Source organism: Ambystoma mexicanum, chromosome 2p, assembly GCF_040938575.1.
Source record: "Ambystoma mexicanum isolate Mex_15411 chromosome 2p, UKY_AmexF1_1, whole genome shotgun sequence".
In the NCBI taxonomy this organism is placed as follows: domain Eukaryota; kingdom Metazoa; phylum Chordata; class Amphibia; order Caudata; family Ambystomatidae; genus Ambystoma; species Ambystoma mexicanum.
The window spans coordinates 1,004,871,929-1,004,944,017 of record NC_090923.1 but is presented as its reverse complement, the minus strand read 5'-3'; positions in this window follow the sequence as shown (position 1 = coordinate 1,004,944,017).

Sequence of the window (72,089 nt, the reverse complement as noted above, 5' to 3'; positions counted from 1 at the left end):
ATCGCTCGTGTCAGAGGGTCTTTGCGAATGGTCGACGGCTCTGGCTTTTCCTTTCCGGTTATGTTGGTATGAAGATTCTCTTGGTGCAAACTTCTTCCGGCGCTCTTGTGTCGGTCGGGAGGGAGTCTCCTTGTCGTTTCAATTTTGGCGGGTTCAGGCAGACTGCAGCATAATGATTGAGACGGTTGCATTTTCTGCACGTGGACCCCCATGCTGGGCAGGACTCTCCTTTGTGCCATGGGCCGCCGCACCATTTGCACGCTTTATTTCCTTCTTGCGGCATGTGTGTTTTCTGGCCATATTTTGCAGGAGTGTTCTGGTGTTTGGATATGGCTGCGACGTCTTCTGTTGGCTTGGGGTTGTCAAGCGGGAGTCGTTGGATTGCTGCCTCGATCACTGCAACTTGGTCCTCTGTCCGTTCACGGAGTCGCGCCATTTCTAGGATGCGAGACAGGCGCATGTTCTTCTCTGAGAGTATAGCTTTTCTCAGCTTTTCCGAGGCTATGCCATTGATTATTTGGAGACGGATTGCAAATTCTTCGTCCGGGAATTCTCAGCCGACTGCCATTTCGCGAAGGCGAGCATGAAATTTGTCCACGGTTTCTTTCTCACGCTGCCTGGCCATGCAGAAGTGAAAGCGTTCATAGTCCGGGTTGAGATCTGGCCTAAACATGTTCGTGAGCACGGCTTTGGCCGCGTCATAGTTGTTGTGATCTCCGCGGTCCGGGGTGGCGTTGAATAGGCGTAGGGTGGCAGCCCCAACGTTGAGCAGGAGGAAAGTGTGCTTCTTTTTTGCTATGGTGATGTCCCTGGCATCAAGGTGCATTTCGAACTGTTGCAGCCAGATTTCCCACCTGATGGCTGCTCCCGTGGTGAACAGATCAAAAGGCGGCATTAGTGCAGTTAGCGCTGGGTCTGGGTGATCCGTGGTGAGGCTCTTTCTGGAGGAAAAACTCGTGCTGGTCCTCGCAGGGCTGGTCTCCGAGCTAGACATGTTGTGCTGAGTCATCTGTGCAGGGTGCGTGCCTTGTTGTGAGGGTAGTTATTGGGGCACACTCATCGGTGTTTTTTTTTATTTTCCACTTGCAGCGGAGACACAAGTTCTCTGAGCCCTTTTCTTTCTCAGTATGATGAGTAGGTGTCCCAGAATGTCACTGCTTGTCCTGGAAGCACAGATAAGAAGACAAAGGAACGTTGGCTAGTAGGTGTCTCCTCAGTTTCTCCTACAATGATGGTGGAAGCACAGGGGTGAGGTTGTGGGGCCTGGAGGAAGGCTGTTAGCATCCCTGCATCAGCCACGTGGAGGACTGACGGATGCTGGTGGTGTGCGTAAAACACGCGGCTCTGGTCGGGATACGTGCGTACACACGCGTATGATACGCGACTTTGATCGTTGCTCTTACGGATACTTCTACAGGGAGGTACCTGTCTCCTTGTATCTGATGACGCGCTGATAGTGCGCGTGTGATGCTGAGCTCCGGCTGGCATCCGCGGGTGGAGCACCGGCGTTGTTGTGGCAGCCGTTGATGGGGCGCGTACTACACGCGGCCTGCCGTGATGTCGCTGACGGCCCGGGGCCTCGTTCTGCTCCGGTGGTGAGCGTGCAGTTGGGGCACACCCACATCCGCTTATAAGCGTGTGGTACGCGGAGGTTGTTCCTGCGTTTTTGGTCTCGCGGGTGCAGTGCGAGCAGGTACGCGGCTCCGCACCGTTGGGGCCGCGCGGCCTTGATGTCTTGGATGGCTGATTCAGCGTGGACCGTTCCACGGCCTCGTCGCCAGTGTGATGTCGGTCTGCTGGTCAGCATGCAGACCCAACATCCAGAGATGGGCCTTGATGGTGTCATGATGCCTACCTCCAAGGAGCCAGGTCCGACCCAGCAACCCCAGAGGCAGGCATCATTTCCCCCAGGGAAGTGCCAGCGGGCCCAAGCTGGGGCCCTTTGGACACAGTCCTGGCGCCTTAGGCGCCAGGCTCATGTTGGACCCCTGTCCTGGCGCCTTAGGCGCCAGGCTCATAAAGCTAGACATGTGTTCAAGTGTTTTAAGGTGCACTTACCTGATGCAGACCATGCTGCTACATCCAGGCCCTCTTGAGGCCTGAATGGAACTACTTTACCTGTGGACCTACTTTCCCCTGGGTGTGGTACATACCTGATCGGTGGAAGGATACATACCTGGAACTTCTCCCAAAGCTATTTAAACCACGCCCGATCAGCAACTCACGCTTCGCGTTGTTCTGCTCCTCGCAGCTGGACGCTCACCGTGTCAGCTCCTGCATCTGGACTTCAGCCACGCCTGTCAGCATCCTGGGTCACCTGCTAAGAGAGAATTGGAGAGAAAGAAGACCTTACCTGCTAAAGCTGCATCACGGAGACTTCACACCGACGATCCTGAAAGGGAAGACATCATTTTAAAAGCATTTCGCTTCGATCGCTGCAGCGCTGCATTTCACTCACCTTTCCTGGGCACCTCCATCTTCAGCAGCGATCATCCGGATCCGCAGCCACTTCCCAGAGCCTAGAGAGAAAAAGACAAGAACACAAGGTGAGAGAAGGAAGGGAATAGGAAAAGCTCAGTTTCCTTCTAAGACTTACCTGTTGGGTCATTCCCATTTCATTTCGGGTCCTGCCGCTTCCTGGCATTCCGGACCCCGGCCCCTATGGGGAAAAAAGACAAAGACATTGAATGAGCGAATGCAAAGACATTACCCGAACGCTTATCCAGAATTTACCTGTCATTTACTGGAACTGCACGTTTCACTCCGGGTCGGCGCCATATCTCCGGCATTCCGAACCCCGGCCCCTAAGGGGAAAAAAGAAATAAGCGATTAGCGCTTGCTGCAATAAGACAATGAACATTATTATAAGGCTTGAACTTTTGAACTTGCTACAGAACTCTTACAGCGCCTTACCTGAATAGTCAAGCTTATTTGAACTCCCATCAAACCTCAATCCAGTGAAGTAACTGGGTTTCAACGCGCCCCTGCATCAGAAGCAGGATGGAGAACTCATCCTTCCAGACCCTAAGGTGAGACTTCACAGGGAATCGAGAAAGGGTATCGTGGAGGGCTGGAAGGGAGTGGGAGGCTTGAGCATTATTCCGTCAGTAGGTAATACTCCCTTTTCACGCACAGGGGAATATTCCTGCGAGCCAGTGAGTCCATCTTCAGAGTCCTGCGCTTCACCATAGAAGAAGCATCAGCACTCGAAGCCAGACCTGCGCCTCCGTGGGAATCAGGTGAGCGTGACAGAACGCGAAGCCTACCCATAATTTCCCACCCGGGCGCTACGGAGAATTCCGAGACAGATCAGCTGGCCCAGCTTTTGGGGGAATTACGGGCAGAAGTGCACTCAGCCCGCCAGGAGACTAACGCTCTCAAAAGAGAACTGATCCTATCTAAGGAAAGAACAGATGACCTGGCCAAAAGGTTATTGCAGGCCCAGGCAGGGCACACTCCTTTACCTAATTCCGGAGATACTTCCACATCAATGGGTTTGAATAACCCGGTACAAATCAATCTACCTGGACACATGCCTTTGGCCCCGCCTGAACGTTTTGCGGGGGATCCCAAGAAATGTGCCGTCTTTATGAACCAATGTCGTTTACACTTTCTATGCAGACCCGGGGCCTTGCCTAACGACCAGACCAAGGTAGCCTTTATACTATCTTACCTCAGTGGCAGTGCTGCCGATTGGTCTATTCCATTGGTAAATCAGGATGATCCCATTCTCCAGAATTTTCAGGGTTTCCAGGCCAGCATGGAAAGATTGTTTGCTCGACACTCTCAAGGACAGGCCCTTGATAACGAACTGCTATCCTTACGACAAGGTAATCAGGATCTTCTGTCCTACGTTGCCACCTTTAATAGACTGGTTGTGGAAACTGGATGGCCAGAAAACAAAAGGATCACATTGTTTCATCGAGGCCTGCGCGGAGAGCTTAAGGATGTTCTAGCTCAGATAGTAGATCCACCCCAGGTCTGCGCAGACTACATAGACTTGGTGGTTCAACTTGATCACAGACTTCAAAATAGAAAAGCAGATCGGTTCAAGTAGGAAACCCGAGTACCGATCAAAACCCACGCTAACTCCAAGAGTACCGACGTATCCGAACCTATGCAAATCGGCGGTGTTAAAGGACCATTAACACAGAAGGAACGAGAGAGAAGGCGGCAAATGCAACTTTGCCTGTATTGCGGGACTTCCGGTCACTTTCTTCGAAATTGTCCGGTTAAACCACCGAAGAAGGTGGTTGGAGCCACTGATAACGATTTATTGACACCTGATTTGGGAAACGACCTAGCCCGACAAGCATAGGGGTCCGCTTGCCGAGCTTGAAAACAAACTCTTTCACCTCGCATTTTGTCATGCCAATTGTGCTAGTGGACCCAAAACAGCCTCAGCTGTTGCATGCTATAAAAGCATACATCGACAGTGGAGCTATTGGAAATTACATAGACCGTGAATTGGCTTCCAGGATTAAGCTCCCTCTCCGCCCGAAAGTAACCCAAGATGTCATTAATACAGTAGATGGAACCGAAATTGCCTCAGGGCCTGTAACGCATTCCACTGTTGAAATGACACTGGTGGGTCAGGATGGACCTCGGGAAGCAATCGTGTTTGATGTGATCAAGGCCCCACAATTTCAAGTAATTCTTGGAATTCTTTGGTTAGAAACACATAATCCCAGAATCGACTGGCGAGCAAAGAAGATAAGTTTTCCTGATTGTGAACCAACTTGTTACCCAAGAAATCCAGTTATGGGTCTAGCCTCAGCAACTTCCACCCCTGTACAGCTACCGTCTGAATACCAAGAATTCCAAGACGTTTTTCAGAAGGAACAGGCTAACACGTTACCTCCCCATCGGTCTTACGATTGCCAAATCGATCTGGTACCCAATGCTCAACTACCTTGTAGTAGGATTTATGCTCTTACGGAACCTGAGAACCTACATTTGCGTCAGTATTTAGATCAGTACCTAGCCTATGGTTTTATTCGCCCGTCCAAGTCTCATGTCTCCTCAGCTCTGTTCTTCGTGCCGAAAAAAGAGGGCGACCTTAGAACATGTATAGACTATTGCGCCCTAAATCAAATAACGATTAAGAATCGTTATCCTCTGCCCCTGATCCCTGAGCTTATCGACCAGGTGAAAGACGCTTGTGTGTACACCAAGTTAGATCTCCGAGGAGCTTATCACCTGGTGCGTATAAAAGAAGGCGACGAGTGGAAGACTGCATTCCGCACCAAATTTGGGCTCTTCGAATATCAGGTGATGCCCTGCGGTTTGTGCAATGCACCTGCCGCCTTTAAGTACTTTATGAATGATGTTCTTCGGGAACTTATCGACGTCTGTGTCATTGTTTATATTGACGACATCCTGGTGTACTCCTCTTCAGAATCCGATCACAGAAAACATGTTAGGACAGTTCTTGAGAAATTGCGCCAGCACAGACTATTTGCAAAGCTCGAAAAATGTGTTTTTCATACCACAGAAGTGGAGTTTCTCGGATTTATCCTGACACCTCAAGGAGTCCGAATGGACTCGCGAAAGGTGGACGCCATCCTCAAATGGCCATCTCCTAGCTCGGTGAAGGGAGTTCAGAGCATGCTTGGCTTCGCCAATTTCTATCGAAGATTCATCCCGGAATTTTCCCGAACAGTCCAACCCATAACAGCTCTCCTAAAGAAAAACAAACGCTTTGAATGGACTCTTGAGGCCGAACAAGCCTTTCAGGACCTGAAAACCAAATTCACCTCTGCACCTATATTGAAGCACCCGCACCCAGATCTCCCTTACATTGTGGAAACCGACGCATCCAGTTCGGCCATGGGAGCTGTCCTGTCGCAAAGAGACCCAGAAACTAACCAACTACACCCTGTGGCCTTTTGGTCCAGGAAATTTTCTCCTCCTAAAATCAACTACGCAATTACCGACAAAGAGTTACTGGCTATTAAATCTGCTTTCAAGGCTTGGCATCACTACCTTCTCGGGGCAAGACACACCATCACCGTAATTACGGACCACAGAAATTTACAGTATTTAAAGACGGCCAAGGCTCAATCTTCACGACAACTCCGATGGGCTCTATTCTTTGCGGAATTTGATTTTGTAATTACCTATCGCCCTGACTGCAAGAATGGCAAAGCGGACGCCTTATCCCGGATTGGCATGGAAGAACCCAATTCGAGTTTATAACCTGTGCCAATCATACCAGAACAAAGAATCTTAGGCCTAACTTCATTGCAAACTATTGAGGACATCCAAACGCAAGTTAAACAACTTCTAGACTCTTCAGCCTTACTGGAATGGAGTCAAAAGGGTCCTCATTACACCGTTAAGGATGACTTACCCTACTTCCAGGAGCGGTTGTTTCTGCCTAGTAAAGAATTGCAAGAACTTGTTATTGCCCATCATCATGAATCATTAATGGAAGGACACCCTGGTATCGCTAAAACGGAGGAAAAAATTAAACGCCACTTCTGGTGGCCTTCTTGGAGAAAAGACATAAAGTCTTTTGTTTTGTCTTGCGGAATTTGCACCCAAAACAAGGGTCAAAAGAAAAGGCCAGCCGGCCTACTTCAACCCTTGGATATTCCACCGGCACCATGGCACACCTTGTCAATGGACTTTATAACTGACCTGCCTCCTTGTGCTGGTTACAACACTATCCTTGTAATTGTGGATCTATTCTCCAAAATGGCCCACTTTATCCCTTTAAAAGGTTTGCCTTCAGCTTCCACCTTGGCCAAGGAATTTCTGGAGAATATAGTTCGCATACATGGTTTCCCTTCCATATTAGTCTCGGATCGTGGAAGTCAATTTATCTCCCATTTTTGGAAGAAGTGTTGCCAACTAGCACAAATAGATGTGCGGCTATCCACCAGCCACCACCCCCAGACCGACGGACAAACCGAGAGAACCAATCAGACTCTCGAGCAATATCTTCGGTGCAAGTTACACCAATCCGAGTTAAATTGGAAAGACATCCTTTGGATCGCAGAATATGCATACAACAATTCAGTGCATTCTGGAACCGGACAAACTCCTTTTTATACTTTGTATGGTCACCATCCTCGGACCTCTTATCTAGATCCACCTCTGATCCTGGAAATGCCCGCAGTAAATCATCTGCATTCCACAATAACCCAAGCCTTCAAAGAAGCTGCAACTCATTTACAGCAAGCCAAGAAAAAGTATAAAGAAAACGCTGATTTGCACCGAAGTAAAACTCCTCCTTACCAAGTAGGAGATCAGGTATGGCTAGCAACAAAACATTTACCCCTCAAGGGCCCGCAAACTTTCAATCCCAGATTCATAGGACCTTATCCCATCAAGGCTATAATCAATCCCGTGGCCTTTAAACTGGATTTACCGTCTAACATGCGTATTCATCCAGTTTTTCATGCATCACTTTTGAAGCCAGTACAACCAGGGACCCGACTGTCCAAGCCTCCAGACCCAGTTCAAATTGAAGGGGAATTAGAATTCGAAGTTAAAGACATTTTAGACTCCAAGGTGTTAAAGTCCAAACTCTTCTATCTTGTTGACTGGAAGGGATATGGACCTCAGGAGAGATCGTGGGAGCCTAGTAACCATGTTCACGCACCTCGATTAATACAAAGGTTCCACCGGAGATTTCCGAACAAGCCAAAACCCCCAGAGGGAACAACCTTGGGAGGGGCCTTGAGGGGGGGTACTGTCATGATGCCTACCTCCAAGGAGCCAGGTCCGACCCAGCAACCCCAGAGGCAGGCATCATTTCCCCCAGGGAAGTGCCAGCGGGCCCAAGCTGGGGCCCTTTGGACACAGTCCTGGCGCCTTAGGCGCCAGGCTCATGTTGGACCCCTGTCCTGGCGCCTTTGGTGCCAGGCTCATAAAGCTAGACATGTGTTCAAGTGTTTTAAGGTGCACTTACCTGATGCAGACCATGCTGCTACATCCAGGCCCTCTTGAGGCCTGAATGGAACTACTTTACCTGTGGACCTACTTTCCCCTGCGTGTGGTCGGGGAAGGATACATACCTGATCGGTGGAAGGATACATACCTGGAACTTCTTCCAAAGCTATTTAAACCACGCCCGATCAGCAACTCACGCTTCGCGTTGTTCTGCTCCTCGCAGCTGGACGCTCACCGTGTCAGCTCCTGCATCTGGACTTCAGCCACGCCTGTCAGCATCCTGGGTCACCTGCTAAGAGAGAATTGGAGAGAAAGAAGACCTTACCTGCTAAAGCTGCATCACGGAGACTTCACACCGACGATCCTGAAAGGGAAGACATCATTTTAAAAGCATTTCGCTTCGATCGCTGCAGCGCTGCATTTCACTCACCTTTCCTGGGCACCTCCATCTTCAGCAGCGATCATCCAGATCCGCAGCCACTTCCCAGAGCCTAGAGAGAAAAAGACAAGAACACAAGGTGAGAGAAGGAAGGGAATAGGAAAAGCTCAGTTTCCTTCTAAGACTTACCTGTTGGGTCATTCCCATTTCATTTCGGGTCCTGCCGCTTCCTGGCATTCCGGACCCCGGCCCCTATGGGGAAAAAAGACAAAGACATTGAATGAGCGAATGCAAAGACATTACCCGAACGCTCATCCAGAACTTACCTGTCATTTACTGGAACTGCACGTTTCACTTCGGGTCGGCGCCATATCTCCGGCATTCCGAACCCCGGCCCCTAAGGGGAAAAAAGACATAAGCGATTAGCGCTTGCTGCAATAAGACAATGAACATTATTATAAGGCTTGAACTTTTGAACTTGCTACAGAACTCTTACAGCGCCTTACCTGAATAGTCAAGCTTATTTGAACTCCCATCAAACCTCAATCCAGTGAAGTAACTGGGTTTCAACGCGCCCCTGCATCAGAAGCAGGATGGAGAACTCATCCTTCCAGACCCTTAGGTGAGACTTCACAGGGAATCGAGGAAGGGTATCGTGGAGGGCTGGAAGGGAGTGGGAGGCTTGAGCATTATTCCGTCAGTAGGTAATACTCCCTTTTCACGCACAGGGGAATATTCCTGCGAGCCAGTGAGTCCATCTTCAGAGTCCTGCGCTTCACCATAGAAGAAGCATCAGCACTCGAAGCCAGACCTGCGCCTCCGTGGGAATCAGGTGAGCGTGACAGATGGGCCCACAATGGCACACAGCGCGCAAGGCAAAATAAGACACGACCACTACGTTGGGTTGCATAAACCCGGACTGGCGTTCTGACGCCAGTTCCGGTGGTACCTTTATTTTTCCCGTGTCACGTGACCCGGAACTACATGGGCACGTGACACCACAGTCCACACTCGTGAATGCCATGCAGCCGAGCCAGGGGCCGTATTTATTCTGGTACGCAATGACGTGCCACGTCACTGCGTGTCTTCACACCATATCACACTCCTCCCTTTTTATACAGTAAACAAAACTTCAGTGTTAAACAAGACATATGCTAGTGATCGCCAACTGGGCAATCTTTCCAGTCCCATGACTATCTAAACTCACATGTTCGTATCATAATGTTGCAGGTATGCCTGTTGGCACCTGGACTTGCACATGGGTTATCTTCGTTCTCTTTCTAGATCCGGTACATCTCCTGCCTTCTCACTGGGAACTCCTGTCACCATATCATCTGCTCTGTCTGGAGGCGTCCATCCATCATTGACATCGTCACCATCACTCATCTCTAGGCGAGGAACGTGACCACTCACTCTTGTCCCATCCTATGCTCTTTCTTGGTTTGGTGACTAGACAGTTTGTGAAAGAAGCTAGAGTTTCTGGTGACTTGTGCTTGGCTGTCCGCTGCTCTTACTTGGGATCTGTGTACTTTACTTACCTTGAGAGGTGTAGGTTCGTGGTTGAATGACATCTTCCACCCAGGGTTCCGGGTCCAGATTAGACCCATGTCACCTACTGTAATGTCATAGTCTTGGAGGCTGCGGCATGTGTTCTCCCACTCAATTAGCATTTGTCTGTTCACACGCGCTGCTTCATTGTCTATGGTGTCTGGGGCTGTCCCTTCCATTTCGGGGAGGCAAGCACGTGGGCATCTTTGGAACCGTGCTTCCGCAGGAGCCATCCCTGTTGAACAATGCAGGGTGGTGTGAAATTCAAGTAAAAATTGAAATAGGGCCCTCTTTTCGCATAGTCCTTGGCTGTGAGCAATCTGGAAGGTTTTGTTTAAGGTACGCATTAGACACTCGGCCTCCCCATTTGCTTGTGGTCATACCAGGGTGAACTTTCGGTGCCAAATCCCTGTTCTGACAGGAATTCTTCAAGACCAGTGCTCTGAAATGGTGGCCCGTTGTCGGGACATATCGTCTTTGGGAATCCATGCTTGGCGAAAATTTTCTCCATCACTGGTACTATGTTATCCAAGGCCACGGATGGAACAAACTCCACCTCTGGGTACTGGGGCCATTGGACTACCATCACAAGGAAGTGAGAATCACGAGGAAGTGGACCCGAAGTCTATATGCACTAAATCCCAGGGTTCTTAGCTCCTTGGCATGCATTGTATTGAGGGCTCTTTGTGTATCAGGGTGGTTTCCTGGCATCACAAACATGCTTTTATGAATTATTCCACTATTTGTTCAAGGGCGGGGAACTACACTTTTGATCACAGGCAGCTTTTTGTCTTTTCCGCTCCTTGATGACCATGGTGGACCAGCACGATTACTCTCTGGATTAGTGCTGTGTGGATTCCCATGTGTGAGCCCCTTAGGAAGAGATTTTCCTCTGTAAATGTTGGCTCATGTTTTACTTTCCAGAGTTGTTCTAGCGTTGATTTCACGTCTTGTTCCTGAGGTTTTTTAGTGCTATCTTCCTCTGCCCGGACACTATGGCTTCTCTCAGCAGTTGGAAACAGCTGTCGCTCATCCATGCTTTCCTCAGCTCCTCAACTTGCATGGATTTAAACACAGTTCTGGCGGGAAGCATCCTCACAAAGTCTTTGGTCTCTGAGATGCTCTCTTGTGCACCGTCACTTTCCCCATTCGGATGCCTGGACAGGTAGTCGGCTGCAGTATTTGCCCCTTGGTAGGTATATCAGATTCACACCATACTCTTGTAGCACCAGTAGCCATTTCTCAATGCGTGGTGGGGGATATGCCAAGCCGCCAGTCACAATGGGGCGTAGCTGCTTATGATCGGTTTTGACCTGGACCAACTTCCCATATATATATAAATGCAAATGGCAGCATCCCCAGAGCACTGTCAGGGCCTCTCGTTCTATCTCTGATCAGTTGGAGATAGAGCGTGACTTGCGTAGGTAACGGTCCTTGGAGGTTCACCCTGGCTGGCCTGGGTGAGTACGGCTCCCAGTCCAAATGGGTTGGCGTCAACAACAATTTCTGTGCTTTTGCCGGGTTTGAAGAAAGCCAATGTACAGTCGTCGGATAGAGCAGCTTTGCTGTCTTCAAACAACTTCTACTCTAGTGGTGTCCATTGCCACGGTGTGGAGTGTTTTGTGAGGTTTCTTAGGGGTCCTGTGATACCAGGGGGATACCAGATCTCAGATCTCTTACTAATCGGCCACAATAAGTGACCATGCAGAGGAAGCTTCTTACTTCAGAGATGGTCTTTGGTGCCTTGGCTTCGCATATGTCCCTTACTTTGGCTGGGCCGGCTGATATTCCTACTTCTTGGAATATAAACCCCAGAAATTCTCTTCTCTTCTTCAGGAATTCACATTTTTCGGCATCACCCACATTGGTCATTTCCAATTGACTGTATGGTAAATCTGGCCGAATTTGGCCAGTACCATTTGATCGTTTGGAAACAACCAATTTGGGTAATCATTACTAAACATGGGGAGCGGGTGTTGCAGGGGTGTCCCCCGCTCCCCTTGTTTGGTAGTGATGGCCTTTGGGTGTAGCGAGAGTGTCCCCCGCTTCTGGCGATCTGGAGGCCGGGCACGAAAACAAAAAAAGTAAAGCAGACCCTGCAGCGTCGGATCCAACCGCGTAGGAGGGACGGATCCGATGCTATAGGGTCTGAAACAAAGCAGATGGCAAAAGGTAAGTAGGGGGTGGGTGGGAGGTGTATGGGGATAGGTGGGGGGGCTTCTGTTTCGGCAGATTTGGCCACGGCAAACAGTACACATCCCATTTTCCACGATGGAGTGTCAAACCCAGTGATTGTATTCTTTCCAGTACTTCTCCTAGGCCTTCTAGATGTTCGCTTTATGATTTCACAAACACAAGGATGTCGTCACTAACATTCAATGTCCCTTTTAGTCTGGCGAGGGCCCCTCCGATGGTGTCCTGAAACATTGCAGCTGCCGACGAGATCCCAAAATTAAGCCTTTTGTATTGTTATAGGCCGATGTGAGTTGCGAATGTGGTTATGTATCTACAGTCCTTGTGGAGCACAAGTTGATGATATCTGGCTCTTCGATCCAGCTTAGCGAAGAAGGTAGCCCCTTCCAGATCTGCCATTATTTCATCAATCGTCGGCGTTATATGACTCTCCTTCCAGATGGCCTTGTTTGGGAGATTATGTCCACACAGATTCTCACACTGTCAGGTTGCTTTGGCTTCTGGGCGATGACTATTGGGGATACCCAAGGCGTTGGTCCTTCTATCTGTTCGATGATGTCTAGCTTTGGATTTCTTTTTCAACTCGTCCACATAGATGGAATGGTACTCTCCTTTGTTTTAGTGCTACGGGTTGGACTGTTTCGTCTATGTGAAGGCATATGTCCCAGGAGAATAGCTCAGCGGCAGAGTGCTTGACTTGGAAACAAGATGACATGGAGCAACACAAGTTCGATCCCTGGGTCCGCACTTAGAAACCTATGGGTATTAAGCGCATTATAAATAACCTATCATATCATATCATACAGGTTTCCCTGCCATGCACCCAATGTGTGTGAACACCTCCTTGAAGGGTTTCACCAGTGCTTCCACATCTTCCATGAAGACTCTGTGTGCAAATTGAATCAGCATGAGGGCCTTCACAGTGGCACACCCTAGCAGAGTCTGGTCACCCACTGTGGACAAAAAAACATGCTCTGATGGTTTTGTCTTTGTACTTTACTGGGGTTATGAATGCTCCCGCTAGAGGCAATGGAGTCTTGCTCACGAATGGGAATATTCATACATTTGTTTCCTGGAGTGGTGGTGGGTTGTGCAATTACCGGGAGTGGGCTTCAGCCATCACGTTTACCAATGCTCCGGTGTGCAGGAGTACAGGGATGCTGGTGTTCATTATGGTCACCGAGCACTCCGGCTGCTGCTTTTTTTTCCACCAATGCTCAGTATTACCAAAATGAAAAAATATGTCCTTGTCTTCCTAGTCACCCTGTTGCGGTTCTTTGCTCCCTCTGCTGATATTACATTTGCATTTTGCGGGGGCTTGCCTTGCGCTGACCCTGTGGGTCGTTCCTTCCCTCTGAATACTGCAGCTGATGCTGTTGCTCTGCAAACTCATGCAAAATGATTTTGATTGCCACATCTAGTGCATGTGTACCCTTTTGCAGGACAGTCTTTGTCGTGAGGAAGGTAATAGCCGCATTGCGGCCATGGGGCTGGGGTGGAGCTAACCTGCTGTTTTCTCTGTCGCCAGGCGCCTCTACCACCAGAGTTCCTTGTCGGGCATCTTTCCACTGTGTATACCTCTTCCAACTTAACAGATTTTAATGCTGACTCCATTCTGGAGCCTCTGACGTCAGCTATTTCGTGAGAGCTTCCTAGCTCTAGTATTCTGGTTAATGTGATTCCAGGCTCACAGAGAATCTACCAAGGCAGCTTTACAGAACACCATCCTATTATTATTTGCAGTCTTACTTCCTCTTCTTCACTAGTCCATGCGCAGGTAGCTGCAAGCTGCCGCAGGCGGCTGTGGTATGCATCCAGACTTTCCTCACTCTTTTGCAGAGCTGTTCTCATTACAAACCTTTCATAATCGGTGTTGACCATTGGTGCAAAGTACTCTGACAGGGCTGCAATTGCTGCACCGTATGAGCCATCCATCGGACGCAATATCTTAAATATTTTGTGGACTTCAGGGCCTGCTCAGTATATCAGCATGGACATTTTAGCCTTGTCATTGCACTTGCCTATAGCATTGAAATACATTTCTAGGCGTTCACGCCAAAGTTCCCATAGTGGGCCTAGGCTGACCAAGGCCCCATCGACATCAAATTCACATATTGGGGCTAGGGAGCTTTGTTAGCAGGATGTTCTTCACATGATGGGGGAGCACCATTATCTTCCCCAGACATAGTGACACTGTCTCAAGACCACCCGGTGACAACTGGTGCCTCTGCCCCCTAGTACTGGTTGGCGCACAAACACTTCATCGGAGCCGCAACCCTCTTATACCAGTGGTGGTTGAAAGGTGATACCACTGTGTAGGTGGGCACATGAGCACTCTCGTAGGAGATCTGCAGCAAAAAGTTGTGTAGGGCGGTGTGGATTGCGTGTTCACTCACTCTGCCTCGGGGGAGAGCAAGCCGGTGTGGGGCAATGCGGGCCATGAATTTGTGATTGGATCAGACGATCCAAATATTGAGGCTGGGGCCTCCCTTAAGTGTGTACAATCGTGGCAACAAAGATGGCCCGGGGCTTTTACCGGCGAGATACCGTGATCAGTGACGTTTTTCCTGGCTCGGCAGCGATGCACGCCACGTGCCCGCCTGCTGGTGGTAGAATCAGTGGTTCTGCGCTCGGAACAGCCTTGTCGCCATTTGTTGTGTTTGACTGATCACACGCAGCAGGGGGCTGTGCGCAGGTAATGAAGACACGGACCAGGCAGTGCCTTTACTGGTCCCTGCTCACGAATGCCTTGTGGCTGAGCATGGAGCCGTATTTATTCCGGCATGCAGTCATGTGCCACGCCACCGCGTGTCTTCACGCCGCATCACATAAAGTACCCACTGAAAGATGGGTATATTGTTTATAAGCTGTTTTACATCCAGGCCTTAAAAAAGCAAGATACATTTTTTCCCTTGAGCTATTTGTAGGTAAATAGATAGAAATCAGGGTGAGAGATCCGAAAGCAGCTGTCAAGTTTTTGAAGCTATTTTATTTTGCCTTCAAAAGGATTTTGCACAGATTAGTATTTTTAAACATTTACAAAACTTTCGATAAGCACGAAAGGTTAGGTGGACAGATATTTCTTTTTTAGCTCCTCGGTAGCATCCATTACCGCGAGGAGCGCAGACACTGCCACAACAGGCTTTGGTAAGTCACATTGCTTAATCATGCTCTTTCTCTCATTTAGACAGTTTGGAAGAGACAGCCTAGGTACCTCCAGCATTTCCCACCTGATGCACTGTCCTTTTATAGTCTAAATCGTGCACTGTAGAAGCTTTTAGTCCTCTTTTAGACAACTTTTAAACGCGCCCGGCAGCACCATTCTTCTAAAAAGATTGGAATACGTTATATGCCTAGAAACACGGCGATGGCAGCATCCAGCTTCCACCCTGATCCCGCACAAGTACTCAGGACTTTGCACCCACCACAAAATCGTATTGCAATCTCCTCTTGCATGCTCGTATCACTTTTAATCACAGTAAACTGCGTTTTACAGCCCATAGTTCACCGTGGCGTTTAAACTTGATTCCTGCCACCGACAGGATACTAAATTGATAGCCTTCACCTGATGTCTTTGTTGACAAACACCACTCTCACAAGACACTCACACCACCGGTGTCCATCATTCCGGGTCCAACACTCACCACTCCAACACATCCCATGCTGGATGTACATGGGCCTTGTGTTTTGCTTGAAATACACGGTCTCCCCCACACGTGGGGATAACGGTATACTTACCTTTGTTTCTACAGCTCCCAGAGACCATAGGCATTAATAAATAGCCTGAGTGACCCGATTCATACGAGTTTTCTCATGTCCCCAAGAGTCCGGCAACCATAACAGGACTCAAGCACAGCGTCCCCGCTGCACCACAGCAGACGGTAAGCTGTTCAATGGCAATACACTTCGAGTGTATTTTTAGGCACTAATCAGCCATTATTTATTAATACGTAAATTAAACCTTAACTACCTGAGATCCTGACAGCTCTCCCCTTCCCCCACAGATTTCCTTTACGGACAGAACCTTTATTAAGAGACCATTCTGATGAAGGCCACTAAAACCTCGGGCTTAATCCCAGCCCAGCTTGGCCGAAACACTGTCGAGTCGATTTTCTGTGGCACAACCCCTGTGTTTGTAGAATAGTGTTGTGTTCACTATTGTTGTTCTAGTACCCCCGGACCTATCACAGTCCTGGGCCGCACACTGTTGACACCCTCTGTCATTACCTACCTGTACTGTATACTCGTGCATCACTGTGAAAATTGTTCCTCCGCAAGAAAATAGGACGTCCACCTAACCTTTCGTGCTTATCGAAAGTTTTGTAAATGTTTAAAAATACTAATCTGTGCAAAATCTTTTTGAAGGCAAAATAAAATAGCTTCAAAAACTTGACAGCTGCTTTCGGATCTCTCACCCTGATTTCTATCTATTTACCTACAAGTACCCTCCTGGGCATATCAGGACTTCGCCAGGTGCCCTTTACATACACTTGAGCTATTTGTCCATTATCTGCGAGGTATAGTAAGGGTGCGCAGTTCAGGGTGGTTTTAGGTTGCAGATTAGTGTGGCTCATGACACTTTGCCTCCATGTTTGACAGCATCCTCTTTCTTACAAACTACAAACTCAGAGTGGCTTACACCACGAGAGAACTTACTTCCCCCGTTAAATACGAAATCCTGTCTAAGGTGAGTAAAGCCATTTTTCGGTTGGCCTCAAAATGGCGACTTAGCAAAATGAGATAAAAGAAGACACTTGACACCAGACACAGTGAAAACGAATGTACAGATTGTAAATGTGGGTGCAAATGTGGGAGTAGCCATGTTAATTGCCTGGTCTGCATATGAAAAGCGAAATCAAAGGTGCAACGTAAATGAAGGTCAACACCCATAAAGGAGCAAATGTCACAGACCCTGTCTTAATTCACAAATAAAGTGAGGGAGTGGGCGGCTGTGTCAGCCTCACTCATTGCCCACTCTGCTGTTGCTTGTCGAAAGTGTATGCAGTGCCGGGTTTTCTGGATTACTCGTTCTTTCCAGTGCACCACTGAGATCACCAATGGCATTTCCAGGCCAGATTGTCACACAGCCTGCATCTGGTGCTGCAGTGCCTCATCAGGTGCATGGAGAAATGCATCCACACGCTGCAGGCCATTCCCAACAGGGAATGGAAGGCACAGCGGTTATACTCTGTGTCATCCATGAAGCACTGGACTGCACCTGTGATGGGAACCTCGGGAAAACCAGGGGCACCATCCTGTATAGCATTGCTACCTTTCTCAATGTGAGATATGGCAGCTTCATTTTCTGTCACTCATCCATTGCGTCACAGTTACAGGCTGGAGACTACAGAGACATGTGTAAGTGTATGACCCATTACACACGGTAATCCTCATTGCTCTGCTTCACATGTGTCGTCACAGTCCATATTAAATGAAGGTATCCTGCCTTCCCTGACAGAAACCAATAAAATTTCAAAAAAAACTCCAGAATGTTCCCTACTCCTTAAGGGGAGTATAATGCCTCGCTGCTTCTTGTCCTCTGCCTGTGTTTTTACTAACCATAGACACAGAGGCAGAAGAACTCAAGAGGGATGGGGGGAGACCCATAAGGTCTGTGACGAGACAGGTAGAGTAGAATAATGAGGATTACCATACGTAATCGGCCATAACTCCACATCCACTCTTGTCTCAGTCAGAGTCGGTGCTAAGGGGTCAGGGGGGCGGAGGGGCGAGGGGGCTATAGCCGGGGATCTTTTGGCCATAGCCCTGGATAGAAGCTCAGAGGTTACAACCAAAAGGCTAGCTAGCCTGAGTCCGGAAAGATCCAACATTAGCATAGCCCTGGATCTTTTCCAGACCTAGCAACACTCCTAAATGAAGATATAGCAAGCAGTATACTCTATACTTCCATTGAGCAAGCAAGGAGTACAGTACCCATAAGCGCTAGAGGAGCAATATATGAAAAGCACCTTATGAAGGGTATGTACGATAAATGAGTGACCCTGGCATTCGAAATGGGGTCTGTAAACGATATCTCTTCCACTGTATGACTATACGTGGGTCACCTATGCATACCGGTAGATATGTTTGAAAGTCTGCAAAGAACAATGCCCAGGATGTAGCCCTTCCCATGGCCTGCAAGTCTGGAGAGGGAATGCTGCCAATCTAATCCTCTAAAAATGCTGATTGAGTGTTATTTAAATAAATGTCATTCAAAAATGGCAACCTCGCTCGAATGAAAACCTCTACAATTCAAGATAGGTGCCCTGGGTAGAATGCAGTGATGGAGCTGTTGAAATCTACTCACCTATCGGTTGTTTCACCAGTGATAAGTAAGGTATGACAAACCATTCAATGATATTCATTGCCCACTGATGCCGTAGGTGCCCTGGACATGCCACAGCATGACCCTGGGTACTAGACATTCGGAGACCAAATCAGAAGTCTGTGTTTACCCCTAACAGTTGCCAAGGACTTAACACATGCAGAAGCATTACAAGGGTATCCAGGGGCCCCCAAGCAACACCTTCGGAACAAATGTATTAACAAGGCCGTCTTAGAAGAATAAACAAATACAATGGATATTACACCTTAGCCACTCCTGGACGAGCCACAATTTTGCATCTATTTAGTGGTAGAAGCCATTTAGAGTACGAAGAGAGAAATGCCACCATGATTAACAGGTAAACGTTGATCTGTGGCAGGCATTCAAATTCACATGCATGTAGATAATCCAACTGGCTCTGAAAACAGCCTAGAAACAATATGGACAGTATTCATCTTTGACCCATTCTGAGGTGTGGTGCATCACTGTTCCTTGAACCCCCAGGCCAGAATGGCAGCATCTTCTCCCTGAGAGACCCGAAAGACAGAAGCAAAACACTGCAAGGAGAGAGGATGACTCTTGCTGATCCATGCCTAGCATGTCAGTATTCAAGGGCTAAATACCAAAATAGCTCCAACTTTATGCATGCAATCGGTCATGTGTTACTGGGAAGGAAGGGCAAAGCAAACAAGTGCTGCTGTGTGGGCACATTGAACGACACTGGCAGCGCCAGCCCGGACACACCTTTGCACTGCGGCATCGCATGTCCCAATAGGCATCAGGAGTATCCAAACCTCATGCATACAACCTGTTGTGGTTGGTACATGGATCACACTCAGCTTGAGGATGGGACCACTTTTCAGAAAGCCCTATATGGATAATGGTGAATCGGTGTAGGACCAAGGCACAGCAACACACCACACAATATGAGTATTAAAAAAACAGATACTGTGTTGAGAGATATGACAGAAGGCAGCCACCATCCATAAAAGAACTCTGAAAAATGTATTACAGGATGGCAAATCTATACTGTATCATCTCTGGAGGATAGCTCAGGGGCAACGTGCTGGCCCCAGGCCCGTGCTTAGAAACCTCTGGGCAAATTACCTATCATATGATACAATAATGAGTGACACTAGTTCTGAAGCACTCTTTGAACCCGTCCATTCTTTCACCTTAGATGAAACCCATTCTTGCAGAATGCAATGAACAAATATACCTCATCAGCCTATTTGTCTACAAGAACTGACATTCAGTCTCGACTAAATGAGGATCTATTGATGTTGTCTACCCTGCAGCTGGCCCCCAGCTCTGAGAGATGAACGATATATTACTGACCATAGAGTAACAGAGGACATTACTGGGTATGGTTTAGCGTTGGGGAGCTCATTTTGCACACTACAAGTGACATTATCTGGTTAGAAAATGCATCACTAAGAAGAAGCCATCTGGCACATTCTTGTTGCTGAAACAGTACCTTGCACATTCATAGCTATACCATATTGATTTCCCAGTTTCTGATACAATGGAACACAGCACCTTGGTAAGTTTCCTCTGTCTGTATTGCATGCCAAACCTGATTTGGTAACACGAACAAGCTATACCTGGAGAATATAAGTTGAATCTTAACCCATCCATACTTTAACCCTTAGAGCGAATAAAGATTGTGTGAGTGAGTTGCCCCATTATACTTGACCACCACCTCTGGTGGCAGAGGGTTGTTGCTATGTACTGCTACTGTTGGTTTGCCAGCGTACCCGTAGTGTATTTACCTAGTGTAGATTATACAGAGCACTACTGCAGTATAATAGTACCTACAATTGGGTCCTTAATTTGTCCTGACTTGGATATCACTTTTTGGAGGATCAACCACCCATAGCATAGTCCAGATCACAGCTCGTTTCCTGGAGCAATGATTCCTGTTTGATCAGGAACACCCCTATTCTAAGGAAGGAAGGTCATGCTCTATCGACAGTAGCAGGCATTTCTGTGCACTTATTCAAAGGAGTCGTAGTTAATAAGGAACATATGTATCTCCATGTACCAACTATAACACCTATGATGGAAAAACTTCAGCTCCAGAAGGAAAGAAAAGGTTAATATCTCAAGGTGAAACGCATCATCATTTGACATAAACCCATATGCCTGAGAATTGTAAGGGGTCGAGAGTACTCGGACACAGTGGCATCTTGAGTTTGGGTTATAAACTTTTATTTATCACAAAAGAAACAGGGGTTGGAGGAATCCTATCTACCCCTAACCCTAAGAGGTAGTAATGGCAAGGTGGGGCACTAGAATATGAAGACCGCTGTGCTGATTAATACATGATTGAAGGGACCCTGCTGTGTGTGAGGGGGTTCCAAAAACATCCTGAATTTCCCGAATTGGGTTTACACAAAAGAAGGGGGGGGAGAACCCTTGTCACAAGGGCACTAGGTGAGCAATTCGTTTTACATGTAAGGTTAAATTAGTATAATGGAAATCAACCATAATCAGTTGTATTAGGAATAAAGGTATTTCATTCTATTTCCAGCCAACACGTGTTTCAACCCTCTGGGGTCTTTATGAAGGCAAAGGTATGTTACTATGTCTCATAAGTCAATGAAAATGCAATTGGGGTAGGCAAGGTTTTGCAGAATCCTGGACCGATACGCAAAAAGAAGCCACGTCTCCTGGTTAGGCCGGAGTAAAGTTGATTAGCCCTTGGGGGGCAAGGCATGATAAATCCTGGTGCTCTCTGCATGTCAATACGCTTCTCTCCGCAGGCCTGACACAGCCGTGCAGAGGAATGGTCCGTTCATCCACTAATGGAATTACTTATTCTTGGGAAACCACTCCAGGATTTATAGTATGTATAATAGTTGCACTGCCTTTACTTAGGCTCTGTCTGTTAACAATGTTTGTATCAGTAATATTTGGGCTCTCACGCATAGTACGCAGTGCATGGTGTTCGCCCAGAAGCACCCCGGTAACCTGTTCACTCTCCCTAACTTACCGGCTGTGTGTGGCGTCTTCAGCATTCCCTGTGTTTCACCGGTGTCTGTGGTCCCGGTCCACTCACTGTCAATGTGCTTTGCGAGTTGTTCGCTTCCCGCTTTGCCTTCCTCTGTGTTTGGCAGCTCCAGCTGCCGATAACAGAAAAGCAGCAAACTTCTCCAGAGCTGATTCCTATGCACAACGTGTCCATTGGTCTCCACACTATCCAATGTTGGCGGGGTGGTAATTCCCCATTCACCATTGGCCCTTCCCCATTTTTGCCCCCATTGGGCTCAATGGAAATGGGGAAGGCGGTAGTTACGGTACCGCAAATTGCAGTACCGTAATTACCTCCAAGGTCCCTTTACGGGTCCAATCCTTAACGGCTGGTAAAACCAGCCGTTAAGGTAGGGACCCGCAAAGGGACCTCGTAAGTAGGCGGTAAGCGGTTAACGACGCCGCCACCTTTTACAGCGCTGTTAAGCCCTTACCGCCTGGGTCGTAATGAGGCCCAGTATCTTTGTTACAATATGTCATGTAGGAATGTTGCAAAGGAACATGGTTGTCACTAAAAGTGTTGACTGAAGGGTTGTCTTTACTCAGTCATTTTCTGTTTCTCTGAAGCTTGCCCTCTCCCATGTGGTCCTCCCACAGATAGCCACCCCAGGGTCAGAGTCAGGTAGCTTCTGCCTTTCTCTTGCCACTTAATAGAGCCTTCCTTCCAGGGAATCAGTGACGAGGTTTTCATATTTGTCACAGAATGCATCATATTTTCCACACTATGGTACAGTGTACTTATCTCGTATTTGAAACAGGGATTGGTTAGTATGCAACAAGCTTACTCTTTAAGGCGGTCTGCCATCCATGTACTAGCCAGGCCTGGCGATGCTTAGCTATCCTCAACAGACAGTATCTGACTTCAACAGTTTGACCAAGCCTTACTGCAGTTGAAACAGCTTCTGCTTTTTTTCTGAAATCATGTTGCGGAAAACAAAGCATTACATTATTTGCTTGAACCCAAAAACAAGGCACAGGTGCACCCTTGGACCTACAACCATGTCTAACCAGTCGACCACATAGGTACATGTTATAAATGCAGTGCATGCATATTGGTTGTACATAGTTGTATATAGTTAAGTTACTGTGTACATTACAAGTTGGAACCACAGTGGCAGCTAGAATGTTTATTATCTGTTGTTATTAGAATAGAGAGCAGTTGGAAGCTGGAGGTCGAGAAGGAAGGAGTGTCCCAGATGGGGCTCTTGTTACACGTGCATCTGAGCTTATGCTGATCACAATAAAGTGTGTCTTACACATTCAAGGGTTCCACCTCCATAATACTGCCAACAAATGAATTTGAGGCTCCCCAGCAAACAAGGACGCTGTTTGTGTAGCCCAGAGGTGTGCTTCAAGGTGCCTCCAGCGTAAAGGAGGAACAGTGACTGCTACACTTCACCAACTCCCTTTGAAACTCTGATAATTTCCTCAAGATAGCGCTAAAAATAACACATACTATATCATAGCTCTCAACCATTTGTGTTTCAAAGGCGGGTGAAATCACCCGATTTTGTTTTTGGCGGGTGAAACGCCCATTGAAATGAATGGGCGTGCAGGAGGCTTGGCGGGTGAGTCAGCTCTTTACAAGGCGGGTGACACCCGCCAAAAGCGTGTGAGTTGAGAGCTATGACTATATACATGAAACTAGCAACCCTCCCATCCACCTGCCTCCTCAAGTGAACCCTCTGACCAGCCCACCCCGACTTCCACTTTCTGCTCTCTCTCCCATCTCCAGACCAGAATTTCTCAAACTGTTGACAGACAGCTCTCCACCTGGATCCCCAAATGACCTATGCCCCGGCTCCCTCCTTAAAGAAGATCTACACCTCGACCTGAGCCATGTAGCTTGCAGGCAACGTCTCCTCCCCTGGGCGCACAGGGACACAGAGCGGCAAGCTCGGAGTGCATTGGCAAAAAGGGGAGAATATCCATTCTTCAAATTGGATACCGACTCTCTGTATACAGGTATAGTGCTCTATCTTTAGATGAAGGAGGATGCCTGCCATGGGAGTTAGTGAGTTGTGTTGCTACTACTTCTCAAAGTAAACCAGGTCAAAGACCTCATATCATTTCATTTCCTGCTGCTTGTTGGTATCCTGAGTATGAAGGCCTGAACACAACTAGTGGCGAACCTGATAAGTTAATAAGGTTTAGATGTCAAATGATTAATTTTTGCTGCTATACGTAAGGCTGCACGACGGTTCCTTATTCTGAGGCTGATCAGAATGATTGATAATCTGAGAATAGGTAAGGAAAGTGGAAGACCGTTACTTTGCGCCCAACTCTATTAGTTCATGTACGTTTCAATAGTTTATAAAATGAATGAGATCATTAGGTCTGTGAAAAACGACTTCTTATGAGAGCTTTTTTTCAGTTTGAAATGCCTTTAATTTCAAAAGTGATTGTCAACTTAGAGTTTAACCCTCGACACGTGTTTCTCTGTCAGTCATTTGTTGACAGTCCTTCAAGAGGCATAAGCCTTTCATTCAGCGTTAATTTTCAAAAACAACTACAAATATAAAACAGAAAAAATGAATCTTTTAGAATGTCCCTATTCATTTTGTGTTTTACGGCATTTCTGAACATTTAAATAAAGCAAGAACAAATAATATTTGCCTGTTGTGTTAAGGACTTGCCCATGTAGACAAGAGATTTTGTACACACTATTGTAATTAGATCATATTTTCCACTACGTTGAAGAGCATGTGGATTCCTTAGCTGTTTGCTTTGGCTAGATGAGCGGTAGGCGTTAGTTTTGGCCCAATTTAGTAGTGAACCTAAACAAAAAGCAAAATCGCTGTGCTTAGCTTAGAGTACATTTCATCCTGTTGTGATGTACCGATATAAGCTCTGCAAGTAGAGAAGTAAATATTGCTTAACTCAAGATTCTTTCTATGTATTTTGTTGTGTCCCAGAATTGCGGCGTGATAGCCTGCGGTCTGGCGTTAGCATCATTGGAAGTTTGAAGTATGCACGCTCACGATCACGTGTACTCCGTTGTCACGTGACCATGAGTCTGCCATTTTAGATTGGGCGACTTTTAAAAATGTGATTTCCCAATTCGAAAATGTTGGTTTCGCTCATGTCAGATTGATAGATGTACCTTATTGCACTGATGATATAAACCACACGCTTGTGTGTAGTCTGTTTTTAAATTGTTTCGAATTGAAAATTATAATCACTTTGGCTTTTGTAATCACATGATGATTAGTCCTCTATCTTGGAATGGATTTTCTTTTAGTAGAAGGCATTGCTGTGTGCAACTAAAGGAGATATCTAATGTGTCTTATTGCCCTTAATTCAATAAGCAATTACGTAAATTCAAAGTGAGTCTTAGAAAATATGAAAAGACCATAAGTAACTTATGTACAATTGCTAATTTGATGCAATATACCATACATCCTAGGATTATTCTCGTGGACTGAACAGCTTTTCTATTGATACAATGGTTCATTACAAAATGTGGATCATCTCAGCATCTGCATTTAAATCACTATGGCAAGAGCCCAAAGTACATATCCAGAAGGCTTCTCTCGATCTTACATTTTTTCCCAAATTGCCTCCTCTGGGTGGCTTTGTAATTTTTTCAATTCCGTAGAGTGTCATATTTCTTTTGGATTCTCCTTTGTGTTCTGTTGAGTGATGGTACCCTAGAAGGTACCTGATGTCTTCTTTAACAATGGCTTTAAAATGTTCTTGAATTCTGGTCTTGAGCATTCTTATTGTGCTGCCTACATACAGTTTACTACGTGTGCACTCTATTGCATAGACTACAAACTTTGTATTGCAATTAATGAAATCTCTCATTTTGTGAACTTTGCCATTTGGTAGTATAATTTGTTTGCCATTTGCTGAAAAGTGCTACTCTTGCAGTTACCGCATTTGTAATTGCCTTTTAGGGGCTTGGAATCCCATAGTTGTGGTAATCCGGTACTGTGCTTTTTATTGCAAAGTGTGAATGGCTCAGGATGTCCTAAAAGCTTTCAGCTTTACGAAAGTTGATGTTCACTTGTTCATCGAGGTATCCTGAGTAGTTTGCTGCCACAGTTTTTACCAAACCCAGTGGAGCCCACAGTCAAATGGGAAACGTGGAAGGATCACTTCCAGGACTACAGGCCTCATTATTATTCCACCAGGATACCGACAAATGGTAATACCGTTACCAGCATTCAGTCTGGCGAAATGACCCCAGAATTATGAGTGCCTGTAATGGAGGTAAATCCCCATTCCATGGAATACCAACCAGCACTCTTGCTGAACCAATCAGGGGTTGGAGGAAGGTTTAGGGAATGGTCTCGTCGTGTTGTTGGGGTCTTTTTTTCTTTTTTCTCCCTATTTAAGAGTTAAATTAGATAAAGTTAATGTACAAAGGGTTGAATTAATTAAAAATGAATGGCAATGGGTTGGGATAAATTAATGAAAACTAAGGGCAGGGGGTTGGGATAAATTAATTCAAAATTAAGGGCAGGGGGTTGGGAAAAATTAATTCAAAATTAAAGTCAGGGGTCAGGATAGATTAATTAAAATTAAGGGCAGGGGTTTGTGATAAACTAGTTAAAAATTAAGGACAGGGGTCAGGATACATTATTTAAAATTAAGGACAGGGTGTCAGGATGAATTAATTACAATTAAGGGAAAAGGGTCAGGATCAATTTATTAAAATGAAGGGCGGGGGGTCGGAAAAAAATAATAAGATATGAAGGGAAAGGGGTCGGGATAAATTAATTGAAAAGGAAGGGCAGGGGATTAGGATACATTCATTCAAATTAAGGCCCATTGGGTCAGGATACATTAATTAAAACCCTTCCTAAGTGCCTCCATGAATTCCAACAGTACCACTGTGGATCACTGCATAACTCATGAAAACATTGATGGCCATTTTCTCTCTTTAGCTTTCAGATTGTTACAAGATATCGCCAATATCTGGGCAGACCACCCGCAAAACATCATCCAACTAGAGTCATTCAGCCAACAATTCAGGTCATCTAATTATTACAGGCAGCAAGAAGTTAGAGAGCTACCAAACCAAGTGAAAAAAATCCATGCAGCCACCAGAAATGATGTGTGCTGCTCTCCATCTTCAGTGAGTGCCATGCACTAACAGCCACAATGGAGCATTCAAGAAGATGTCACACACTTTTGGTCAAAAGCCACATCTCGCCTCTGCTGTGTACTTGCGGGTTCTCACAGTTATTCTCTAGGTGCTCCTTTCTGTCGTTCCAATGGGGCCATTATACAGAACATAGAATACAGGCAAAATTTGTCTGGTGGGGCGCGAAAGTTTAGATAACTTTCAGTTGTTAAAAAAACAATTTTAATCATTAACAAAAACAAGTGCACAAGAATAAAAAATTCTTAAAACATTACATAAAAGAACCGTACTGTAAGTAAACCATAAAGATGGTGGTCATCACTGTATTGGTGTTAAACAGTTTAACACCAATACAGTGATTAAAATCTATGCATCAAAGAGTAGAAGATGGTGCACAACCCTCTGGTCAAATGAAAGTAATATTGAACCATTTGTGAATGTGGTTTCAAAACTAATATTTGTGACTCTACGCTAGCCAAATATACGGCAATGCGTACTGACAAGTGTAAATGACCATCAGACAAATTTACCTCTATCTTCTATGTTCTGTATAACAGACTCATGACCCGGGAACTGATAGAGGCCTCACTCACACATATGTTATAAGAGTGTATACCCAGGGTTTCTCCATTTGATTAAGTTCCAATGGGGCCACCACACCTCGATACTACAGGGTGGCAGAGAAGACTGGAGCAAAGAGCTGACCCTTGAGGGGATTAAGGAGGGTGACCAGGGACCCACTCCATACATCACGGAACACGGTCCCCCTGTCTAACGTGATGCAGGGACAGTGCAGGGCACAGAAGGGGAAGTTGTACAGCGTATTCCACAATTTTAGGTGCCAACTAGCCAACAGTTGCATAGGTTGGAGGGAATGCAGGTCAGGGAATGAAGACAATGGCAGTGAGCTGAGTGCAAGCCAGGGCAGAGAGCAGAAAAGGAAACAGGGAGCAGGGAACCAAGAGCAAGGAGAATGAATAGAGCATTGGAGTGGTTGAGTAACAAGCAAAGAGAAACAGAGACAGCAACAGGACTCAGAGGGAATCCAGAGCGTTAAGACACCCTGAGTGCTAGGGAGCGGTTGGTTTTATGGGCCACCATTGTCAAAGCCAGGCAACTGCTTTCCAGCCCCGTTGCCATAGCCACAGCTGATGCGCACCAGACTGAGCACGCGGGAAGACCCGACACTGGTCCCCCGCTCCTATTCCCAGCATGGCACCGTCCCCATGCAGAAGCCCATGCCAGTTCCCAGCCCTCCCTCGCGTCACCCCCATAGGTGAGCCCCCAGCTTGATGAGTCGCCATCCCAGGAAGACACCAACACGGATAGAACCGCCAGGCCGGTAAGTGAACACGCCACCAATGGACGGGCGACATGACATCATGCCCCCTCCCAAGAGACCAGGAGGCACCAGGCTTCCAAGAGAAATGACAGAAGAACTGATGGATCAAATGAGGAGCATGAACAGCTGAAGCATGTTACCAGGAGCGATCACAGGCCACATAACTCTGGCATTCGATTAGAAAATGCTGTATGCATGTCGGATCCGTTAATCACAGATGTCCTCAACCTAGTATTCAAGAAGACCAAAAACAAGGGAAGAAGCTGAGCGGAGCGGAGCAAGGCCATAGGCATCAGAGACGGATGGCTTAAACAAGGATATGTGGAAAACTGGATGCACATGCCAGGATGTAGGTAACTGAAGATGAAAGGCAACAGACGAGACACAGCCAACCATCCATAATGGACCTAAGTATCGAGGTGCCAATTTAGTCTGAAAATTCCTCAATGGCAAGTTTTTGGAGAGAAGCCACACGCGATCACCCACCTTGAAGGGTGGCTCAGGGGAACATTTCTTATTGGCTGCCCTCTTGTAAGAAGCTAAGGTGTCCTCCAACGTCCTAGGGATGAGACAATGCACATCCTGTACCTGGTAAGTCAGAGCATCCGAAGACGGTAGCCTGCTGGGAGGTATAGCCTTCAATGGCAACAATTTCGGATGGACGCAATAGGTTCAACAGAAAATGAGACTGGAACCAGTGGAGGAATGCTGGGTGTTCTTATAAGCTATTTTGGCAGTATCTAGGTGCTCCAACCAATCCGACTGTAGAGCATTGGAGTAACAGCGTAAGTACTGTTCAAGAGTTTGATTAGTGCAATCGGTCTGTCCATTGCTTTTTGGATGACAGCCCGAAGTCAGGTCCTACGAATGCCAGCATAGTTGCACAGTTGGATCCAAAAACGAGAAAGAAATTGGGCACCCTGGTCCAAGATCAACTTCGCGGGTAGGCCATGCAAACGGTAGACTTCATGGAAAAAGGCTTGGGCCATACAAGTGGACGTCGGAACTGACAGTAATGGTATGAAATGAGCCAGCTTTGATAAACAGTACACAGCAACCATGATAGAAGTGTGTCCCTTAGAGTTAGGGAAGTCCACAGTGATATCAGCAGCAATGGTAATGAAAGGGTACATCGGTTTTTCAATCTGCTTGTCAGGGCTTGTGCAGAGACCGTATACATTGCCACATATTCTCTGACTTGCTTGGTGAATCTGGGCCACCAAATCTGGTGAGCAAGGAGTTCAAGCGTGGCCTTCCGTCCATGATGACCAGCTATGCATGAATCATGGAAGCTTTCTAGGACCAATGAACCGACAAAATTTGGAGGTAGATACAGATTGTTATGAACAAACAACAATCCGTCCCATATGTTGGCTTTGCTGTTGGAATCCAAGAGTTGTGTGACAAAGGGAACCTGGGCATTAAGTAAGTGCTCGCAGGTAATTGTGTTGGAAGAGTGTCAAGGGGTTCACCACTGCTAGTAGAGCGTGACAAGGCATTGGCTCAGACGTTCTTAGGCCACAACGAATGTAGGTCACGACAAAGTCAAACTGAAAGAAAAAATAGGGCCATCTGGCTTGACAATCATTTCGACACTGCACCAAGCAAAGGTATTGAAGATTGCGATGGTCAGTGTGGACTTCCACAGGAAATGGCCCTTCCAAGAGATTATGTTTCCACTCTTCAAACACCTCCTTGATGGGCAGTAATTCCTTCTCAATTACCGCAAAGCTCTGTTCACTGGAAGTGAGTTTCCTTAATGGTAGGCAAAAACATCCCCTGACAATTTATCCCATAGGAAACACGTCTTGGTACTCAGAAGACGAGAGATGAAGTTTAGTTTACATTTAGTTCAGTTTATTTATAGAGCGCGTCCGAACCCTCAGGTAGCTGGGCGCATAATCATGTGCACAGCATAGTTACATATCGTTACACGAACACATGTATAGAAAAAGGGTACATACATTCAATGGACAAAAGGAATGGTGCAGAATGTGGCATGAGATAATTACAACGGAAAGAAAGGACCGAGTTACATGGTGGTCCAGTTCATGATTTAAATAGGACATACAGTTCTGGATAGTGGCGAGAGGAGGCCAGGAATAAGTGTAAGTACACGGCAAGGTGTTTAGGCTGAGAGACAGGATTTCACCATGGCTCTGAATAGCCAGAAAGAGGCTTCCGATCTGATTGTAAGAGGGAGAGAATTCCAGCATTGAGCTGCGAGCACTGGGAAGCTGGATCCTTCTGCTGTTTTTAGATTGTAGGAGGGAACCTTTAGTTGGTGCAGGTAGGGAGTTCTGGTGGGTCTAATGGAGCAGTGTCTAGAGATTTTGTCCGAAAGGTAGCGTGGGGCAGTGAGGGACATGCACTTATGTGTGATGATAAGGGTTCTTAGCTTGATTCTGTCCCGGATAGGGAGCCATTAGACTTCTTGCTGGCCGTAGATATGTGGGCCTTACGTGGGAGGTTAAGGGCACATCTTAAGGCGTTATTTTGGAGAATCTGGAGTCTGTTCAAATTTGTGGTGGTGGTGCCTAGGTAGAGTGTGTTACAGTAGTCTACCTTAGACAATATCAACGCTCTAGCTAGGGTGAGTCAACTGGAGTGGCAAAGAAAAGGCCTACAGGCATTGATCAGTTTATTGGTGTAGGTGGTGTTTGAAATGGTGGTGTTTATTTCTTTTTTTAGCGACAGGGTGGAATCGAGGTACACACCTAGTGTTTTGACCTCTTTGGAGACTTTTATAATGTTGCCGTCAATGGTAAAGGATTGATACCTAGGGTCCAATTTATTGAGGCGGGCCTGGGATCCTACGATAAGCAGTTCCGTCTTATCGTCATTGAGACAGAGACTGTGTGTGGCCATCCTGGCTTGAATTTCAAGGTAGATTTCATTAAGCTTTGCAACATCTTCTTCATAGCAACCAGTGAGAGTGATGAGGACCTGGGTGTCGTCTGCGTAATTAGTGTAGCTGACACCCAGTTCGTCGAGACGGTCAAAGAGGAGCTTAGTGAAGATGTTGTAAAGTGTGGGCGAAATGCAGGAGCTTTGAGGAACTCCACATTGGATTGGGATAGGGTCAGCAGCCGCGGAGGGGGGCGAAGACCCTAGTCGACCTGTCAGACAAAAATGACTGAATCCAATTGGTGGCATTCTGTGAGAATGCGGCAGCCGAAGAGAGGTGTTGTGTGAGGATCTGGTGGTCAACCAGATCGAAGGCAGCAGAGAGGTCCAACAGGAGCAAAATGGCCAGTTTGCCCTTGTCTTTGGCATCATCCATTTGGATTTTTAGATCCAGGAGGGCAGTTTCGGTCCCATGCCTGGGTCTAAAGCCGGTTTGTTGCAAGCCTAGGAGGTTGCTGTCTTCCAAATGTTGTTGTATTTGGAGGTAGGCTACTCTGTCTAAGATTTTAAGGATAAAAGGCCATTGTGTGAGGAATCCAGGAATGAAGCAGCAGTAAATATTAGCAAAGCCCGGAAACCACTGAGCAGCCTGACATCACGGGGGCTTTTCCAGTCCACAATGGCTTGAATTTTCTTGGAATCCATGTGTATACCAGTCTCACTGATGACATAGACCAGAAATTCAATGGACATCTGATGCATGAGACATTTTTCTGCCTTGGCATACAGGTGTTGCTCTGCCAGACGAGACAATACTTCGTGGACATAATTCCTATGGCTTTCCAAAGTGGGAGAAAACACTAACATGTCACCTAGGTATACCCATACATACAGACACACCAAATCAGACAAGATGGAGTACATGAAACATTGGAAGACCGCTGGGGCATTGCATAACCCAAAAGTCATTGCATGATATTCAAAATGCCCCATTGGTGTCTTAAAGGCCGTCTTTCACTCGTCCCCTTCCTTAATGAGCACGACATGATAAGGGTTGCGTAGATGCAGTTTGGAAAACACCACAGAGGAGTATCGATCCTTGGTTGTTATCTCATTCAGCAGGCAGTAATCAATGCAAGGACAGAGTGTACCCTCTGTCGTGGCACGTAAAACAATGACACCCTTGCAGGTGAGCGGGAAGGAACAATGTATCCCTTCAGCAGGTTTTCCTCAATGTAGCAAAGTAACACCTCCATCTCATTTGGGGTCAGGGAGTACAAATGCCTGTGAGAGATGTACTTGTCTGGTAACAGGTTTATTTCACAATTGTAGAGACAATGTGGCGGCAACAGGATCCGCAAACACAGAGCGAAAACCATGGTATTCCTCTGGTATGTTAGCCAGAGAACAGATATGTTGGGGTGTGTGGTGTTTTTGGTGTTTTGTGGTGGGTACAGAGGCACAAAGTGAAGAATGTTTTCCCTTGACATTATTGCAGTACTCCAAGCCAAATATGAGAATGAGTGCAGTGCAATTTATGAACGAATTATGGAACTCCAGCCAAGGTAGTCCGAACACTATGAGATAGGTCGGGGCCTTGATCACATCAAAGACTGTCTCCTTCTGGTGGTTGCTGATGGTTAGCCATGGGGAACGGCTTGCTGCCGAATGGGACCAGAGGACAATGGCATCCCATTGATGACTTGAACCCTGACGTCAGTGTTTTTTTGTATCAGGGGAATGGCAGATCTGGTAGCAACAGAACAGTCCACATAGTTTCCTGAAGCACTGGAATCCACCAGGTCGGCGGTAGTGATGACTTGGTTCACCAACGATAGCTGAATCTCAACTGCGAATAGGACTTACTGTGAGGTCGTAAGGTGATTGGCAGGCTGGGGATTTGTTGGTTGCTTCCTGTCTGACAACAAGCCCATTTGTTTTCCTTCGGCCTGGGAGGACGCAACAGCAAGAGCCGAGATAATGACCCTGTCCACCGCATAAGCTATGCTTGCTGGCGACATATCTTTTCAGCCTCTGTCAAAGGTCCCCAAAGAGCACCCAATTACATAGGTTCTTCTGAGGTGTCTCTAGGGCAGGCAGAAGGAGGCGTTGAGAAAGGCGCCCTCCCCATGTGCTGAACATTACCAGTTATTTTCCATTCTGCACAGCTGTTAAGACGGATTTCTGAACTCTGTCCTGGTGGCGCAGAAGTTCAGAAGGCCAACCTAATTACTTGGAACAGGGTAACCTCTGGACGAGCCAGACCAATCAAGGTAGCGATCGCGGTGGTCAAGACTAGGTCTCAAGAGGGGTGAGGGTGACTGAAAGCCCGCAATGAGCACACAAAGCAAGATCACTTACAAACTACTCCAAACAGTTGTTATATTAAAAATATATACACATTTATTTCAAGGCCTTTAGAACAATGACCGTAGCGAGAAAATCACAATATAACGATAGTAAACCAACACATACCATATCAACACAATATATATACAAATACAAGTCTCAAGCGTTATATGCACGAAATGTGTAGTCCACCTAAAAGGGAGGGAAAACAGGCAGTGCACAATAATGCTTAGACCCAGTTCGCCTTCAGAGGCACCTAACTAGATGGAAGTCCGAGCCCTGCGAAGAGTGGAGCCTTGTGCTCAAAAGTACCTGCACACGCTGGTGCCAACGGGCAAAAGGAGAAGCTCTTCGAGGGAAATCAGGCAGTTCAGTTTAGTGCACAAAAGAAGAAGAACAAGTTCCGCGATTCAAGCGCAGCCTCCACAGTGGGCAGAAGCAGAGCGCGAGTACGGAAAAGGGTGCTGTTTGACACAGCGGGGAAAAGCAATGGGCTCCTGCAGGAGGGCGACCAGATCCTAGCTATGCTACTCACCGGTCCCCGATGCAAGCAGACCCAGGCTTCTCCGCGTCCGTTTCAGTAGCTGGCAGGTTCAGAAGAGCAGGGAACGCCTCGTCGTCGTGTTGAGTAAAAAGACGTCCCAATCGAAGAAACCCGCACAGTTTGTTACCACAGCAGGGCAACGGAGCGGCCGTGTGTATCTGAGCCAAATGTACACTACTCACTTCAGACCTGGGAACGCCAAGTGTACGAAGCGTGTGAGAGTGACAAGGACTCGAAATACTACACAACCTGGCGGCGGTTACAGAGCAAGACTCCCGTGTAAGCTGGTCAGTCTACTGGATGGCCCAGAGACGCTTCCGAAGGCTTACTGGCAGGAGATGGTGAAGATGCCGAGAATAGCTGTTCCCGCTATTCCAAGGGTCGAAGTACCAGTACAGGCCTTCTGGTTCGATCAAAGGTGAAAAGGGTTTCACAAGGCGACAGCAGTGCAGAGGAGAAGTCCTTCAGCGGGTCACCAGCGATTCCTCGGTCCAGCCTCTTGGTTGCAGGATACTTGGCTCCTGTATTCTTTCGTTCATGAGAACTCAGGAGATCGACATGGTAGTGGTGTTTCCAGCCCCCTCTTATCCACGGTTCCCTTTGCGCCAAAACGGAGGGGACCCAATGGGAGATTCGCTCATCAACACTCACACCATTCATGGACCAATCACAGACCACGGTGGTCCCAGGCATTCACACCACCCTAGACTCTCTGGCACCCAGGATGTGTATTGGGACCAGACATCCCAGCCCACATCCTGGAGGCACACACAAGACATGTAGAAGCCTGCGAAAGCATCCGTGTTTCGCGGGAAAGTACATGCCCAAATAAGGAAGGCCCCGGGTCGGCTCGACCTGGGGAAGGTGAAGGGAGCAAGACGGTCAGCGGACAGGACAAAGGAGCCTCGTGGTCTGGCCATTTTGGGAGCCAGGCCACCATTTTGGGTTAAGCGCGAGAAACGCGCTTAGAACGCCAAAAGGAGCTCAAAACACAAGAAACGATCGCTGCCACCATTCCCGTCCCTGAATCACTTGCACCGATCAGATACAATCCTAAACGAGTATCTAGGGCCTGTAGAAGGCTAGAGACCCAAGAGAGCTGTAATTTAGCTTACAGTGCCCTCTTGTGTCATGTTGCACGAAAGCCGCAACATGATAAAAGAAACTACGGGAAACAGCGTTCCCCGGTACTGACTGTCTTAAGGGCATGTCAGTTTCCCCGTAAGAAAGGAGCGAAAGCCCAGAGGAGTGCGGCAGAAGGCTGCACTTCTCTGGCAAAGGCAAGAACAAGGTGAAAGACAACAGCAAAAAGTTTAGGGGTTGCCACATGGAAGGAAAATTACCTACAATTATGAAATCTTTCCTAACAACAGCGCACTGACAATCTGTGATCAATACGTGGAGCTAATTTGATCAATAAATGTTGCGTATCTGGTTCGGGTACGTGTACCAGCTCATCCTTGTACTTGTCTCGAAGTCCATGACAGAAGAGGGTACGTTGCATAATTTCCAGCCACTCAGGATCGTCTGCTAATTGGCAGAACCGACTGATGTATGTAATCAAGTCCTGCTGAACTTGTCTCAAGTACACTAATTTGTTCTGTGCACTGAAGATTAAATTTGGAGATTGGAAAGCAACCAAGAAGGCCTTTTCGAATTGCTGGAAATCATTCAACATAGGATGGTTGATAGAAACAAAAGGTGCAGACCAAGAAAGGGCACTGCCAGTTTGATTGATTAATATAAAACCGATTTTAGCTTTAGCATGAGCAAAGTGTGCAGGGCAGAACAGGAACTGGATTGTACAATGATTGTAAAATTCTTCCACCTTATGCAAGTCTCCATCGAATTTGATGGACACGGTATGTGACATTAGTCTCGGCTAGAGAGCAGGCAGTATCCTTATAGACCATATCCCATAGGGCTGCATTCTCCTGCTTCAAACTGATGACATCTTCGTGAAGAGCTTGGAGTTCTTCTCTCAGTTCTTAAACAGCCTCCATATCGGACTCCAGATGTAGGCCTTCCTAATCTGTCAAAAGCTGCATCTCGCCTGCGCTGTGCACCCACCAGCTGTCGTAGTTCTTCTCTATGTGCTCCTTTCTGGCATTCCAATGGGCCACCCAATCTTGATATTCCAGGGTGTCAGAGAAGAATGGCGCAAAGAGCTGACCTCAGGCCCTCCTCCTTGAGGAGACAAAGGAGGGTGACCCTGGATACACTCCCTACACCATGGAACAACTTCCCCCGGTTTAACATGATGCAGGGACAATGCAGGGCACTGAAAGGAAACTCGTACAGCGTATTCCACAATGGTAGGTACCAGCTGCCCACAGTTGCGTAGGTTGGAGGGAATCCATGTCAGGCAAGGAAGGCAATGGCACAGTCTGAGTTGCAAGCCAAAGCAGAGAACAGAGAAGGAAACAAGGAGCAGGGAACCAGACAGTAACAGACAAAGAGAAACATAGATGGCAACAGGACGCAGAGAGGCAATCCAGAGCTTTAAGATGCCCTGAGTTCTAGGGAGCGGACGGTTTTATTGGCCGCTGTGGTCAAAGCGAGGCAACAGCAGTCTGACCCTGTTGCCATATCCGTGACATTTATAACTGAAGGGTAAGCTCATGTACAAGTGGAAGGACTAAGGAGCTAATAATACTTGAAACAAGTGGGAAGGCGTCCTGCCACTTCCTTTGGAGCCGTTTACCTACGTGTTTTGGTAAAGGCTAAATTCTTTCGCATGTTAAGTATGGCAGTGGCTTTGTTATTTGGCTGACTGTCATAGATATTCTAAAAAGACGAGCAAGAAAAGCCCTTCAAGAGTGCATCATAGCATGCTTTTATTATTTTGCTAATGCTAATAGGTGCACAAACATATTTTACACATTTAGAATTTTTCAAGAAATACTGTTATTTCATAATATACATTTTAGATCAAAATACATTCATTTTGTTTTGGAAATGTATTAAAAAAGAAAGAGTGATTGTTAAACATAATTGTGGCAGACATTCAGCAAACACAACATATCTAACACATATAGTGCACAGAGTCACCATCAATCATGTTTTTTTGTGTCTTGGGTGGATCATATATGCAAGACAGCATGGTGTCTGTGAGCTCTAAAAGAGACAGGGACCTAGTCGTTGGTCAACGTCAGGAATCAGATCAGGTAATGAAACGGGATTGTGGGAATGAAGCCCTCAAGTTTATGTAAACCCGTGACGTTTCGGCAATGAGCCTTCTTCTTGGGCCTCGACCTGGTCTCCCTTGTGTGTAGAAGAGAGGGAGAAAATGAAAAAGAGTTTTAAGTAAAAATGGGGGGCAAAACTTGCTGTCGAGTTCATCTCAAAAGAGGGATGAGTCTAGTGCTAGTCTGACCTGCATGCATTACAAACTAATTGAGACCAAATGGGGGTACAACCGTGAAGTTGTCCTATCGCTTGCTGGCACTTGAATACTAACCTGGACGGAAGTCCGGGGTTTAAATTGGCTTCTCGATGTTGAAGATGGGGAGTTCAATTGAACTGTTCGACATCAGGGCTTAACAAGGAGAAAGTTGAAGGTAGATGTTAAATCTATTGGAAATGCTAAAACGTGGAAAAGGAAATGGAGACAGAAAACAACAATGTGTGTTTCAGTGAGGTTGGAATACAAATACACATTCCACTGCTAATCATATACCTCGAGAAGTGACCATGCAGTACCTGGGGCACAATGAGGTGCTGCCCGCAGCGGATAGTGGGCTGGATGCTGTGGGGAAGCAGTTCTTTGTTCGAAGTGCCTGGATGATAGGTTGCAGGCTGGGGAACACGGTCAGGCAACCGATGTCAGGGTACTGGAACCAGCACTGAGCCGTTCCTTAGTATTGCTGTGTTACCCTAGGTGGAGATAGAACAGTGAAAGATGCAGTAGCCCCGAGCAAAGAATACACTCGGCGCAAGACATCTACCGGTGAGAGACCCCTGGTAGGCAGATTACGTGGAGACTGGGAACGGCAGACTCTGTTCCTGCGTTCCTGGCCCCACGACCCGGTCCTTAGCACCAACCCACACAAACGGGTTGAGGGTTACGGGCGTACCAAGCCGCATGTGTGTATCCTCCTAACACACCTCGGCACCATTATTAATTTTTCACTGTTCTATCTCCACCTAGGGTAACACAGCAATACTAAGGAACGGCTCAGAATGTGCATTTGTATTCCAACCTCACTGAAACACACATGGTTGTTTTCTGTCTCCATTTCCTTTTCCACTTTTTAGCATTTCCAGTAGATTTAACATCTACCTTCAACTTTCTCCTCGTTAAGCCCTGATGTCGGACAGTTCAATTGAACTCCCCATCCTCAACATCGAGAAGCCAATTTAAACCCCGGATTTCCGTCCAGGTTAGTATTCAAGTGCCAGCAAGCGATAGGACAACTTCAGGGTTGTACCCCCATTTGGTCTCAATTAGTTTTTAATGCATGCAGGTCAGACTAGCACTAGACTCATCCCTCCTTTGAGATGAACTCTACAGCAAGTTTTGCCCCCCATTTTTACTTAAAACTCTTTTTCATTTTCTCCCTCTCTTCCACACACAGGGGAGACCAGGTCGAGGCCCAAGAAGAAGGCTCATTGCCGAAACGTCACGGGTTTACATAACCTTGAGGGCTTCATTCCCACAATCCCGTTTCATTACCTGATCTGATTCCTGACGTTGACCAACGACTAGGTCCCTGTCTCTTTTAGAGCTCACAGACACCATGCTGTCTTGCATATATGATCCACCCAAGACACAAAAAAACATGATTGATGGTGACTCTGTGCACTATATGTGTTAGATATGTTGTATTTGCTGAATGTCTGCCACAATTATGTTTAACAATCACTCTTTCTTTTTTAATACATTTCCAAAACAAAATGAATGTATTTTGATCTAAAATGTATATTATGAAATAGCAGTATTTCTTGAAAAATTCTAAATGTGTAAAATATGTTTGGGCACCTATTAGCATTAGCAAAATAATAAAAGCATGCTATGATGCACTCTTGAAGGGCTTTTCTTGCTCATCTTTTTAGAATACCTATGACAGTCAGCCAAATAACAAAGCCACTGCCATACTTAACATGCGAAAGAATTTAGCCTTTACCAAAACACGTAGGTAAACGGCTCCAAAGGAAGTGGCAGGACGCCTTCCCACTTGTTTCAAGCCATATCCATGAGAGACGTGCACCAGACTGTGCATACGTGAAGACCCAACACTGGTGGCCCGTACCTATGCCCTGTTTCCAGCATGGTGGTACTTCCATCCAGAAGCCCATGTCAGTTTCCTGGCCTTCCTTGCCGCACCCCTGCTGGCAAGCCCCCAGCCTGCCAAGTGGCCATCCCAGCAAGACGCCAGCACAGATATAACCGGCCGGACAGTAGGTGAGCATGCCACCGATGGACGGGTGTTGTAACACTTTTCACAGAGCGGGTTCGAAATAAAAAGAAAGAGTTTCACACATTTACCCCCGACTGCACTGCAACGCAGCCCCTTGACACGAACTTGGACACTGTACAATATGAGTCACCAATGTTTCAGCATGTCAGTCTCAAACAGAAGAAAGGGGCAGGGATTAGCCCACAATTTGTGAATTTTGACCACTCTAACACCTCCTAGGTGGGGAAGTCAGGACAAGATTGTTTAAGCGAAGAGGCCCAAAGTGAGGAGTGCGAGGATAAGAAGAGTGACAGGAAACAGGAAAATGTGGGTTGTTCATGTGATGTCAGAGGGGGAGGAAGTGGCCGACCAAGATAATAGAATGAGGAAGGATGATGGACTGGAGTGTGGAAAATCTTTGGCAAAAAGGTATTGGTTGGTTATAGCAAGTGGTATTGCGTTGTGAGTGTGGGTAGAAGGTGGTTTAGTGCGAGTGTTAAAGAAAGTGTGCAGAGTGAATGAAAGGTAACAGAGGGAGTGAAAAGGGGGAGGGAGGAGTTGAGCAGTATTAGAAAGGAGAGAGTAGTAGACAGGAAAATATAAATGGAGTGGATTGAGGGGAGCAGTAGTAGAATGGTGACGGAAGAGGGGCAGGAGAGAGTAGGATTGAGTAACATCAGAGGGTGGAGGTATAGGATAGAGACACAGATGGAGAGACACTGGAGGGTCAGAGGAGGAAGCACTTGGTGAGAAGTTGCGGGAGAGTTAGATGGAGGAGGGTTGCATGAGGAGGGTACAGTTAAAGTGAGAGATAGGGGAGGAACATCAGGCCATGAGAGTATGAAGACAGAGTGCAGCTTCAATGTCTGAAAGGTACATTGCTACGGTCCTGTAGAACTAACCTCAAGGATAAAATAGGTCTACTCTAGTTTAGGAAGCCCCGGAAGGAGATTAGAGCGATAAGGTGATTGCCTTTAGGCCCTCAACTATAGAAAGACAGAACGTAGACAGTAGGGGTCAATAAGCTCTTGATATTAACATGGGTAGTAAGAATGACTGGGATAAGAAAGTAACTGATTCTTCGAGACGAGAGTGTGAGTGATAGTCCTTAGTAGAACCTGCCAAACATTTTGGCAAAAGCCCTTAAATCACCTCTGGGAGTTGGTGCATTCATTAGGCCATCTGTGGCATTCTTTACTTGGCAGAGCCTAGACGGCCACCAAAACCCCCTTGAAACCAACTCAATTTACCTCTGGATGTCCTGCCATGGGGGCACTGTGGTAGTACCATACAAGCAGGTTTAATAAATAATTTTCAGGTAAGAGAGTTCCTTGTTCATATATAACAACACTGGAATGCACCGATGAAGAGGTGAATAGGAATCAAGCCAGACCATTTGATTGTAAGGCTGAGCATATTGAGTACTGAACCAACTGAAAAATCCTTCAACCAAGCGTAGTGACGAAACCAAAACAAGGTTTTGATTAGTGTGGCGAATCTGAGGATGTCGCCCGTTCTTCCTAAGGGGGAGACCATACCTATGGGGTCAGGGCCGTGCATCCTTGTACAATAGTCCCTATGGGGGGCGGTGCTCCGACGGAGGATCAAATGGGCTGGAATCCTTCTATGGGATCAGGGATGGCCATCACCAGTAAATGCTGTATCACCCACTTTACCTCACCCTACCTCTTTTCCAAGACTAAGTTCTGCTACCCCCTCGATCGATACAGCTAATATATATCACTGTCAAGTTAGCAAAACAAACCTACATGACAATATTGAAGACCCAGACAGTATAACGTATTATGCATATGGACAAACTGACATGCATAACAACACTGAAAAACCAAATAATAGCAAATATTGTGCAGGTAGCTTAAAAGATGGTACTGTAACAAAGAAGATGGACAAGAGTACAGAAATCACTCACGAGCAACCAAACAAACTGTCTAGTTTCCAAAGGCCAGTGATTGGCTATACGGAATGTATCAATCCAACGCAGAGGTTCCAATGGAGTTCAAGCTCAGGCTGAAACGAAAGCATCAGAGAGACGCGAGAGTGGGAGAGCCATTCCCAAAGAAGAAGAGCGAAAGCCAGAACCTGCCAGAACCTCTGAATGCTGCCAGAGCCTCCTGGAAGGAGACAGCTGCCTGGGGACCAAAGAGACCACCAAGACGGATGCAAGCAGGTACGCGGCTCACCTAGGAGCATTAAGAGGTCCAGGGAAGTGTAGGGGTGAGCTAAGTAGCTGGAGAAAGAGGATATGGGGCCATACACCAAACAAGAGACAGTTGTATACGTGGCAGGAGAGTGAACCCAGTGGATACAACAGAACAGTGTGAGTCTGGGGCCTCTACCCAAGAAAGAAAGAGTCTGGGACCTTAATAATGCAGAGGGTCTGGGGCCCTGAAGTGAATAAAAGACAGTTGTATATTTGGCAGGAGAGTGAACCAAATGAATACAACACACCTGTGCAAGTCTGGCACCTGCACCCAAAACTACGAGGGTCTGGGACCATGAAACAAATGAGAGAGAGTTGCAAACTTGGCAGCAGAGTAAAATCTGCAAGGAACATGCCAACCCTACTGCAGTCTCCTCCTCTCCTTCTCCCTCTCAGGCCCTCTGCTCTGCAATGGCAGCCCACCTTTCCTCCAAAACTCAGGACATCCTTACCTCTCTGTTATTTGCTCCCCCATACCCGCTTCTCTCACCTCCCTTGCCCCCCCATACTCTCCTCTTTCTCTCCCATTTCACCAGATTAGATCTCTAAAGTTGTCTGCTCTATGAAAGTCTCCTCTAAACAGGTGCTCCCTTGCTCCACCAGAACCAACAAGGGAAATGTTGCCTCTCTCACGCCAGCCTTGGCTGACCTCTTTAACTATTCATTTGCCACTGGCTCCTTACCTCAACCCCTCAAGCACTCTCTTGTGCACCCTCTCCTAAAAAAACCATCAGCTGACCCTTCTCACCCAGCTAACTATCGCCCTATCTCTATCACCCCTTTTTTGGGCAACCTCATGGAGCAGCTGGTCGTCCCACACTTGACCCTGCACACTGAAATAGCCGGCTGCCTCCACAACCACCAGTCCAGTTTTAGGGTTGCCAGAGGCACAGAAACTGCTCTCCTGAACACCCATGAAGACCTACTCTCTAACACCCCATCTGTTCTGATCCTCTTCAATCTCTCTTCTGCTTTTGACACAGTCAACCACTCCATCCTCATAAACCATCTCCATGATACCCTAGGCATCACAGACTGGGCACTGGCGTGGCTGACCTCCTTCCTTTCAAACAGACCTTCCCAAGTGCAAATGGGGCCCTTGCTCTCCTCCACCTCACTCTCTACCTGTGGCATCCCACAGGGCTCTATCCTATCACCTTGGCTCTTCAACATCTACCTGACCCCTCTGGCCCACCTGATCTCCACTTTCTCCCCTCATTTCCAGTGTTACGCAGATGACACACAGCTCTCTTTCAAGCTGCCTTCCTCTACTTCCTCCTCCCTCATACCTGATTGCCTGACTGCTATTCAGGCATGGTGCTCTTCCAATTATCTCTGCCTTAATGCCAGTAAGACAGAGATCCTCCTCATTGGGATGCCTGCTCCTTGTTTCCCCCCTCTCTCTAACATGACTCCCTGGGTCCTCTCCCCTCATCCACTTATGAGGCAAAAAACCTTGGGATCATCTTTAACTCCTCTCTCTCTTTCTCTCAGCACATCATGGACCTTGCCAAGAAGTCCAATTTTCAGTTGCATCTTCTCAGGGGCACTGGACCTTTCCTCACCTTCCCCCTGAAGATCCAACATCTCCAGAGCCCTAGTTCTCTCTAGGCTTGACTACTGCAATAGCCTCTTCCTCAACCTGCCTCTTTCCACCCTTCACCCCTTCAACTGATCCAGAATAGGACTCCGAGACTTATCAGTGGCCTCAAGCCCAGGGACCACATCTCTCCAGCCCTAAAATCTCTCCGCTGGCTCCCGGTGACCGCAAGGATCAAATTCAAGACCCTGGGCATCATCCACAAGCTGTCTGGGGCATGGGACCGCTTTACATCCAGCTTCCCCTCCCTAAATACCTTTCAGACAGAGTAATTCAGTCTTCTGGCTCCATCTCTATGCAGGTCAAATGCTTCTCCACGCAGAGAGTGGGAGGTAGATCCCTTTTGTCGGCTGGCTACTCCCTCTGGAACGGTCTCCCTCCCCCTCAGACTTGAACCGGATCTTCTTAAGTTCCGGAAACTTCTCAAGAGGTTCCTTTTCTCCTCTTCCTTCCCTATCCCCTCCCTTGCTAACTCTCCATCTACCGCTGCGACTGGGGCCTGGTCCCTTCAGAGTCATACAGGGGCCTTACCACCGCCTACCAGTCCCCCCAGAATCCTTTGCCAGCATTTGTCCCCAGGCTCCCTACCCCGAACTAGCCCAACTTGTTCCTCCCTGTCCACGCACTCCTCCTCCCTTCCCCCCTTCCCCTGGCACGTGCCACCTTGGCCCGCCAAGCACTTCTCCCTCCAGCCCCTCCCCCTTGCACTTACCACCTTGTCATGCACTTACACAGTAGAATTGCCACAAGGCCAATATAACCGTTTTTGTTGTTCTACTTTTTTGATTCCCATGTCCCTCCCCCCCCATCTTGTCTTGTGGCACCTGGAAATTCCTGTGTATAGGTGTCATACAAATGCCCAATAATTAAATAAATAAATACACCAAGTGGATGCAAAACAATGTTGCGAGTCTGGGACCCATACCCAAGAGAACGATGGTCTGGGACCCTAATAACAGAGAGGGTCTGGGACCCTAGGTACCCTAAATTAAACAAGAGACAATTACCTATTTGAGACAAGAAACAATTACATATTTGAGAGGGTCTGGCACCCTGAAGCGAACAAGAGATAATTACATATTCGACCCTGAAGCAAGTGCAAAAAGAGTTGAAGACTTGGTGGGAAGTGAACCAAGTAGAGACAACGCAACATTACGATTATTGGACTCGCAAACACATGTGAAACCCAGTCTAAAGCTAGGAGGGTCTGCGACTCTGAAAGATAACACAAGAGATAACACTGTGTTTAAGATGGAAACCAATTTGGTCACATAAAGTATTGTGAGTCTGGGACTCGCATCCACATGACAGATTGAAAATAGGAACATCATGAAAGACCTAACGTAAAGGAATATTAAGCCTGGTAGCAGAACATGCCAAGCTGACAGGATACGGGAACTGTGCAGCTGAAAAGCAGTTCCTCCTGAGTTGTATCATCAAAAGACGTCTAGGGTAAAGAAGTATAACCCTGGCATTGGGAACCTTTGTTGGGAACAGAGCATACCACACTTGTTAGAAATAGGAACTGTGAAAACAGACAACAGTTCCTCACCAGTTATTCAGAGACTTAACATACGAAGGACATTAAGGGAAAGGAGTACAACCCTAAGACTGAAACCTTGCATTTTGGAACATAATTTTTTTAAGCAGTTTTTTTACTACCGGGAATGTTTCTGTTGTTTGAAAACACAAAGAACATGTTTTCCTTTGAGGACCTTGCACACTATTATTAGATTGTTAATGTTAGGGACAGATGTAGGTTTTTGGGACACGACAGTGACAGACCTTTTAGTTCAGGACTTCCATACAATATCATTAGTTTCTTTTGAGGTAGGGAAACCTGTTTTAGCTATAGGGATAGAGAGGCATTTTCCAACCCACTTATTATTAATAAAAGTTGATATCCAAAACCGTGCCACCATTGTGTCCCAGCCTTACTTCTACACCCTTACAATAGTTAATAGGAAGGGACTCATGGGACTGTTACTTACTTCAAAATCTCAGTCTAATGGAACTGCTTACCCAAATAAAAAATGAACTTGGGGAATAAGCATCGACCGGCCATATCTACGTTTAGACCACCTGGTTGAATTTTCAAGCCATTAATCCTTGTGATAAGTAGAAACAGTGACGACAAAAGCAGTCCCATCTAAATAACTGTGCTGCTATAAAAAAAGATTCTTTAATTGCCAAAATGTATCCTGTAATAAATGCTACAGCTGTTTTTATGGAGAAATAACAGCAGGGAAAAGAAGGCAATTGGGTGCAAAGCTCGAAACCTCATCCCTTTGGGACTACAGGGCCTGATAGCCATTGGTAAGGTATCTGTTTCCACAATTGATTGGCGTCCCACATTAGGATCACACAAATTCGGAGCTGATGTGTTATAAAAGATAGAACATTTCCTTCTGTAAGCGACCCCAGTTAAATGGTACATCTTTTTGATAAGGTCAGAAACAGGAGTAACTATTGTCTAAAATGCAGCGATAGATAATAGGTAAAAATGTTAACATCACCAAAACTGTTACACTTCCTTTTCAATTTGGGGGTGGCCATTGTAAAAAGCTTTGACTGAAGCTTTATCCATACTGATACCATGCAGAGAGATAGAAAAGCCTGAAAAAATAAACTCGTTCGGCCTCAAACATGAATTCATCTAATTTAACATATAGTTCGTTTTGACTGATTCTTAAAAATTCTTCCGTCATATGTTTACAATGCTTTTGCAATAATGAAAACAATCATGAGCAATAATTTGATCTCTGTGCTTAGTGCAAAAGAAACCACTACTACCCCTGAGCACCTCACAGGTTTACTGTTGGACAGCAATATAGTCAGTGTCTACCTCTACAGGATGAACAAAACAATGCTTATTATCCTGGTGTGTATGTTCCCTGCACAGTTGTATCACGAAACCAACAAGTATTTACACTTGCAATATGGTCTGTTTTATATGTATACATTGAAACACACAAAAAATGCTCCCACTCTCTTGTTTAGCATGTATGTATATTTATTCTCTTGTAGCAATAATATGTGAGTATTAAAAATAGTATAGTTAAACAATATGCAGTACCTAATATTAGCAATAAGTAGTTAAATAAAGTCACAGAATCCTCCTCTTCGATCCACTTATTACATGTGAAAGCAACAACAACCAATCAGAAATATATGTGTAGCCATTGCGGGACTGTAAAACCTAAAACCTAAACTCATACAATAGTGATGCGGACAGGATTGGTGAGCCAGGGGACATATCAACCCCAATAAAACCCATTAAATAGAAAGGGTTGCATAAAATGATGTTGCAAGTACATGTCTTCTAAGGACAGTTAACTAAGAACATCCTGAACGTAATATAAAGCCTTGAATTAAAACAATTACTGGTAGAGCATTTTGAATACCCCTACAAGCATTTATCTATTGGTCTGTGTTTTGATGGCCTAGCCAAAGAAATATGAGGGCAGCACAGGTTGATATTAGGTAACTGTGCTGAACCCCAATATCACATTAGACTCAGTCTTTCACCATCAGAGGTTCACAGGGTTAGAAGAAACACTTACTTAACAAAAATACATCATGGTGTCTATTAATGGTGTAACCATGGAAAGGAAAAATACAGATTGCAAAAATGTGTAAATATGGCTTATTTCAGCCCCAAACGTTGAAAAATGTGAATTTGGAAAACCTGGCAAAGTGCATCTATAGGCCCATAGACAGAACTATTGCCATTGCTGATGCATTAAACTAGCTGCTTGGTTTCTCTTACCCAGGCAGTCAAGCTCTGAATCAGCTAGTTCCACTATCCTTGCCCCGTTTGGCTCCTTCAGGAACATGATATCAGGCCACCTTTGTAGTCTGTGTGTCACTGCTCTTCCGAGCAGCTAGTTATGTTGGGTATAAGCCCACCCCTAAGACTGATCTGTACCACCCTATTTCCCAGCTAACCAATCCTGACTAGTGGGTGTTTTTCTCTTATCCTCGTTAGCCTATGCTAACTTGTGAGCATGATTCTCCCACATATCATATTTGATCAGCTGCCCTTAGTGCTAAGGTTTTTGGTCCATAGGATAACATGTTTTTACAATATAGTTTAAATATCAAATGTCCTCCAACTTGGTAACAACTTCATGGAACCGTGCCGTCCCACTGTAAGCTGTTATCAGCTATCCTTGACAAGTCTGCCTTAACTGTGAGACTTGATGTCTTACTGAATAACACAGATTTTGCAAACATGGTTACTTTAGCACTTAAGATTTAAGCTTACACACCTCACTAATTATAGTTGCAGCCAATTAGCATCTGCTTCATACCACTGACACCCATGACCAAGTACTTTCTTCTTTCATGGCATCATATTTTCAGGATGGAGGATTTTCAAAAGTCACACTTACATGGATTATATAAAATGAGAATTATTCAACTAATTATTAATTTCCATGGACATGCTCTGCGAGTGTGTGTGTAAGTAGAGTTTGCAATGACTCTCTTCAAAATGTGTTGTTTATCAAATGGCCTTGCTGTGTTTTTTAATTCTGAATTCTCTGTGTCATAATAAAATAAGGACAGCTGATAATGTCCGTTAAGCACGGACTCATTTTGGAATTTACCTCGAAGCAATACTGTCACAGAGTGATGCATAAATGAGCAATGCAAGATATAAATGAAACCTTTTGTAGGCTTTCATGCTCTGTGCAATCTGCATAGACGAAATGTATTTTGAATGTAACAGTCTCTGGTTATGTGAACACTTTCCATGTGTCATTTGCAGCAGATGCTGATTTACTTCGCCAGCATCAAATGCCCTTGAAAAAGGCTGAACACATGTTTTTGTGCACTGTGTTTGTCAAACAGATTAGTTTGAACTCACATATTTGTATATACATCTCTCTATGTGCATTTTAATACTTGTCAAAGCCAATAGATATGCATGCACATAGGTTGGAGAAGCGCAGCTTGCCTTGGATTGTTAGGCTGTACATTCACAGGTATATTTATACACTATGCAACACAATAGCAGGTATTAAAGGTTAATTTCCATTACTCCCACCCCCCCAATCCCCTCCATGAATGCAGTCTAGGATGTACGTTCTGCAAAGATCCAATTTAGAAAAGAAGGTGGCAGTCCAGAGAGGGGTTCCAGCAAAACATACATGTCTATTCGTCACTGTGATAGCAACAGAACATTAATTCACTGTTCTGTTTTAGCACAAGAAAGATTAGTAGCTAAGGTTGAGTGGTGGAGTGACTATTAAAGCATTTTCCTATTTTGTTGGCAATACAATTGACCAACTCTGCATCCTCACTAAAGGCAAAGAATGAAACCTGCCATTTGGAATCTTGGCATCTGTTATGAAATTGATAGCAGAATTCTATTTTGGTGTAGACTATAATCACTTGTCACTTTTGTGTCATGGTCTTTGCTCATGATGACCGTATAGTTCAGTGTCTGTGCCTGCACTCGAGTAGACTAATGCCAATAATGTTGCTTACACCACAACACGTACATTTCTATTCTTCAATGTGATTGCAACACAACATGAATTCACTGTTTTGTTTTGGCAAAACAAAAAGATTAGTAGCTAAGGTTCAGTGGTGGAGTGACGATTAAAGCCTTTTCCTATTTTGTTGGCAATATAATTGACCAACTATGCATCCTCACTAAAGACAAAGAATGAAACCTGCCATTTGAAATCTTGGATTCTGCTATGAAATTGATAGCAGAATTCTATTTTGGTTTAAACTATAATCAGTTGCCACTTTTTTGTGTCTTGTGTCATGTTCTTTGCTCATGATGACCGTATAATTCAGTGTCTGTGCCTGCACTTCAGTGGGTTAATGCCAATAATGTTGCTTACACCACAATGAAGTGAATGTGAATTATTGTTTTGCCTAATGTATCTATGTGATATGTACATGCAACCAAGATGATCTGGAGTGAAAGGAAAATCTGGTGAATTATTAACACAGAATGAAATTATTTCTAAACGTCCACACTATGATTTCATGAGCAATGGTTTGTTTGATTGGCCAAGTTTCCATACATGTATGGTTTCCCATCCACCTTTCTAATTTTTCTATCAATGTTTTCAAAATGTATATAACAGCAAAAGCAAATTCCTACTGGCAACAGTTAAATGAATTTCCAGGAGATGATTACAATATTGATTTATATCGGGTTAATCCATGTTAATTAAACCTCCCTAAATTCAACATTTGATCATTTAAACATTCTGACAAACAACACTAAATCATCATTGTATTGTATTTCATTCTGTGTATATACAAATGTATTCATCATTATTGTACCAAAATATTGAAACAAAACTAAAGAAGTAATGGCTGGAAGGTTTAGAATTCATCTTAACCTGTGGCATTGCTCTGGGCAACCCTCCAGACCATAGTCCTTTGCCTGCAAAGCTATTACAAAAAGGGAAATACCACAAGCAAATCAGGTTTCATCCCACCCCAAAAGGGGCGATCCAGCCCAAACTGCTTGGTCACATCCCTTCTGCACGAGAACACGAGCATCTACAGACTTTATTTTGACTCATTGCATGTCATCAGTGAAGAGTAGCCCAGCAGGCAAGGGAGCCATGTCTGAACATACCTGTCCCACTCGGGGTAGCAAAACAAAATACACATTCCAGACATACATATAATACATATTACAACATACAAACAGTCCCAGACAGAAATAAAAAAAAGTATATAATAGATATTAAACAATGTAATTGTGTTTTCCTTTTGGAAGCCTAATCAGACATGGTTTATTAGTCTTAGGAGCTTTTAACATTGAAAGTTCCCTCAAGATTGGGTAAGCTCTAAGTGTCACAAGTCTCTCCCCTTCTCACCTGCTTTTGTTGTTTGCTTGCGACCTTCTGGGATGTCTTCTTAATCACAGTCTGGGATTTGTACAAACCCGAACGCTGGTCCTCGGATTCCAGCGTGAGGTTCGCTATTCAGTTTCCGGGAGCATTCAGAAGTCCAGGATGGATACCAGGATGCAAAGAAGTTACGCTCGGAGGCACGGAACGCCGTGACCCGAGTGCGTAAGAATTCCAGGAAGATAGGTAGAGGAATGGGAGGAAGAACGTGGTTTCAAGGAACTGGGAACAAGGATTCAAAAGGGAGCCCCGAACAAACTCCGGCAACACACTTCTGACTACAACAAGCAGTATTGTTGAGATGGGCAGAGCCGCGGGGGCGTGTCTCTTTTGTAAAGCGTGCAGCGTGGAACGTAGAGACTGACCAGGAGCGTTCCACTCCGAGCGGCCATGTTGGAAGGATCACTGCATTCAATCCCCTATAGGTCAGGGACCCGGAGGTCCAGAAGGGACGCAGACGACGGTTCATGACAGGAAGCCTCCTCTGAAACCCAGCTCCTCCGGGCTTGCCCGGATGGATAAGATGGAATCTTCGAACCAGCCTGGGGGCATTCATGTTTGACATGGGTTCCCAAGTGCACTCACTGGGAGGGTATCCTTTCCATTCAACCCAATATTGTAGTTGACCACGTCGGTATCTAGAGTCACAGATTCTGGAAACCTCGTATTCTAGTTGGTCATTTACAATCACTGGGGTAGATCTAGGAGCTGTTCGAGATGACTGAATATATGGTTTTAGCAGAGAAGTATGGAATACTGGGTGGATCATTTTCCAGGATTCTGGTAACCGAAGTCGAAAGGCAACTGAGTTGACGATTTCTTGTATAGAAAAGGGACCGTAATATCTGGGAGCCAATTTATTTGGGCGTAGATTTCGAGGAAGGAGCTTTGAGGATAACTAGACTTTATCGCCTACAGAGTATGAAGGTCCAGGTCTTCTTTTGGAGTCAGCATAATGTTTGACGTCTCTTCGGGCCCTTTCTAGATGTTCCTTAATTTCTTTGTGTACTGTAATAAGGTTTCCAATCCAGGAATCTACCGCAGGCACTGAGGTAGGGTGTGGGAGTACAGAGGGTAGAACTGATGGATGGAATCCTTGACTACAGCAGAAGGGACTGGTCTTGATAGCTGAATGATCTGAATTGTTATAAGTGAATTCGGCCACAGGGATTAAGAGTGACCAATCATCCTGGACCTTGGTAGCGAAGCAACAAAGGTATTGTTCAAGAGTTTTGTTTACACGTTCAGTAGCCCCATTGGTTTGTGGGTGGTAGCCTGAAGACAAAGCACGTTGGATTCCTAGTATACAACATAATTGCTTCCAGAACTGAGATATGTACTGGGGTCCTCGGTCAGAAATGATCTTGGAAGGTAGCCCATGAAGCCGGAATATGTGTTCCAGGCAGATTCCGGCAAGGTCAGATAAGGATGGCAGTTTGGATAAAGGTCTAAAATGAGCCATATGAGTAAACAAAAATCAATAGTGACCATGATAGTCGTGTAGCCCCTGGAGGATGGTAGTTCCACAATAAAATCTGTGGCAATGATTTCCCAGGGTCTTGTTGATATTGCTGGTTGGAGTAGGAGTCCTGCCAGCTTCTTATTATCATGTTTGTTCTGATTGCAAACTGCACATGTCTGGATATGGATCCTGATATCATCCTTCATCTTCAGCCACCAAAACTGTCTTTGTATTAGATGGAGGGTGTTGGTAATCCCACGATGTCCCGAATGAAAGGTATCATGGAATAGGCTTGTGATCCTTTGTCTCAGTCCAGGAGTGGGAATGACCAAGTGATTGGGCCTCATTACAAGTACTCCGGTCCGGAATTAACACTGCCGGTAAAACCATACCGGCACCGTTTCCATGTCCGCGCAATCATGACTCGCGGCCCCGGTAATAGCACCACCCTAAACCGCCACCGCGGAAATAGGGTTCTCCTTAATTCCGCCTGCACGGAAACCCCTCCGTTACCGGCAACACGAAACACCGTGAGCATCACAACTAGCGCGGACACGGAAATACCGGGAAAAAAATGGCGGAAATACCGTGATCACGGTGGCGGAACCGCCGCCACCGCGAACATAGCGTTATACACTGCCTGCTGAACTGAATCAGGGCACAGGTGCACCAAATCAGCCCAGCTGGACCTAGCAGGCCACTGGGAGCCTACAAAAGGGCCACACCCAGCCCAACACAACACAGAACCATGCAGGCAGCAGGGCTAGTAGCACTGGGACTGGGCCTACTCAACCAACAGGCAGTACTGCACATGGTGGCAGTAATGGCGCAGAGGAGGAGGCGTAGGCGGAGGAGGCGCAGGCGGCAACCAGCCAACCCTGCAGCTATGGCAAACCCCATTGCCCAGCCAGCCCGACCCCGCCGCCAGCCACCAATACCACGCATCAGGGCCTCACCCTGGAACCTCACCCCAGGACAGATCCACACCCTATACCGGCTGGACCGTGCAACAATCCTGCACATCACCGCCATAATTGAGGACAACACCAGCAGCCTAATTGACACCCCCACCGCCATCCCCCCCCTCTTGAAGGTTGTCTCAGTTCTGCATTTCCTTGGCACTGGCACCTATCAACACACGGTTGGTGAGCTGCACGGCATATCACAACCGTGTTTCTCAAAAATCCTGGTACAGGTACTGGATGCCCTGTTGCGCCATGTGTCGGAACACATAGCCCTACCCCGCACCCTCCCCGAGGTCATTGCCACCAAGTTGGCCTTCCATGCCATAGCAGGCATGCCAAATTGCATAGGCGCAGTTGACTGCACCCACGTCGAGCTGACAGTACCACATGCAATTGAGGCGGTGTTCCGCAATAGGAAACAGTATCACTCTTTGAATGTCCAGATGGTTTGTGATGCCATGCAACTGATTACACACTGCTGTGCACGTTTCCCAGGCTCATCACATGACTCAATGGTACTGCGGAATTCCACGCTGCCACGGTACATGGAACGCTATGCCGGACAAAGCACATGGCTATTGGGTGAGTACAGCTGACGATGCTACAACCCTGTCGGAGTGGTGTGTGTGTGTCCAGGCCAATGAGCATTGTGAGTGTGCCGCTGTGACCGCACATGCATCCCCCCCCTTCCATCTACCAAATACACAGCGGATGCCAAACATCATGAAGGGAGACATGACAGGGCACCACAATGTGCCCGTGCACACGCTGCCACAGCCAATCCCGTCACTGTCCCATGAACCCTGTGCCACTGCAGACACCCACCCTCAATTGAAACACTGCCCCAAAAAGCACGAGAGGCGTGTAAATGATACGACGTGTATTTACTACTTCCGTACAGTGGAGTCACTCTGCCATGTGTGGACAGCACTGCACCATGACATGCACACAATCAAATGTCACCCGCAGGGCACAGCAAACATGCAAGTTAATGTGTAGGCCCATATGCAGTCAGCGACATTCCTCGTGATGGCCAAAACATACCTCCAGACACTGCATGGTACATATGCATGAATGAATGATGATACAAGAATGCACAGCAGCAGATGAGGACATGATGCCACAAACACTGACATGTTCCCCCATCTACATCCCATGTAGGTGATGCGGGATATGCACTCACGCCATGGATGATGACACCTGTACGGAGACCAAGGAACAGGCATGAAGAGGCATACAATAGGGCACATATCCGCACACGTGGAATGATTGAGAGGACATTTGGACTGCTGAAGGCCCGTTTCCGCTGTCTGAGCAGATCTGGCGGATCACTGCTGTGCAGCCCAGTGAAGACGGGCAAAATCACGCTGGTATGTGCCATGCTGCACAATATATGCCTGCACAGGAACATCCCAATGCCACCAGACGCAGATGAGGAAGATGGGGATGGGGATGGGGATGGAGATGGGGATGGAGATGGGGATGGGATGGCACCGCCTCCCCCTGGGGGTGCACATGATGGCCAGAGAGCACGGGATGCCCTGATTCGCATTTACTTTTGAGTCACAGCACATTCACAGTAATGCACAAACATGGTGACGACAATGAATTAATAGTTGCACTGCAAAATAAATGATCAATGTCCACACATGTATGTCTTGATTTGAAATGGTGATGTATTGATGTAATAACAACAGGGAAGAAGGTGCATTGGTTAGGGAAGCTGTACACCCGGGGCCACCCACCACCCAAACGTGCCCACCCCCACCCAGAGCCCATTGTCCAAACCCCCAAAACTACCTACCCCACCACCCAAACGTGCCCACCCCTCTCACACCCTTGTAGTCCACATGTGTCCTGCACTGCCCCACACACATGCCATCACTTCCGTGTGCGCTTCTGTGCAACCTTGCCCAAGGGACCCGTTAGCCTACTCGAGCGCCTCCTCGGACTGGCAGTAGTGGAGCTGGATGGGGTGGTAGTGTTTGATTGGCCAGAATCAGGGATTGAGGGCATCCGTGCCAGATTTGCCTGTTGGCCAACCAACATGGCCTCCACAAGCCTGGAGGTGTGGTCATTGCCCTCCCGCACATGGCGTGCAAGGGTCACTATGGTGCTCGCAAAGCGTCCAATGGACCTCGACAGGCGACACACTGAGGCGCTGTAGCTCTCCCTCTGCAGCCTGGATTCCTCTAGCTGCCTCTCAACCAGCTGGGTGAGGGTAGCCTGCTGGTCCTCCATCCGCTGCATGCGGGCCTTCAGTTCGGCCATGGATGGGGTGGGCGACCTCATGGGACTCCCCAGTGAAGTGGGGCTGAACCCCAGCTCATGGAAGGAGCCCAGGTCTTCCAATGTGGGCATCTCCCCCTGTGGCCCCGTTTCCGAGTGCTCTTGCGGGGCACTGTTATCACTGCAGGCCGCCCCCTCTGCAGTGCTGCTGCCTTCGGTGTTGTGTTGGGTGGCCATGATAGGTTCCCGTGGCACCTGTCTGGACTCAGCCAGTGTGGAGACGGTGGGGATGTTGGTGGTGGTGGTGGTGTGCCCCACATCTGTAGTGGCTGGTAATGTGGCCAGAGGTGCAGAACTGCCGGCAGCATCCTCCTGTGTGGTGGCGGTGGCTAGTGTACTTGCCGATGCTGATTGACTGGCCTGTTGTGCAGTATCACTGTCACTTGAAACGGCTGTGGGGACACAAAGGGCATGCAATTAGTGTTGTTGTGGTGGCAGATGGGTGCATCACATGCGTCATTAAGATTGTACATTGAATAGTGTTAGTCACATGCATCTGATTGCTGGTGTCTGCATTCAGTGATATTGGTTGCCATACGGATCATAATGGGTCCTTTGGCCCACACATGCACTGCCTGGGGGGGGGGATTGTTAATGGGTCCTTTGGCCCACACATGCACTGCCTGGGGGGGGGGATTGTTAATGGGTCCTTTGGCCCACACATGCACTGCCTGGGGGGGGGGGGATTGTTAATGGGTCCTTTGGCCCACACATGCACTGCCTGGGGGGGGGGATTGTTAATGGGTCCTTTGGCCCACACATGCACTGCCTGGGGGGGGGGGATTGTTAATGGGTCCTTTGGCCCACACATGCACTGCCTGGGGGGGGGGGGATTGTTAATGGGTCCTTTGGCCCACACATGCACTGCCTGGGGGGGGGGGATTGTTAATGGGTCCTTTGGCCCACACATGCACTGCCTGGGGGGGGGGATTGTTAATGGGTCCTTTGGCCCACACATGCACTGCCTGGGGGGGGGGATTGTTAATGGGTCCTTTGGCCCACACATGCACTGCCTGGGGGGGGGGGGGGATTGTTAATGGGTCCTTTGGCCCACACATGCACTGCCTGGGGGGGGGGGATTGTTAATGGGTCCTTTGGCCCACACATGCACTGCCTGGGGGGGGGATTGTTAATGGGTCCTTTGGCCCACACATGCACTGCCTGGGGGGGGGGATTGTTAATGGGTCCTTTGGCCCACACATGCACTGCCTGGGGGGGGGGGATTGTTAATGGGTCCTTTGGCCCAGTACTCACAACTGCATATTTACATGAGGCATTCATGTTTGGCCACTTACCGGCATCTGCAGGTGGGCTCACTCCTGCCTCAGCCTGCCCAATCCCATGGATTCCCTCTAGGTGGAGGACGCTGCTGCAACGCTCCTCCCATGCTTGCAGCCTCAGTGGGGAAGGGGGTCCTCCGCCTGTCCCACTGCTGCGTTGGCGGTGCGTGGAAATGAGGTTGCGTACCCTCAGCCTCAGGTCGTCCCAACGCTTGTGGCAGTCCTTCACGCTCCTCACTGCCACGCCCACGGCGGTGCACTTGCGTGCAGCTTCGGCCCACACCTCCTTCCTCCGCTGCTGTGTGGCACGGCGTTGGTCGGCGCTGAACAGCATCTCAGCATTGTCCACAATGTGCTCCACCAAGACGGTTAGCTCCGCCTCGCTGAAGCGCTGTTTGCGCTGCCTCTGAGCAGGAATCCTGGCAGACATGCCGGTGGTCCCTTTTGGCTTCTCAGAGTCAGGATTGTGCTTGTGCTGGCTCTGGATGGCAATGGATTGTGCTTTTATATGATGGCCGCCTCTCTGTTTCCTGTTTTGGCGATCATGGTATTTCCGGTTCCGTGTCCGTGGCGGCGGAGGCGGAAACGGGTTTTGCGCCACTTGTGGCTTCGTTATTTCCATTTCCGTGGGGTATTCCGTGACGGCGGTAACAACGTTTCCGAGTCCGTGTGGTGCACGCGACTGACAGCGTGTAATCGGATGGTTTTTCCGCACCCTTGCGGACACGGAAACGTTTTTACCGCCATCACGGATTTTGCACGGTCCCGGACTGGCAGGTTGTAATGAGGCCCATTGTCTTTGAATAGATATCCGTCCTTCGTTGTGAGATTCCATCTATTATTTCTCTTGAACTCCTTCCAGGTTTCAGAGGATCGAGTTTGGCTCCGAATGCTCTCCAGGAGAGAGAGTGCTTGGGCAACAAAGATTGTGTGGGGAAACATCTTTGGAAAGGTCTGATCCTCAAGGGTTTCGTAATCTGGATGTCTGGATAAGGCATTGGCAATAATGTTATGTGTTCCGGGGACATGATGGATTTGGAACTGGTATTGAGCAAAAAAGAAAGCCCAACGGGCTTGACGACTGTTTCTGCATTCTAGGGATTGTAGAACCTGAAGATTCTGATGGTCCGTGCGAACTTGTACTGGGTGTTTAGCTCCCAGGAGGAGATGACGCCAGTCAGTGAAGGCTTGACAGATGGCTAGTAGTTCCTTTTCCAAAACGGAGTAATGGGTTTCACTGGGAGTTAGTGTACGAGAAAGATAGGCGATGGGGTGTTCTAACTTGTCGTCCAACTCTTGTTTTAGAACTGCCCCAATGGCGTAGTTGGAAGCGTCAGTCTCAACAAGAAAGGGTCGATCAATGTCAGGTTGGGCTAGGATGGGGGCTTGTGTGAACTCTGACTTCAAGCGTTGAAAGGCCGTATTGTGGGTTGAGGTCCACAGGAAGGGGATATCCTTCTTTAACAGTGAGACGATAGGGTGCACAATCTCTGAAAAGGTTGGTATAAATTTCCGATAGAAGTTAGCAAGCCCTAGGAAGGATTGAATCTGTTTCACAGTAGTTGGAGCGGGCCAGGACAAAATGGAGTCTACTTGCGAGGAGTCCATTCCAATTCCTTTTGGACTGAGGACGAATCCGAGGCAGTGAACAGTTTATACATGGCAAAGGCATTTCTTGGGCTTGGCCAGGAATTTATGTTCACGTAGACGTTGTAAGACTGCCTTCCCATGCTCTTCATGTTTTAGATGGTCCTTTGAGTATATCGGTATATCGTTTAGATATACGATGACGAAGAGGAACAACATATCAGAGAACACTCAGTCCATGTAACGTTGCAAAACCGCTGGGACATTAGCAAGTCCGAAGGGCATAACCAGGTATTCAAAATGGCCAAAGAGGGTTCTAAAGGCTGTTTTCCATTTGTCACCTTCCTTTATACGAATGCTATGGTAGGCACCCCTTAGGTCTAATTTTGTGAAGATTACTGCGCCTCTGACTGCTTCCAAGATATCCGAGATGAGGGGCAAGGGGTAGCGGTCCTTGAGAGTGCACTGATTAAGGCCACGGTAGTCTAAACATGGTCTGAGCTCTTTGGTATCTTTCTTGGGAACAAAGAACAATGAAGCACCCGCTGGGGATTTAGATGGTCGTATGGTGCCATTTTCCAGGTTAGTATCCAGGTATTCCTGGAGGGCCCTTTTTTCAGGTTCTGATAATATAAAGATCCTGCCGAAAGGAATCACTGTTGAAGGTTCAGTATCGATGGCGCAATCCTCTGGCCTGTGAGGAGGGAGAGCTTGAACTATAGCGGTCGAAAACACATTGCCGGTCAGATAGCACAGCGAGTAGAACGCTCGCTTTAACATCTGCGCAGAGCATGCTGACGCAGGTTCGAATCCCGGCAGTGCCAAAGTCAGCCTTTCATCCTTCCGAGGTCGATAAATGAGCACCACACACTGTGGGAAATAAGCAGCGCTCAGATACCTGAGGGTTCATAGCGCTATATAAATGCACAAACAAACAAACATCAGAAAAGGCTTGGTAGGCCCTTGGAATCTGGATGATGTTAGAAACGGTGACTGGATTTTGTTGGTTCTCTTGCAAGTCTTCAGAAGGCTTCGATAAGGTATCTAGGGGCAAGCAGTGAGACATACAATGTTCAGATCCAAGGAACAGGGAGCCTGCTGCCCAATTGATGTAAGGGTTATGCCTTTGTAACCAGGGCATTCCTAGAACCATCGGCTAATGGGCTAATTTTATGATGTCGAATTTGATCCATTCTCAATGGTGGTTTATAGAGAGTAGAATCTCTTTAGTCTGAAGGGTTATGGGTCCTGAAGAAAGAGGTCTCCCATCAATGGCCTCAACCGGTTGCATTGTTACTCAGCTTTCATGTGGAATGTTGTGAGCAGTGACCCAATCATGATCTAGGAATACGCCCATAGCTCTGCAATCTACTAATGCCAGGATGGGGTAGGATTCTGTCTTGGAAGGCGATAGAAAGGCCTGTAGAACCACAAGATTATTCTGTCCAGGAGAGTTCAAGGATGGAATTGATGTGGAGCAAACATCTCTCTCCCGACACTGTGCCCCTTCTAGGATCGGGAGCTGGCGTTTCCCGAACGCCGTGGAGGAGCAATAGGGCATTCTCTCATGAGGTGTTTATCGGAGGCGCAATACATGCACAGACCAGTGTAGATCCGTCGCATCCTTTCTTGTGGGGTAATGGGTCCATGGAAAGCCCCTAGTTGCATGGGTTCTGTGTCCGGGGTAGGAGAAACTGTGGGCTCTGATCTAGGCGGATGTTCTGTGGTGGTCTTTTGGAAACCCGATTTAGACTTCTTTTTCTCCGCTCTTCTTTCTTGGATTCAGAAGTCTATTTGTAAGGAAAGGTCCATAAGAGCCTGGAAGGAGCTTGGGCGGGCTACCCTAGCTAACTCATCTTTTATTTCTTCATTCAGACCTCTTCGGAAGAGAGTGAAGCTAGCTTCTGGTGACCAATCTGCTTCTTTCACAAGCTGTTTGAAACGAGTCACATAAGTGAGCATATCCTGGGATCGTTGTTGAAACTCGAGCAGTCTTTCTTGAGCACTGTACACCTGTTCTGGGCAATCAAACATTTCCTTTAGAGCAGTCACAAACCCATCATAATCATCCAGGAGAGTGTCGCCTGCATTAAATAGGGGGGTTGCCCAAGTCAATGCATTTCCAGTGAGGTGTGAGATCATGAAGCCCACCTTTGCTCTAGGAGTGGAGAAATAGTAGGGCTTGAAGGTGAAGTGCACTAAACATGAATCAAGGAAGGCCCGGAGAGTCTTGGAAGAACCATCATACTTGTCCAATATTCCTCCCAATAACACGCTTTCTTTAGTTGCAGAGTCACGTGACAAAACTAGCTGTTCTAATGCAGCATTCTCAGCCTTGAGGTTCTGTACCTCCGTGGTTAGTTCCTGCATGCCTTGCATGAGGTCTTGAACAGCGGCTTCCATCTCTGTGTCTGTATCGTGTTTAGGCGTCTCAATCTGTCACAAGTCTCTCCCCTTCTCACCTGCTTTTGTTGTTTGCTTGCAACCTTCTGGGATGTCTTCTTTCTCACGGTCCGGGATTTGTACAAACCCGAACGCTGGTCCTCGGATTCCAGCGTGAGGTTCGCTATTCAGTTTCCGGAAGCATTCAGAAGTCCAAGATGGATACCAGGATGCAAAGAAGTTACGCTCGGAGGCACAGAACGCCCGTGATCCGAGCACGGAAGAATTCCAGGAAGATAGGTAGAGGAATGGGAGGAAGGACAGGGTTTCAAGGAACTGGGAACAAGGATTCAAAAGGGAGCCCTGAAAAACTCCGGCAACACACGTCCGACTACAACAAGCGGTAGCGTTGAGACGCGCAGAGCCGCAGGGGCGTGTCTCTTTTGTAAAGTATACAGCGTGGAACGTAGAGACTGACCAGGAGCGATCGATTCCGAGCTGCCATTTTGGAAGGATCACTGCATTCAATCCCCTATTGGTCAGGGACCAGGAGGTCCAGAAAGGACGCAGACAACGGTTCATCACACTAAGTTGGCTTTGGGGTTTGTTGCTTAGAGTGGTTTGAGTTTCTAGGTCGAGGTATCTCTATGTTTCAGCATGTGCTAGCTCAAACTCCTTCATCAGGATCACAGTGTTGTTTTTAATCATCTCCTGGAAAATCATCGGACTGGTTTTTTTTGCTGTTAGAAAGATTGTTCCTGAGTGGTTTACTGTTGTACAGGATCCCCATATTGTCATAGAATGTTTTAAAATCAACACAATAACATTTTTGACGACAAAGTGGCAATCTAAAAGAAAATCTCTAAATCTGCTAATTCTCACAGCACAAACAAAGCCACAGGCACCCAAGAAAATGAATTGAAGACCCATAATATATAAAGATGATGGCAAATAGAAAATGGCATCATCCTTGATGTCCGCAAATTTAGCTAGGGTGGTCATTCCATCCTCTCTGTTACTCAGAAAGCTGCAACATTCGTTTAAAGTTACCACTTTGCAGGTGCTCCAGCTCCATTTCACACTGATTAACAAAGATTCAGTACCCGATTTTTATTTTATTTGTCTGGAGAATAAAAGTATACTGTCACGTTTTAGTAGAATTCGGAAAGCAGTAGCACTGGCTGACTTTGAAAGTGTTACTGAACGTATTTGTCAGTTATGTGTGTTGGCACACTGTGACAACAGACACATTTCTTCTTCTTTGGCATCAGCGACTACAATGCTGGATGTTGCACGCACACTTCCACAAGAAAGTCTGCAAGAATGTCTGTATTTACTGGAGGTAGGCTTATGGGTCTCCATTTCCAGTTATTACTGGCATTTTTGTAGAACTGGGTCCACGCAAGTTAAACCTGTAAAAACATGTTGGGTTTGGCTACCACTTGCAGTAGGGGTAAAGAGAGTCAGGTGACGTTCTCCTGTGGCTCCTATTGCGCGATCAGCGCAGAAAGCACATACAAAGGCCTGCAGCCTCATACCATTGGTCTGTCATTATATCAGTGCCAACATCCCCTGAGGCAACAGTACAGTGTGTCATATTTCAAGGACCTATGAAGATCCATGCACAACTTCTATAGCAATGCCAGGAGAAAGTGTAGAAGGAAGAAAAAAGGGCGAGTTGAGATATCAGGCGTTGGAGGCTCTTGTCATTGAGCTAAACCCTCAATATATCGGTTTTTTGATAATAGGCCAGAGTGTACCTCTATTTCTGTACAGAACGCAGGGTGGGATAAGATATTGAATAATGCAAATTTATTGTCCACCACCAAGAGTACCCTGGGTCTTTCATTGGTCCAGGTCTCCCTTGGGCAGTGTTCACTGAGTGTTTGTGTTACTCCACGACTCCCTTTCTCTCTGCAGACCGAAGCTTCTTCTTTGTATATATGGCTGTGATGTGTGGGCGTTTACAGATATCACCTTGCAGAATGAGCAGTAGGGGTCGCTCTCCATACATGTCAGGAAAATGAAGGCTCTCCTGCTTCCTGGTTTCTGTCTGCGTGGAGCACAGTAGCCAGAGGCCTATGGACCAGATGAGGAGGCAGTGGCGAGTCTGGAGGGAAACAGGAGGGAAGGGAAAAAGAACGGTTGTATTTATTTATGCTTGTGTGGTGTGTGTATGTATGAATGTATGTGCGCACAGATGTGTGTAAGTGGCTGTATTTCTAAAGAATTTTAGAGGAGGAGGGGCTGGGTCTCAGTGGGGGCATGCTCAACCCCAATACAGAAACATCTTTAGGGAATTATATCTACGGACAGGGCAGGATGCCGCACAAGAGGGACCAAATAATGCACAGAAAGGCTAGACAGAAATGATTGTACCCCTTTCAAACTTTAACCTTACCAGTAATAAGCTGATGAAGCGTTTTAAACTAAACCAGCTTCTAATGCATGGTGAAGGGTCCACAGTTCCTCAGGCACTACCTCCTCACTATTACGCCGGCGTCACTGGTTATTCCGGCAAAAAACAGAAGTCACATGCTTTATCTAACAGAGCTGGCATTAGGATCTCTTAGTGCTGGCCTGCAGCTAGTGAAAATCATGGTGAGGCAGTGTACAAAGGGCGTTTGGCCTAGTGGATTTACAAATTCAGGCAACTTCTTTGATTGCTTTATATGTGGGCACAATATTTACTTTACTTTATATTATTTGTACGGCGCGACCAAGTGGCCTGGAGGCATACCGGTGCCAAAGACCTAAAGAGCAGGAGTGATCAAATTATCTAGCGTAGGAATCAGCTGCTCTATTTAAATAGGTGTGTTTTAACTTTTAACTAATGGTTAAAAGTTATGGTATTTGCATATTTTTGTCATTATTTGACCGCAAGGTGTGTACCACATGTTTGATTTTGAGTCTTTGGCAATATTTGCCAGGAAGCAACCTATGAGTGATTTATAGGTAATGAAAAGTAGTCGGAAATCAATTCTCTCTGCAATCAGCAACCAATGTAGTTTTCTTCCTATCTCTGACACATGCACAAACTTTTGTAAGCCCATAATTGCTCTAATGGTGCTATTCTGCACCACTTAGAATTTTACTAGCTCAGTCTTTCCTACTCCAGTGAGGAGGGAGCTGCAATAGTCAATTTTAGCAGAGATGATAGCTCTGGCGATAGTTTCACATCCCTTTCGGGATAGGAATGGACGGATGTGTGCAAGCAGCCTCATTTGGTAGGCTGATGCTGACACCAAGCCATTGACATGATCAGACATACACAGTGTCTCATCGAATGCTACACCTAAGATTTTTATTTTATCCTTTGTCGGAATATCATAATCCGCAATGCGGAAGGAATTGTAATCTGTCGTGAGTTTAGCTAATCTAGGTCTGGATCCAATTAACATAAACTCTGCCTTAACATGGTTCAGTGCCACGCCATTCCTATCCACCCAGTCATGAATAAGATTGTATATCTCAGAGACTATTTTGGCATCCTTTTCATAGTGACCCGCAAGTGGAATAAGTACGAGTATGGCATGCTCGTCAGAGTCACATAGGGCCTCATTACGACCAAGGCGGTAAGTTACCGCCTGGGTCGTACCTTTACCACCATGGCGTAAACTATGTTTACGCCATGGTGGTTGGCGGACTTACCGCCCCATTCCGAGGTTGGCGGGGCGGTAAGTCCCCAATCCCCATTTACCCTTCCCCATTCCCATTTTTGCCCCATAGGGCATAATGGGAGTGGGGAATGCGTTAATTACGCCACCGTAAATTACGGTGGCGTAATTAACAACAAGGTCCCTTAGCGCCATGGATTTTAACACCTGCTAAAAGCAGGTGTTAAATCCTCCATGGCGCTAAGGGACCTCGGAATCAGGCGGTAAGGGTCGGCGCTGTTTACGCCGCCGTAAACCCCTTACCGCCTGGGTCCTAATGAGGCCCATACACAAAACATTCCAGTGTGCTCTTGTCTGGATACTGGGCACATCAGACAAAAACAAGCTATATGTGCGGTTACATAAGGGAGCACCACATAGACGCCATTAACCAACAGGGTGGTGACTTGTGCAGCGCACAAATCATTGCTGCACACATATCACTGCATTGATTTGCCATGGACTACTGTCTGCATGGTGACACAGAATGAACCCTGCTTTCCTAATCAAGGTGCCCAGTGACATTGAGTTGCCTTCTGGTGTGCGCGCTAGGCAGTGGCTGGCTTGTTTAGACAATTAAAAGACCTTTGATGCTGAGCAGATGCATTTAGGCAATGTCCCAAAGCAGCCACTAGAAGACTTAAGACAGACATTTAGAGTTAACCTTCCCAGGGATGTGCCATATTCAGCTAAAAATGAATATACAAAAGAAAAGTGTTGATGTGTCAAAAAAAAGAGACATCAAAATAAAGAAAATAGTTTTAAACCTTTCTGTGTGTCACGTTAATTCTCTTTGAAGAATGCATAGCTTTGGTCAGCTAACCAATACTTGTGCTGGCCTGGTGAATAAAAATGCCCCATGTTCAGTTCTTAACACTGAAATGTTAAGCACATACTGTGTAAAAACAATGGCTTGTTAAGTGAGCCAAATTTATAAATTCCCCCACTTGAAAGGCTGTCAGCACAAAGAATGAGGGGCAGAGGGTGTGTGACTCTAGAGCATCTCACATGCTGCGTTTGGAATGTGACTTCCTTTGTTTGGATATTCAGAATGGCATCACAGTCACCCGCACAGCAGGCTGCTCAATCTGTTGTCCGCGAGCTCAGAAGCAGCTTTCTCAGTGGGCCCCTTACTGCGCCGACCTCCTGAGCTATTAGGCTCTGCGCTCTGGGCCGTCGCCCGCTCCGCCCGGGCCAAGAAACAGGGCTGCCCCGCAGCATCAAACTATGACATTTCTGTAAAACAAAAAAAACAAAAAAAAGGGCACGAGTGTTTTACGCCCTGCTTTTCCACTAAGGGGGATTTTGGATTTAAAGGTGAAATGGGGGCACAGAACACAATATCCATTGCATCCATGCAGTCCACCTCTGCCTTGAAGTAGCACATGATTTTACCCCAGCATGATAATGTCGTGCAGGCGTATAGAATCTGCAGGTGCAGGTGGTATGCACCTACCTGATGCAGGCGAACTCCGTAGCCATTTTACATGCTGTCTGCAAAACATACACGGCAGGTGGCATGAATATATTTGACAAAACTGTACTTTTTGCTCTCCGTTTTGCAAATTGTTGAAAGTTCGTGGGGGAAAGGGCAGTAGCACGCACGTCCCAGCGTTCTCAGTCCCTTCCATGCAATTACCACTTTCTTAAAATAAAAAATGAACTCCATTATCTATATGACAATACAATAAATAAAAAAAAAGAACTGGTGTACAAGTGAAAGGAGTGATTTTAGTTACTGAAGTGTGTTTCTCATGTTTGCTACTCTATTTATTTGAAAAACATTCTTCTCTGGGGTCATCCAGAAGCCCATTACTTGGTCGGTTGCCCGGTATTCGGCCCAATACTAAATGTCCTATTCATTTCTACCCTAAACAAAACACACAGATCCATGGTAGGCGTGTCCTACCCACGCTCACACAGACGGTACAAATAGGAATGTTTTCCATCACACTGAAACTCGCTCACAGGGGGGTGAGTGTGGGTGCCCATAGGGTTAATCTTTGTCAGCAGAATTAGTGTGCACCCTTATGAAGCGCCTGGGCCAGAGGAGTGTTCGTTTTTTGAAACATTTGTTTGGCAACCAGTTACACCGGAAGATCTGGCATTGAAAGGTATGTGTAGGCGATCTGCTCACACATTGCTTTATAAAGATAACAAACTAGATCCATGAGAATGACCTGTAGCCTAGAGCACGGAAACTGAAAGTAAGGGTTGCAGACTCGGAAAAATCCTTTGATAGAAAAACCTTGAAAAGCATCTTGCCAAATATAGAAAGATAACCATTTGTCATACAAAAGAATCAAAAGGTCTTCGAGCCACATGCATATAACAATAATAGATCAAGTAACTGTCATGCTCCCGCCGGGGAACCGTAACGTTTTGAGCCACGCACATCTTGCGCGTCTGCAGCACTCGGTCACTACTCAGACGCTCTCCCCATCTCGGCGCTCCGGCAAGACAATTTTTGCCGGAGCACAGATCCGTCTTGTTCTGGCCCAACTCCTCCAATTCTTATGACAGTATCTGGTTTGACGGGCTCATGCCAGGTTGCGACAGGCTTCCTTCCACACACTTCCTTCCACAAGCCAAGGTTGTGCCTTTTGGATGATGCCCTGCATGGGCACCGTAACCCCTTCCAAAGCATCCATCTCTCACTCCAACGGTACTATGCCACCAATTCAGATCGTGTTATGCTATTACTGTACCTTTGCCACCCATCCACTATGTCACATATCATGTATTGCACTTAAAATGGGCAACAAATCACCTACTTGTGGATCCCCATATCTTCTATGAGCGCAAACTCTACCTTAAACAACCCTCCTACTGGGAAGGATGAGTGATTCAATATTAGTATGTCGATTTCCAAGCAAAAAGGGTTATCCTTGTTTGAGGATGCCCTACTAGGTCCTATGTACAAACAACCCATCTGCTTCGCTCATCTGCCCCCACCTGTAGACACCAACCAGTACTCCTACCACCTGTACCCAACCATCCACCGGATGATCAGCCAGTACTCCTACCACCCATACCCGTCCATCCACCATAGGACTCTCCTTACTTGTGCATCTCTATTTTTACTTATTTACATCTAGATTGCCCTCCCTTGCTGTCCCTAAACTATGGATAATTGTGTCTGACATCATACAAATACTAACAGCTATCTGTGCAGCCCTGTTTTCATTCTATGCTTTATTCTGTATTTGTCAAACATGAGGTGTTGTAACGCTTCATTTATGAAAAATATCAAATTGTGGGTCATCTATATTAATATAGTTGTCTCTACCATTGTAGGTTGAAGAGGGACCACAAAACGCATGTGACACTTTGGGAGCAGGTATTTGCAGTATCAACGCTGCCTTCCACTCGGGTGAAAACCTCCCCACCATTCAGCAAGGACCTGAAACTTTCCGGGCCCGCCCAAAACATGATCTTTCTGAATGTATCCTCTTGTGCTCTGAGGTGGCCAGTGGGGTCGCAATGCCCACGATAAATGAACTCAAAAGAATGCAAGAAAGAGACAAATCTGTGCGTGTTTAATTAAACAAGGACATCTAAGCTGAATCCACTCACCTACAAGGGAACAAAACGCAGGGCGCCGCACCAGGGATGACGAGCTGGCGACTGTTAAATTAAGCATAATTACCTGCAACGTGAATGGCCTTAATTCACCCAGCAACATCTCAAACTTTGTCAGAAATCTAACAACAAAATCACGTCCATACAGCATACCCGAGACCTTTGCATATAGAAAGTGTGGTGTGTGACCCTTCCAAGTGTATTACACTAAGGAGCACCTGCAGGCACGTGCACCAGAACGGCTGCAGACTCCCAAAGAGGAATGATTGAGTCTGTCTCTCGTTTAGGCACACCATGTGAGCACGGACCTGCAGGCCATGATGCCGTGGTGCCCTCGTGCCAGCAAGGTGGCAAGGGTCTGCATGGTCAAGGGCATGGCCCGCCCTGCCCTACATAAGACTGGGGGCCCCCAGCAACCCGTTGCGGCACTGGGCCTCCAAGGTACTGATGACAGTAGCACTCCTGGGGCCTGCTGGATGCCCATAGCAGGCCCCATATAAGAGAAGTGTCGATAGGAGAGCCGCAGTTAGAAGTATGTTGCTACTCATGACCAATCCCAAAATGAAGATCCTCAAGTCAGGGTCATTACGGGTTTGCGGTAACCTACTGGTAATTTTGGCAGGTTACTGACAAACCCACATTACCGTTACCAGCACTCGATATCTCAGTATTACTGGGATATTAGGGGTTCCGGGAACGGCGGCAAGGTCCCATTCCATGGAGTCTGATAGGACTCCATTGAATGGGTTTGCCGCAATCACCAGCATCGATAGTACCGGTGCCGGTTGTTTTGTGGCAATTGTCTGCTGGTAGGGGCCTGAACTACCGGCAGGTCAGGTCAGGACTGCCGGTAGATCACAAACCCTACCAGCAGACTTGGTTTAAATGCCACAGCCAGTATTACCTGCATTTTTACCGGAACGGCACATGTGATGCTGGGTCATGGTCTCTTAAAGTTGATGACCATGTAGTTGTGCTGCTCTCAGAATATGCCTCCAATCAAGCTATGCTGCCCCTATCGTATATAAAACTAGAACTCATCAATTGGCCCTTTCTTTCCAGTGTGCATTTGTGAGGATTGTAACTATTCTCCATACTCATTGTCGATCAGACTGCATGCCAAAATCTAATCTGTGCTCTGTGACAAAATATTGGTATATAGGTGGGAAAGGGAAGCAGATCTTAGAATAAGCCATGGGTGTTTCGAGGAATGCCCCATTACTACAGTCTGTTGTTTAGCTTGCACATTTCACATTTACACTGTGGAGTTCCGGTTTCCTGTTATGAGTTCGGTCAAAATTGTTTATTGCCCCTACGGGTCGGCCATGTGTTTTTAAGCCTAAGTCGCTCGATTTTAGAAAAATTTCCTATGGACCTTACCCGAGTTTTCGTCCATTAAACGCACGCGAAAACAGGCATCAGGGAGCTGCCATTTTGTAATAATCCTATCATTTCCCCCATCGCCCTGGCTGACCTGCTTTTGCGGCACTAAATCATATCCCCTGCCCCTGAGCCTGTCATCAGCAGATGCGTACCGCCCATTTCAAAACGCCAAAGCACGTCTCGTGTCAACATTCGCTGCGCTTCAGCTAATGACGTGTCGCCATGGAAATGGCAGGATGCCTCTTTCCTCAATAAGTATAAACAGACCGTTTCACAGCACACAGCAGCAGATTTTCGATTCCATTCCTCTCTCTGTGTTACTTTGAGTTATCTGTGACTCGTTTCTGTGCTCTGGTCAGCTACCTTCGTTGCTTGTAGCCCGTGTGAACAGATACCAGTACCACCGCTATAAATTATTTTAGTTTGTTTAACACACAATGGCTACAATAATGCCCTACATGTACGAGCCCGAGTATACTGAGGAGGAACTACTGGAAAGGGAAACACGCGAAAACAATGGGTCTTCGGACGGCAGTTGGGAGGACGATTCAACAGCTGAAGAGCCTGGACCTAGTCGCATGGGCGGTGTTTCCACCTGGTGCACATGCAATCGGTGCGAGCTAATGCCAACCGAGGACGAGAACTGCTGCTGCTGTGAAAACTCGGGATGCGTGGCCTACATTTCTGAAGGCGAGCCACGGCCGCAATGCATCACCGAGCTGCCAGACTTCAGGGCAGCCTGCCTCACACGGTCCGTGTTGAGGATAATGATGGTGCTTATGCACGAACTTCGCGCAACTGTTCGTCCTCGTAATCCGAGTAACGAGTAAGTATACTCTGCTTGTCATGCCACTCCTATTTCATGGTCTTCTACTATATCCAAAATTACATATACATATCATTGTAACACACAAAAGTCTTTCAATAGTGTGCAGTGTCTAGATAGCATTTGTCCGAGCAGAATGCCATTAGTTACAAGAATTGTCATTGACAACAAACGTTTATTAAACTTATCTTGGTCATTTAAAAACAGTTTGTTTCATTCCTTTTCACAGGTGGTACAGGCTGGTGGCCTATCGTTCCTTTACATGGTGGCTTCACGGGAGGCTTGGACACCGCGTTCGAAGAGTGATACCCGCATGTGCCGTTCGTGCCATAAGAGAAACGTTCCCGAGTGACAGCGGTCAGTACAGGGGATTTTCTCTCGCTGTGCTGCAACCTGAACTGTACAATGTGTAAAGTTTTGTATTTTTGTGTCATCAAAATAAGATACAAAATAAAACACCATATATTTTAACAATGGTTGTTTTGATTTTTTAAATGAATCAAGTGTGTCTCCATTCAAGGATGGACGTCAGACATCTGTGCTCGGAATGGGTGAAGTTCAGGTCACTGTGAAGCGGGGTGGTCACTATCTAAGCTAACGTAATCTATTATCAATAATGCATGCACTAAATAAAACTTGTTCAAAGTCTTTCAGTCGGTTATGTCTCTATAAAAGTCACACATATATCTATACTATCAATTAACATTAGATTATACAGGCCTTAGGTCAAGGGTCTTGACCACTATAATACACTGTTTGAAGTGTGGGTCTGTGCTCACAAGAATCTCCGGTATGTGGCATTTGTTATTGATAGGCAACGATATACTGCAGTAGGGGTCTAATGTTAGTTGGGGATCTGCTAGGTGGGCATCATGGCGTGGTCAGTGGTCTGGCACATGAAGAGTATACCTTGCAGGGACACAGGGTCAGAATGGCAGTAAGTTTCCACTGGCGAGGGTGCGTGGGCAAGGACACGTTTGTGGAGATGAATGAGCTATGTGCTTGGTTCAGGCCGGTTCACATGCAGGAACGTGATCTCAGAGAGTGATGTGTTACATTTATTAGCTGTTGCAAATACCTCTGGAGTTTTCCAGTCAGAGTGGGAACGAAGGTGTGGGCCATGTGCTCTGCGTGCTGTGCTATCGCAGTGAGGTCTGGTCACCAAGATGGAGTGGAAATGGGGTACAAAAATGGATGCCCCGTGTCCTGCTCAGTGTTCCCATCTACGCAAATGTCATCCAAAGTTAACATCACATAAGGGCAAGAGGCGAACTTATTACTGAGAAGTAAAGGATGAGAGGGGCCTGATGGCCCCTTTCTCCCACACACTTGCCTGCACGCCCCAGGCCCTCTATCAAAGGCGGTTCGCACCCGGGGATCAGCGCTGGCATGGGGGGCTGTCACGGGCGCAAACGGCCAAGGTGCCAAACAGCATGTGCACTTCAAAAGGTATCCCACGCCCAGGGGCCATCGCTCACATGGCCTCCTCAGACCCGTGTCTCCAGGCAGGCCTCCCTCGAGGCAGGCAGCCCCCCTGCAATCCACATAAGTGCGTCTCCATTCAGCAGTCTTCATGTGCCTTATCTGCACACCCCAAGCCCATCCATCCCACCCCCTCTATCAAAGGCGGTTCGCACCCGGGGATGAGCGCTGGCATGGGGGGCTGTCACGGGCGCAAACGGCCAAGGTGCCAAACAGCATGTACACTTCAAAAGGTATCCCACGCCCAGGGGCCATCGCTCACATGGCCTCCTCAAACCCTGTGTCTCCAGGCAGGCCTCCCCCGAGGCAGGCCGCCCCCCTGGAATCCACATAAGTGTGTATCCATTCAGCAGTCTTCCTGTGCCTTATCTGCACGCCCCAGGCCCATCCATCCCACTCCCTCTATCAAAGGCGATTTTCACCCGGGGATGAGCGCTGGCATGGGGGGCTGTCACGGGCGCAAACGTCCAAGGTGCCAAACAGCATGTACACTTCAAAAGGTATCCCACGCCCAGGGGCCATCGCTCACTTGGCCTCCTCAGACCCCGTGTCTCCAGGCAGGCCTCCCCCGAGGCAGGCCGCCCCCCTGCAATAAACATAATACCACGACATACACACGTCATTCATTCACAAACACACCCGTTTCTAATACTTTATAAACCACTTGATATGTCTCATGAGAACATCTTTGTGCTTTGCAAGTCAACTCCTGAACCTTCTACCTGAGAAGCACTGAGATCTATGCTAATCTGTTCGTCGCCGTGCTATCTGTGACCGCTTCGAGCAAACTCGTCAGTGTGCTTGCTACCTGTGGCCATCTACCTGTTCTCCTGCAACATACTGCTCGGCCTGCTGAATCCAACTGTTTGTTGGTCAAGGTAAGGTCATGTATCCTAGTCATATTTCGGTCATTTTTACATTTCAATCTATTTGCTATTACAGTACCCAATAGAGCTATGGTCATTGTTCTCATTGCTATTGACTTGCGTTTCAATTGTTATGCTATCAATAGATCTATTTATTTTCATCTGTGTCAATTGTCATTGAATTGCATCCTTCGGGGGTCCAGTCTATAATGTAAGCATGGTTCCTTTTCGTGCAAGACAGAACATCCAAGGGACGAGTCACATGTTCAGAATTTAGTCACATCATTTAAAAAATGTCTGTAATTTATGCAAATACTAAGCCGCACATGATGAACTGGCATAGTTCCGGCGACCAAAACAAACCTTGCATTGAGCATGGTATGTTTCATTTACTTTTTTATGACATTTTTATTCATCAAGGTTTATTAATATTCTTGATATTTAATTTTCAGAATTTTCAACAATGCCTGCCTGTTCGATTAGCGGTTGCCCTTCGAAGACCCATGCTAAATCTGAAGGCACTACAATGCATGTATTCCCGAAAACTGTTGATCGAATAAGAGAATGGGTCAGACATTGCGGATATCCACTGGATGAGCTGGAAGGTAGAGTCCAACAAGTCTTTGAGGACAAGAGGGGTGATCGATACTGCATCTGCAGCCGGCACTTTC